General features: G+C 39.9%; 1 protein-coding gene and 1 long non-coding RNA gene across 2 annotated transcripts; both read left to right on the top strand.

Moving 5' to 3' along the window:
- The first annotated feature begins 32,478 nt into the window (after positions 1-32,478).
- On the top strand, positions 32,479-66,668 carry LOC114692870 (TOM1-like protein 1). Its single transcript, XM_037201880.1, has 12 exons — positions 32,479-32,523; positions 35,557-35,641; positions 37,404-37,482; positions 43,706-43,855; positions 45,138-45,260; positions 45,996-46,102; positions 47,901-48,015; positions 58,238-58,371; positions 61,666-61,726; positions 62,034-62,149; positions 63,370-63,467; positions 66,616-66,668. The coding sequence occupies exons 2-12, from the start codon at positions 35,604-35,606 to the stop codon at positions 66,666-66,668; spliced, it is 1,074 nt and encodes a 357-aa protein (XP_037057775.1). The 5' UTR covers positions 32,479-32,523; positions 35,557-35,603.
- Positions 66,669-68,574: 1,906 nt separating this feature from the next.
- Positions 68,575-72,056, top strand: LOC119087191. Its single transcript, XR_005090635.1, has 3 exons — positions 68,575-68,620; positions 71,247-71,342; positions 71,960-72,056. It is a non-coding gene; the product is annotated as an uncharacterized LOC119087191 (long non-coding RNA).
- Positions 72,057-72,089: the final 33 nt, after the last annotated feature.

The raw sequence follows: 72,089 nt of genomic DNA, 5'->3' as shown, positions 1-72,089 counted from the left end.
AGTGAATGAATGGTGTCACATGCATTCGCTTCTAGCATCAGTAATGCATATGGATGCAGGCACAAGATACTTTAAAAATACTTAAATTGCATGGACACTTTTACCTTTCAAATGATTATAAACACTGAAATATTACAGTAGTTTGGTTATGAGTCTACAGACAAGAGTCCTATATTTGTAAGTGGCATGTGTAAGACACAGAACCCTTCATGTGAACTTTCCATTTGGGAAGTCATAATCCTTACAGTTGGTAAGACTCAACTTAAATGCAGCATTTAGATTTAATGAACAAAAAAGCGTCAACAGACACAACACGGGCCATCATATAAGAAGATTAAAAGTCAGACAAGGAAAATTCTAGAAGGCTCATGAGATACAGTTTTCTATAAACCAACATAGCATTCCATAGTTGTTCATATAAAATTCAATGTATTAGAAGGCTCTCTAAGGCAGAAAAAACTCTCCTGGTATGAACATATGCTTCCAATATATTCTGATGATCCCACTATTAACATCTACTACCTACCACATATTGAATACTCTGTGCTACATACTTTGTGTGGCTCACTTAACACTAAAAAAAGCCCAAAGTCTGGTGTTATTATCCTTACAAATAGGAAAATTAATATGAGCCCATAAATAGGGCTCAAAAGGTAAAGGCCCTTGCTTCCAAGGCTGAGGACCAGAGTTCAAGCCCCAGGACCCATACAGAGGAAGTAGAGAACCAGTCCTCACAAGCTGTCCTGTGATCACCAAGCACATTGTGACATGCACATAGACTCTCTGTCTCTCTGTGTCTCTGCTCCTTTTGTCTCTGTCTCTCATTCACATATACATTAATAGTAATATTATGTATAATAATGTACATACTAAATTCAAAAAAAGAAAATAGATGTACAAAAGAAAAAAAGTACCAAGTGACATACCCAGCATGTGACAGAATTCGAGTTGGCATTTAAATCCAAGAATATGTGACGGTAAAACTTAGCTTTTCATCTCCACATGTCTTCTATTCCCAGAAAGAAAAATGATATAGAAACATCAGTGTAGACATAACAACAGTCTTATTAAATAAGAAACACAGAAACAATGCAAAGAAGAAAGCCAAGAGATCAGAGCTAAGAGCCTTACCCATCTGCTGCTTCTAGCCTCTTCAGCCAAGAGACCTACTTCCTGTGTTTTTGTCTTTATATAGACTTTCTGTTCTGCCTTTCTCAGTGGTTGTAAACCCAACCACATGACTGCCTCATCACTGCCTGTCTGTACAGACCTCCAGGTCTTCTATGGTTGGTATTGAGATTAAAGGTGTGTGTCTCCAATGTTGCTGTATCCTTGAACCACAGAGACCTACCTAGCTCTGCCTACCAAGTGCTGGATTAAAGCCGTGCACCACCACCACCACCACCACCCAGCTTTTGCTATGGCTCTAATAGTTCTGACCCCCAGGCAACTTTATTATTAACATACAAATCACATTTAGTACAAATAAAATATCACTATACATGAGTGCTTTATTAGCTCACAGCAATCCTGACGTAACTTCAAATATACTTTCATCTCCCTGGTACCTGAATTAAAGTCCTCAGCTGTGGTACTAGGGGACAGGGATGTGAAGAGAGAGTACTTCCTATCTTCAAGAAACTCATGATCTAGTGCAAGAAATAGATTTGTGACATGTATCACAGAGGCCCAGAGGCTGCCTTAGTAGTATAACTGAATAAGGAAGTAACCACTTCTGTAGAAGATAATTCAAGACGAATATTTTTCTTGTTAAAAACATGAGTATTCTTAGCTGGGCGGTGGTGGCACACGCCTTTAATCCCAGCACTCGGGAGCAGAGCAGGCAGATCTCTGTGAGTTCAAGGCCAGCCTGGGCTACCAAGTGAGTTCCAGGAAAGGCACAAAGCTACACAGAGAAACCCTGTCTCGAAAAAAAAAGACAAAAACAAACAAACAAACAAACAAAAAAAAACATGAGTATTCTTAACCGGTATAGCTAATGTTAAGACTAAGCATTAAGGCAAGAAAACTAAGGACCAATTAGGGAAGTTTCAGATTCTGTTGTTTATGATTTGTTTCTGTGTAGAGCTGTTAATGATTATGAAGTATTTCAGGAAATGAGCATATTATTCCATCTCAATGGTAAAGCTGTAGGAAAAAGATTCCTTGAAAAACTGAAGCAAAAAAGAAAATGCATTCAATAACCCAATGATAATTATTACCAACAACAAAATGCCACCTTTGTACTTTCCTAAGATATGACTTCAGGAAAGGCACACATCCTCCATTGCTGAGTTGATCCAGCCTTTACATAAAGCAAAAGAGAAAAGGGCTATGGTTAGCATCATATCCTTAAACTATAGCCTAACATGGTTATAAATGACTGATAAAAACACATAGATCAAGGAACATCAAAAATTTATTGCAACAGAAAATAGGTTCAAAACAATGACCCAGGCAAAGAATTCTGAATATCTTAGAATGTAATGATCAATCAATAAAAACAATAAAACTATCTAAGAATGGTGTCTTAGTTTTCTTTCTCTTTATGAAAAACACTCTGTCCAAAAGCAGCTTGGAGGATATTTATTTCAACTTACTCTTCCAGGTGATAGCCCATCATTGAAGGATGTCAGGGTAGGAACTCAAGAAGGAACTTGAATCAGAAACCACAGACAAACAGTACTTGCTAGCTCACTCATATGTTCATTACAAGCTAGCTTTGTTATACAATCCAGAACTGCCTGCCTAGGAATGGTACAACCTGGAGTGGGCTGGCTCCTCTTGTATCAATTAACAATTGAACTATACCCCATAGACATGCCCACAGGCCATCTGATGTAAGCAATACCTCAGTTGAATCTTCCTTTCTTGGTGACTCTAGACTGTGTCAAGTTGACAGTCAAACCTTATGAGGACAGATGGTTCTACAAACAAAAACAAATTTTTAACAGAAGGAAAGAACTCTATGAACTAAAACTCAGAAAGCTTTATTTTATTTGTGGATGGCATCTCAAGACATTCACATAGAAGTGAATTTCAAGAAAGTTTTGAAGTCTAGACAACTTTTCTCTAGGTTTTACAAAAAAAAGTTACTCTCTTTATCAAAGAATATATAAAGTTAGACCGACTTCTTGTATAGGTACAAAAAGCATAAACTATCAAAGAAAAAAGATAAAAAAAAACTATGATTCAATAAAAATCAAAAACTTCTCTTTGAACAACACTGTTTCTTAAGAAAGGGCTAGAAAAGTAAAAAAGTAAGAAAAATTCTTTGGCAATACCTATCAGTTATGGATTGATATCCAGAATATATAAAGAACTCTCAGAACTCAATAATATAAAACAAACAGTCTGATTAAAAACGGGAAAGAATTAGGCCAGAAGAAATGGTTCAGTGACTAAGAGAACATACTGTTTTTTGCAAAGGACCCAAATTTGATTCCTAACACCCAAGTCACATAGCTCAATACAACCTATAATTCCAGCTCCAAGGGATCTGATGTCCTCTATAGTCTTTGCATGTAAGTACACTTACCCACACATAGACATATATGCACACACATAGTTAAAAATTAAAATTAACCTTTTAAAATGTAAAAGTTTTAGATAGCCACTTAATGAAAACATACAGGTGGTCAAAAAAAATGGGGAATGCTTGATATCTCAGGTTTCCTTGAGTGTCTACTAGCAATTTAAAGAGTTGCTAAAAAAATGTAAATAAAAGTCACTATGAAATATTATGAGACACCTGTCTCATAGGTAAATTATAAAGGCTCCACATGCTACTTGTTGAGAGAATAGAGAAACTGATCTCTCATACAATGACAATAGAAATATAAAATGACACCATGTCTTACTTAGGGTTTCTATTGCTGTGACAAACACCATGACCAAAAAGCAAGTTGGGAGGAAAGGGTTATTTGGCTTACACCTCCATATTTATGCTCATCAGTGAAGGGAGTCAGGATAAGAAACTCAAGGGCAGGAACCTGAAGGGCAGGAGCTGATGAGGCCATGGAGGAGTGCTGCCTGCTGGCTTGCTCCCTATGGCTTGCTCAGCCTGCTTTCTCATAGACTCTTAAGACCACCAGCCCAGGATGGTACCACCCACAGTAGGCTGGGCCCTCCCCCATCAATCACTAATTATGTAAATGCATTCCAGTTGGATCTTATGGAGGCTTTTCCCAATTGAGGCTCCCTCCCTTCTGATAACTCTAGCTTGTGTCAAACTGACATAAGACTAGCCACCACACATCACCGTTTGGAAAGCTGTTTACCTATTAAACTACACAAGGCTGGGGAGACGGCTCACTCTGTAAAATGATGCTGTACAAGCATGAGACCTAAATTCCATCCCAAGCACTCATGTTTGGGGAAAAAAAAAAAAGCTGTGGCAGCACAGCACTGGCTGGGAATCCCCATGCTGACAGAGGAAGGGTAAATAGATCCCTGGGGCTGGTAGCCTGTCTAGTCAAATTGGGAAACCCAGGTCTAATGAGTGGTTCTGTCTTTAAAAAAAAAAAAAAAACAGTAAAAAGTAACTGAGGAAGATAGCTGACATCAACCTCTGCCCTCCACAGGCATATGCATTCCTGCGCACACATGCACACATGTATGCACATTAAGTATATAATAACTTCAAGGCATGACATGTAAATTTATATATGACTCAACTCTTCCGCTTGTGGGAATTTACCCAAGAAAATGAAAACATCAATTGGATCAAATGTTCATAGCAAATTTATTAGTCATAGGCAAAAACCTGATAGGAAAGTATTTGATAACTTATATATCAACAAAACAAAGCGTAATAGATATGAACAATGGAATAGTGCTTAGAAATAAAAGGGAAAAGTATGATAACATGCAAAACAGATGTAGCTCAAAACTTTTATTCTAAATGAAAATGTCAGATTCTAGTTGTGTGACGTGTTGCAAAAGCAAAGGGCTAGTTAAAGAAATATATCAGTCGTTGCTACAGGCTTAGGAGCGGAACAAAGGAAGATTGTCATAGATGTCGTGAAAGAAGTCTTGAAGGAAACAAAAGCATGCACTTAGACTGTGGTGACAGTGATTGTACAACTGTTTGCTTCTGTCAAAAATTCATAGACGTACCCGCCTAGAAGAGGTCAGTTTGACTCTACATCACTTCCATTTCACTCAATCAAGGTCAATAACAGAACATCTTCCAGAGTCTCCCTTTAGTCAAAAGTCATGTGTGTGTGTGTGTGTGTGTGTGTGTGTGTGTGTGTGTGTGTTTTATTGTTTGTTCACCAGGGTATCACTATCAAGCTCTGGCTGTCCTGGAACTCTCTGAGTAGACCAGGCTAGCCTTAATTACACAGAGATCTGGCTGCCTCCACCTCCCCAGTGCTGGGGTGAAAGGTGTGCACCACCTCACCTGGCAATGTTTTTGTTTCTGTTAGCCTCCTCCACTATAGCCTGGAAATAGAAAACAAAGCATTCCAGAAATCGACTCATATATTTTAAATGGCAGGCCATGGCAAGGTGCTCATGGCCTCCACAAGCCAACCATTGAAACCACCATTGAAGTCATGCTGCCTGCTTGAGATGTCAGTCAGCATTTTGTACAGAATCTGCGCTATAGATTGTTCACTTCATAACCGTTTTGGTCATGAGATAGGATTCCCACAGTGGCCTTCCACCACAGCACAAGGACTACGCCTTTCATCCCATCACACAGGCATTGTATCACCATAAACGTTTCAAGAAGAAAAAGGAGAAGTACAGTAAGATACTTAAGAGGGCTATCTATATTCATATAACTCTCACCTCACTATATTGCTTGAATTATTCTATTTTGTGGATTATTGGCACTCTCTTGCCCTGCCTAATCCGTACATTAAGCTTTATCATGTGTTTGCACGGTAAAAGTCATGTTATGCAGGGTTCAGTGTTATCTACAACTTCAGTGCTTAGATTATGTGGATAAGGGTGATTACTATATGCAACAGTCAGTTCTACTTATCTTTAATAGTAATAGAAAAGCATGCCATGCACCTTGATTTCAAATAGATTTTCCTATGTAGAAAATATTTAAAAATCAGTTATTCAACAGTAAAAAATTCCTACTTAAATTTACTGATGAATGCCATTCACACACACACACACACACACACACACACACACACACACACCACACATATTTTAATCACGAGCTTTGGAAAATGAATACTGCAAATATAAGTTCTCCATTACACACTTTGTAGTTGATTATCCTCTGCCAATCTAATTTGATGTTCAGACAGTCCCAAGTTATACACCTCATTGGGGCACTATACCCTACGAACACTCACATAAACCAAGTGGGTTCCATCCGCTTAAGTTCTGTTTTCATGTGTGAACAAAGTGTCGAACTTTGTAGGAACATGCTCATGCAATTGCAGCTTTAAAAATGATTTCAAGCTTGCTGCATGAGCTGTCACCACCACGGAGCATGCCCTCTGATGAACGGTGAAAGAAGCGTCACGAACTCAAGGGAGAAGCACCTGAACAAGGGCTGCGCATGCACGCTCGTGCTACTGACAACCCAGCCCCGATTCCAGACCACTGTGCGCAAGCCGCAACTCTGCAATTGCCTCTGACTGAGAAAGAATATGACTTCACATTATTGTTTCTGAGCTTTCTGAACCAGGGTACCTGGCCTGATGCATGACAGATACACTCCTCTCTTGGTTTATTTTCATCTCATTTTATGGAAGGTTTCCCATAGAGGACTCATGACAGGAAAGGCAGGGAGCTGCTTCAGGCACTAACGGAATAGCCTGAACATTCAATATTTTCCCCCCCCAGAAAGCTCGGGAGGGACTCCTTCCTCGGGAAGAACTTGCTGCCCTCCAGAGAAGCTGATGCTTAGCATTGGCATGGGGTGACACATTCATGCATCTTAATAAAGCACCCTGCATTCATCTGTCAGTATCAACTCAAAGAAATACTCCAGTGGCTAAACCAGAGAGGGAGAGCATGGTGAAGACTAACAAGAGGCATGGGGAGAAAGAGAATCACAAAGAAACTTAGTGATGATGTTTTACACACACACACACACACACACACACACACACACACACACACACGAATACTGTACCTTCAAAATTGGGAAGAATGTTTTCACTATAAAAGAATTGTTGATGGAAGGGTGATCTAGATGGGGTTTAAGCAGATCACTAGTCCTTCATGGTGCACAGAGCATTATTAAGAACTTAAAATATTAGCTCTTGGGATAGTAGTAACAGGAAAAAAATGAAAATCAATTACTCTATAAGCTAACTAAAAGTATGTTTTGAAAAAGCACTTGAACAGCAGTGCCAGGCAGGGGCTGTTTTCCTCAGAGTTGTTAGTCAGGAAGGCTCCAGAGGCTCCCCACACCACCCAGGCTATTGCAGTTACCCAGGAGAACAAGATTATAAAACCCATCACTGAGGACATCACACACCTTGGTTGTAGAACGGGGAGAAATCCAGCTGGAACTGAACTAGCATCCCCCTTCCGGCCAGCGTTCATAGTGCCAGAGATTGCTGGGAAGGCTGGGAAGGCTGCTGGTGGCGAAGAGTCCACCTCAGTCTTAGGCAGCTGTGAACTTTGCAAGCTGTGATACCCACTTGCCAGTCAAAAACCCCTGTTTGTTGCAACAGTTGTGCTACAGCTATAAAGGTAACCAACTACTCTCTGATTGGATTTGAGGTCTGCTCTGTAGAAGGGAATCCATCCCTGGTACAGTAAACTTGGTGAAAACTCCCATGGCTGTGGAAGTCATAGGGTGGAATCTTTTGCTAATTTGACATCTTATAACTATTGATGTGGATTCCTATAGGTAGTCAGCCATGGATAAGCTCATGGGGCCTTACACATCCCAGGTGAACTATTGTAAACTGATGGATGCTAAGGGAGGAGGAGTCATTATCTTTAGTTATACACTAACTGCTGAGACCACCTGTTTCCAATGGATAGTTACACACTAACTGTCATGCAGATGGCCCTGGTTAAACTCAGTAGATCACAACACAAAACAAAAAAGACATGAATATGAGGAAGGATTTGTAAGCATGGGGTGGGGTGGGGTGAGAGGGTGAGAAGGGAGGGTGTGGGGTGAGAATATTCCAAATGAACTATATACTTGTATAAACTCATCAAACAATAAATTTAACTTAAAAACAAAATAAGGAGGGTGCAATTATAGAAAAAGTTCACTTTTTTAAAAATGTAAAAGTATTAAATAAGTCAAAGGTTGTGGGGAGACAAGCATAGCCTGTAGAGCAGGTTTTTGGGGGTCTAGCATCAAATCAGTTTGTATAAAATGGGATGAGGTCAAGTGTGGAAAGATGACTAAGAATCAAGGTTTTCTTCTTTGGAGTCTCTTTCTTCCATTTGCTAGCTGGATGATGTTTGACAAGTCACTAAATTTCCTGGAGTTAAGTAAAACAATAAATGCAAAAGCACCCAGCATTTACAGACAGCAGGAGAATTTTACTGGTCCGTTTATGTAGCGAAGAGATTGTAATGCATGTAGGTCAGTCTCACGTAAGGCACACTTCATTCTTAATTTTTCCACTGTAAGCAATTTGTTGGCATGAGACTCACCAGTCAAGATGTCAATGTTTCCTGAATAGGGCCACCCAAGTCGGGTCACTCTTCCAGTTGACTTACCTAAATACTTAATAGATACTGTCTGTACTTGTGTACTTGCGGGTAAATTACTTTGCAAGCTTCCCTTGTATCTGTTCATGTGCATGCCCGTCTACTCAATTAGGACTATTGATTTATTGAACCAGAAGCATTTTAGAGAGCTGGGGAGACTCTTCATTGTGTTGCAATACGGAGGCCCAGGGAAGTCTAATGATTTGTTCCAAATCACATATCATTAGCGTAAGAACCACATTCTCTTGATTTACTTCCCTCATATTTTTAACAAAAGCTAGTCTAAGAAATAAGCACTGGAAGGCAAAAGTGTGTTTTCTACTCCCATTCTTTGTTGCTAAAATTCAGTGCACATTTGTATACAAAATGACCAGGAGCATTGAAATCTTTCACCGTTTATAAATTGTTTCATTGAGAAACACCAGAAATGCTTTCTAATGCTTAATCTGTTTGATGAATCCTATTCTTTTTTTCTTTATACTAGCAATGGCATCAAAGATATAAGTAACATTATACTGTATAAAGCAGACAGCTATTATATTTGATCAGTTTCATTATTCTGTAGAGATGTAATAGGCTACAGTATCCCCATTCCACAGTTAGAGAAACAGAGACCTGGAGGTTAAACAATTCTCCCAATGACACACTGCTGTGTTTGCTGGTGCTGCTATACCAGCCAACATAGTTTTTAAGATTTAATAACTGAATATTATACTCCCATAGTGCTCGGCTGTGCCATATCTCTATACAAACTTTAAACAAAACATTGGCTTTGAGCAACTGTGCTCTATTGGTCAGAATTCTTTCAGATAAAAAGAAATGAAAGTTTCTGCACCTACTCCAGGTCTTGTGGCAATGATCTCTGTGGCCCAGCACTCTGAACTGGTCTTCCAGGTGAGTACGTGCCAAAGCTGCACAAATCACTGTTGCAGAATTACATAGTTCAAGGTAGGTGATTCACAGGTTAGTGTCAATAAAGAAACCAAAGTCATTGATGATTGTAAGCCATGAGAAGGGGCTGATACATTGTTAGGTTGTTTTAAGAGACTATTTTGGGGATGTTGGCATGCAGGGAGGCAAGAATTCAAGGAAGAAAAAAATTTTTTTTGAGTCACTGAATTCTTGACAAAGGTACCAAAAAAAACCAAAAACCCCACCAAGAAACAAACAAAACATCAAAAAATGTTGCTTAAAAGGCAACTTTTTGAACAAGAAGCCCTGGGGAAAACATATCCACAAGACTCAAACTTGATCATCCTCTTTCATACTGTGCCCACCCCCTAAAATTCCAATTCAAAATTGATCACAGACCTAATATGAGACCAGGAATTCTGAAACTCAAAGGAGAAATTGCTCAAGATCTAGGTAGAAGCAATGACCTTTGGAATAGGATGCCAGAATCTCAAAAATAGTAAGAATTGACAATGGGGTTGGCTCAAATTAAAAGGCTTCTGCACAGAAAATAATCCACAGAGTAAATAGATGGCCCAAAGAGTGGGAGAAAAATCTTCCAGTAATCATCCAAGGGCACAGACCTCCAGAACATAGAGAACTCAGAAAAAATTAAACAATGAACAAAAAAGCAAATAATCCAATCAACAAATGTGCAGTTGAACTGTACAGACACTTATAAAATAAAGCAGTATAATTAATTAATGGTCAATAAAAACATGCAAAGGTATTCAAGATCCTATGCCCACAGGGAACTGCAAATTACCCTGGGATTCTTTCTCACAGCTCAGAATGCAAAGTGTGCTGTGGGATGTCGTTCTGTATGCTGTGAATATGTGTTGCTCTGGTTGGTTGATAAACAAAACACTGGTTGACCAGTAGCCAGGCAAGAAGTATAGGCAGGGTAAGTGGACAAGGAGAATTCTGGGAAGAGGAAGGGGTGAGTCAGGAGTTGCCAGCCAGACACAGAGGAAGCAAGATGACAAGGCAAAACTGAGAAAAGGTACCAAGCCATGTGGTTAAACATAAATAAGAATTATGGGTTAATTTAAGTGTAAGAGCTAGTCAGTAATAAGCCTTAGCTAATGGCCAATCATTTATAATTAATGTAAGCTTCTGAGTGATTATTTTATAAGTGGGCTGAGGGACTTCATGGCCTGGTGGACTGGAAACCTTCCAACTACAAGAGTGGCTATCAAGAAAATAATAACAATAAATGTTGTTGGCTATTTGGCAGGGGTGGGAGCTTACAGGGATGTAAATGATTCTAACCACAATGAAAACCAGTATGGAAATTACTCAAAAAATTCAAAATAGAATTTCTATAGGATCCAGCCATATGGCTTCCAGAGATATTCACAAAAGAATAGAATGTCTATGTACCCATGATTTTTGCAGTACAATTTCACAAACAGTGGAGTTATGGAATCAGATTAGGTGTCCAATCTATGAATATATGAATAAGAAAAATGTAGTACTTACATACATACAAAGGAAATTTATACAGCAAAAAAGAATGAAACCATGTTGTTTTCTGGGAAATGGAATTGAAGTGAAAGAAGCCAATCCCACAAAGAAAACATCATGTGTTTTCTCTCTCTAATGTGGAATCTAGGGATGGAGAAAGATATGGAAGTAAGGAGGGTAGCTGTGGTGGTTTGAAAGAAAATAGCCCCCAAAGAAGTGGTAATATTAAGAGGTGTGGCCTTGTTGGAGTAGGTATGTTCTTCTTGGAGGAAGTGTATCAATGTGGAGGCATGCTTTGAGATCTCATATATGCTCAAGATACCACCCAGTGTCTCAGACTACTCCCTGTTACCTGCAAGATATAGGACTCTCAGGTACTTCTCCAGCAACATGTCTGTCTGCACACCACCATGTCCCACCATGATGATAATGCACTGAACTTCTGAACACTAAGCACCACCCCAATTAAATGTTTTCTTTTGTAAGAGTTGTTGTGGTTAGTGTGTCTCTTCACAGTGATAGAAACCTCAACAAAGAAGTGCTGCTACTAGGATGTGGTGGATTAAGGAAGAAAAGATATTGAGGGAAGAGAAAGAATAATGGGAGGATGAATAACATCTGTGTAGCATGAATCTTAAAGAGTCTTATTAATAAAATAAAACCTGAGGCTAGTTATTGGGGGAATGCTGGAGATCAGAGAAGCAGAACAAGCCACAGTTACCTCACCTTGCCAATTCCTCAACTGATCCTGTTTCCTCAGACTGGAAACCTCTGAGTCCTCATCCAGAACGAATTCAGCTGAACTGCTGCTCCAAAGCCTGAAAGCTTAACCAGCCAAATGCTTCTAGTTTCTGGTCTTCACGCCTTACATATCTTAATGTTTTTTGCCATCACTCCCTTGGAATTAAAGGCTCACTTCTTGTGTCACCATGCCTGACTGTTTCGAATGTGGCCTTGAACCCACAGAGATCCAGAGGGATTTCTATCTCTGGAATGCTAGGATTAAAGGCGTGAGTGCCACCATTTTCTAGCCTCTCGTGGCTGTCTCTTCTCTGACCCCAGATAAATTTATTAGGGGCACAATATTTTGGAGAACACAATACCACCACAGATCTAAGTATATTATATGCATGCATTGAAATATCCTAATAAGCCCCTGCTTTGTACAATTAATGCTATTACTAATAAGTAATGATAAAGAAAGAATTCAAGCAGGACAATCCATTAGGAGAATTCAGAACAGAGCCCTGGGGACATGTCATAATTATCGACTTGACCTAGTGAGGCCATTAGAAGGAGAGTAATCTGTGAGACAGGAAGGGGTAAACAAAGAAGCTTATTGGATCCCAAATGTTCCCAAAGGCCCAAATGCTAAAAGCTTACTCTCTGGCTTGTGATGCTACTTAGAGGCAGCAGAACCTTCAGGAAATGGTTTTTAGTGGTGGTGGAGTGAGAAATTGGTCATTTGCAAAGAGCTTTTGAGGGAAATATCAGATTGCTGGCTCCTTGCAGGGACCTCTGCTTTTTTTTCTCTCTTGTTTGTCGTGTGCTATTTGCCCCAAGATAAGCATCTTTGCTCCACTACACACTCCCTGCCTCACCACTCCCCAAAATATGGACAAAAAGCTTATGAGACTATAAGCCCTCAAATAGGTTTTTGCCTCCTTGCATGTTGATTCTCTCAGGCATTTGGTCACAGTCACAGAAATCTGATGACTTCGTGAAGTGTATTAGCATCATTCAATCAAGCAAAAAGAGTATTTCAGAGAAGAGTTTTAAATGAGTACCCAAAAGTTAATAGGACACAACAAAATGACCTTTCTGGGTCATAGGTGATTATAGTGAAAGAAGCGTCTGTGATAGGAAAGAAGACACGTGGCGTGGGTTGAAAATGGTGGATGATAAGAAAAGCAGCAAAAGCTAAGGAAGAAAAAGGGTTTTGTATGTGAAGAGTGGCAGAGAAATAGGAAGCGAGCTAAGGGGGTCAAAGCAGTGTTGCACATTGCGGCCACTGAGTAAAATACAATACCCTCCTCAGACCTTTACCAGCATAGAAGGCAAAGGGGATGAGAAGAGAGCAAAGAGCATCCTCACATCCGACCAATCATAGCTGAGATAAACGCTTGAACAGAGGACCAGTTAGAGGCATCCAAGGTAGCAAAGGTGCTGTGGTGGAAAACAGTAATCAAAAGGAAAACTAAAGGCATGCTTATGTAATTAAAATAAAAGCAGCCAGTGTGCGGCATGGCTACAAACTGATATACAAAGTGCCTGGAGATCAGAGAGAAGACAGGGATTGATATATTGTCTGAACTACCTTTAATCTAAAAACAAAAAAACAACAACAAAACATCAGAGGTCTGGGAATAGAGAAAATTGATGTGTTACTGCAGAAAGATTATCCAGTCGGGAAAAAAAAAAAAAAAAAAAGAAAGAAAGATTATCCAGTGCAGACTAACTAAGAAATATGGGAGGTCAGTGACACAGAACAGTGAAAATGTAATAATTAGCTTCAGTAATGTTCCAGAGGCTAGTGGTTAGCATTATGTCAATTTTTAAAATAACATTATTCTTCACACTTATGGAAATGGGAGAGAGTTCATTTATAGAGAAAGAGAAACAGAGGCACAGAGAAAAGGTTGAGTAAATGGAAATTTACAAGGAAGAGTCTTTTGTTTTTTGTTATATTTATTTACCTAATGTGGAGAAATAATTTAAATAAAAGCTCTCCATCCATAAGATTCTTTATAAATATTAGCTACTTCATACATTGGACTTGATGGGATCTATATGAGGACATGAGTTTGGAGGTGTAGGGAAGTGGGGTGGATCTGGGAGAGTGGGAGGTGCATAGGATCAAAATACATTGATTAAAGTTCTCCAAGATTTAATAAAATAGTACATTTAAACAACAATGGATACCCAATTAAATAACATGGTGGGAGGAACATAGTCCTTATTGTTCATTTATTTATAGAGCAATCCTTAGGCAAAACTGCTTTAGAAAAATTTGCATGTAATTTTCTGTATGATAAGTATGCAATGTGTTTTCCAACTAGCAGGCAAATGAACATGGCCAACCGTGTTGGCTGGGAATCTGATGAGATAATAATGTAAAAGTATTATTCCAGAGCTGGAAAGATGACTCAGTAGTTAAAAGCCATTTGTTGCTTTTAGGTAAGAAGCCATGACACCTAACAGGTGCCCAGGTAATTCTGATGTGCAAACAGTTGTGGATAACAGCTTGAAAAAAAGGCAGTTCTCTCACAATTCATGTGTCTGTCACATGATTGTCATGAGACTGAAAACTTAGAGAATACAATAAACATTATGAGGATGAGGACTGGTTAGAAAAGATAAACAGGAACTAGTGATAGGAGCAGAGAAGGGGAAACCCCTTATCTACTGCGGCTACTTTGTCTGAGGAGATCTCAGCTTGGGTTTACAGAAACAGTGATTACAAATCATTTAGAAAGAACAAAAAGAATGCTCCACTAATGAGATTGCTGGGGATTAAGGGAAAAACAGAAGCATTTCCCTTGAGAGAATGAAGTCCTGGGTCTGCTCAGTGGTGTTTGGAGACTGTAAGCACATGCTTTGACTATAGAAATACCCTTATTACTGAAAACTTCCAGGAAAAATAATGAAGTCAGTTGATAGCACTTAATACCATTTCATACTCATACTTTAGTAATCCTTTCCAAAAGAAAATAACACTTTCCTTAAGGAATACAACAGATATTAAAGAACAGACTAGACTACACCCTCTGCCCATGAATAAGTGTCACAGTCAATGAGTAAATATGCAAGAGACACAGGAAATAAGCCTAAGAAGCCACTGTTTTTGTCTAGGGGCTTTTACAAGAAGGCTAAGTATTACATTGGAAAGGTAGGAGGTGTGTTTTTTTAAAAATACTATTTATTACATTTGTTTATCTTTTGGGTGATAGGGAGGTGTTTCCACTGTGTCTGTTTGCTCCATGATCTCACCCTCTAGTAATTACGAAGTCCTTCTTGAACACATGAAGCCCTTTTCTATGCAAATCCAGTTCATTTCTAAGAGGATGTTTCACAGTGCAGAACACCTGCCCCCCCCTTCCCCATCATCTACTTAGTGTATCACTTTGAATGATTGATTGCTCCTTGGAGACAGGTATTGACCTCTGCAGACAACTCTAGGCTCCTTCCTTCTCTCTCCTCCTTCAATCCCTCCCAAGGATGAGTCAGGGTTAAGAAGAAGCCACTTCAACCTTCCAGGGACAGCAGTGCTGTTCTGGATAACATACTAAGAATACAAATTGCTTGTAAGGGCAGAAGTCTTACAATATGTTAAAATACAACAGTCCTCCTCTTCCTGGGGGACCCTTAGACAGCAGAGGGCATAGCCAGGTCTACTTCCAAATGGGAAGAGGCTGTGTCTTGTCTGATGCCCCTTGTCTACAGTTGGCCAGGGCAAAGGCAAAGACACAGACAACTTTTCACGGGCCAGAGGCTTTTAGACATTATTCCTTGCATGGCTTTTCCTCTCAACAAGAAGTGAAGTTCCAAAACTGGAAGTGGACTTAAAGAAAAAATAATAATAATTTGGCCATTCTCTAGTTTGAGTTCTTTACTGAAATGAAAAGAGACCTTATATAGATCAGCTTTCTCTCTAGGTGTATTTGTTTGATAACAAACTCTGCTTAAAGATAAACACTCATAGCAGGGCAGTGGTGGTGCATGCCTTTAATTCCAGCACTCTAGAGGCAGAGGCAGGCAGATCTCTTAGTTCAAGGGCCAGTTTGTTTTACAGAGCTAGTTCCAGGACAGCCAAGGCTACACAGAGAAATCCTGTCTCAAAAAGACAAATAATAATTGATAAATGATTTCTTTACCATTTATTATCAAACAAAAATCCATGCACAAATATTAAAGAACATATGGGGAACCTGAACAGAGTTACAAATCAGTGTTTACACCCACCATTGCTCATTCCTTGCTGGAAAAAAACTACCTCCTCCTAGGTCATGTCCATCCCCAAATGAAAACCTGCCTCTTTAACAAAATCAAACAAACAAAACAAACAAAAAAAAAAAAAAAAAAAAAAGCTCTTCTTAATTGGCTAGCTGACCAATGACAGAATTCCCATAAAATTTCTCCCTTTTTTGTCCAATTAAGAAGGGAAGGTTCTAACTCTAACATAGTAAAACTATATACAATAAGAACTATCAAGTATTATCCAAATAGGAAGGAAAGGTAATAACCTTAACAAAAATTAAACTGCATACAAGAACAATTATCAAGTAAGAAATACATTCTCAATTTCCAGTCCATAAGTAATTGGCAATTTATAGAGATTACTTCATTAGTTGTTCTCTCCTGAAGAGTCCAAAGTTTTGTACCTAAGATGCCTTTTGCCATATTCAAGAGAACTGTAATTGTAACTGTCTAGTCTTCACTCCATCAAAGACCAAAGAAGGAAATAATATTACCTGAGTAAGCAGGAAGTACAAGCAAGCAACTTCCAAAAAAATGTGAGAAATTATAGAAACAGCTGGCTATGTGGACAGTCACCCAAGTTCTTCTGTAATGTTGGGGTACCATCATTGGCTTACAGGCCTACAATATCTGACAGACTTTTTTCAGAAGCAGAAATTTTGAAGGGCTGTCTTACTCTGTCTTATACTGTCAGCAGTAGAGGCAAGGGCAGATTCTTGCCCTAATGGCACAAAGAAAGCAAAACCATATGGAGTTTCTTCAATGCTCATCATTCTCTTTAGAAGTAGGTTGTTGCTACCAGGAGCAGACGCATCTCATGTTGAGAAAAGTCTAAGTTATTAAAATATTTTAAATGCCATATTCTGCAGGTCTTTGAAGTGTTTGAAGATAACCCATCTATCTAAAATATATCTCTGTATACCTAGAAAACCTAACTAATGTGACTAAATGATAGTTATGGGTGACTATTAGCCTGTATTTCTTTAATATCCTAAAATTTTGAGGACTAACACTTCACATTGCATAATTAAACATGTTGTATAAGTACGAGCTGCATAGGTAATACCTTAAACAAAAATAGAAACAAATGTGTAGTATAAGGACAATAACCTCAAAATTTTAACAGTATACAAAAATATCTTTAACAGAAGTAGGAACATATATACAGTATAACAAAACCAACTTTAAATTTGTATCAATATACAGAAATCCACACCAATATAAACTATTTAAGACTAGTAGTTGCTTTTTTAATTTGAAAGATTCAGTAACCTACCTTTTTTATCCTATCATATCTATCCCACTCTTTCTTGACCACTAACCATTTAACCAAACCCCCTTATACAATGACAAATATCCATAACTCAGTGAAAGACTATAACCACCCACCCCACCTCTTGGGAATGTGGACATCATTTTTCTTAAAAATTGCTTCCTGCTGTCTGGGTGGGGGGTTGCCAACAGCATCTCTAGGGGATCCTGCAAAAACCCAAACAACCGTCAAGTCCTGGGAAAGCTAGCTGTGTCATTTGTTGCCTATCTCTGAGTGCTGGAAAGTGTAGGGCTTATCTGAAGTGCTGATTGGAGCAGTGCATGAGGGTGGACCATCTGAGCTAGCCACCTCAGAATTATCCTGAGCAGTTTGTAGTCCAAAGCAATCTTTGGTTGGTGTTTTTTGCTTAGTGGCATTATCACAATTCAGGCAGAATTATCATTGTGGGCCCCATCATCTTTTTAGAGACTACAAAGATCTCTGTTAGGAATTTTTATCATTCACTGTAGAAAAGTTAAACATATTAAATGTCATATTTTGTAAATCTTAGGGAGGTTAAAGGACATGATCAATTAAATACATCCAGGATTATCCAAGCTTAATTCCTAAATATCTGTTTAAACTCAAGCCTGAAATCACATACAGGAAGCTACATGAATCCTAAGGTTAGATTTAGTTAGTACTTATAATATTATTTAATATCCAAACAAAAGGTTAAATTTTCAGATAGTAATTTATACCTTAAGAAAAGTTTTAAAGAATTAAAATACACTGAGTATATGAGATTAGTGACAATACAATAGTCTCTAGATTTTGGTTTCTTCTGTCCCATACTGAGTGGCTCTTCTGATATGAGACAGAGATTTTGAATTTTCTTTTAACAAATATGCTTGGATTTATAGAAAGAGAGAGCCACACTGCAACTCCAAGCAGTTTTAGAATTGACTACCTATTTAACATGTCTGTAGAGACCAGCAAAAACAGACATTTTGAAAGTTTATGAAATTTTACCTGTGGGAAGTATTTTATACCATTAGGCCATATTACTCTTTTCTTGTATTTTTTCAGATGGTTTTTCCTTCTTCTGTTTGATGCTTCATTTGTTTACAGGTCTTTAGATCCTCAGTTGTGTTTTTATTTTCCTAGAAGACAAAAACAGAACCCTCTCCCTGACCTTAATTCGGTGATTTTTTTCTCTTTCATCAGGTTGAATTGCACATCAGTTGCTGAACTATCACCTTTCCTTATCAAGTGATCTTTCCTGTTTGAATGAATCTTTATCAATTTTAATGGTATCCATAGCTTTTCTTCTCCTGTGGAACAAAAGCAAAACCTCTTCCCCAATGTAACATATATCCTGGTTTCCATTCTGAGGTCAACACACATAAAGTATACAAGCTGATTTAGTTCAGTGGGTTTTTTTTCTATTCCAATGACTCTCTGCAGCTGTCATTCCTTTCTCATTAGCATTTAAAAATTTTAAAGTCAATAAAGCACTACACAGTCTGCCTTTAGGGGTCATTAACACCCTTTTTGTTTATTAAACATTTGTTTTAAAGTGTGATTAGATCTTTCCATAACTGCTTGTTATACCTGTAATGTGTAATTGTTATATATATTGTTATATATATATAACAATTGTTATATATATATATTATATATATATATTATATATATATGTGTGCTTGTTATACCTGTAATTGTGTGTTATACCTGTAATATGTCTTATGTTGTAATATGCAAAAAAAACTGTTTCATTTTACTAGAGACATATGCTGAGCATTATCAGTCTTAATTTGTACAGGTATACCCATGATGGCCATAACTTTAATAGGTGTGTAATTATGGATTAGCCTTTCAGAACTTAAAGCAGTTGCCCGTGGAAATCCTGAATATGTATTTATGGTATGGCACACATATTTTGAATTTTCCAAACTGAAAAATTAAACACATCTGTTTGCAAATTTCATTTCTTTGAGTACTCTTTGGTTAATCCCTGCATGTAATAGAGTTTGGTTATACAAAGAACAAGTAGGACATTTCCTTATAATTCCATGGCTTGTTGCAAGTGATAGAAAATCCTTTTCAAACCCTTGTTAGTAACATGTTTCTTATGAAATTCTGAGGCTTCTGACACATTCCTACTGTGTAACAGATGATAAATGATTTCTTTACCATTTATTAACAAAACAAAATCTGTGCACAAATATTAAAGAACAAATGGGAACCTCAACCAAGTCACAAACCACCACTTACACCTGCTGTGTGCTTGCTCCTTGCTCAAAAAGGACTGCCTCTTCCTTGATCACATCCATCCCCAATGAAAACTCTACTCTTGAACCAAAATGCTCCTCTCAATTGTCTAGCAAACTGCTGACAGAGTCCCCATGACAAATAATAATAATTAAACATTAAATAAAAGACCAAAACCATTTCCTTCTGTCCCTCTCCCTTTCTTTCTCCCTATCCTGTATCTGGCTTCTATTTTGTTTATTTTATTCCAAGGGAATTTGTTCAAGTCTTTTCAAGTGCCCATCTCAATCCCAATGCCACTCCTTATATTAATGGTATCCATAACTCAACTTTCTCACCTCAGTAGAAAGTATGTGAAGGTGTTTGTTTTGTTTTGCTTTGCTTTAACATCTCCTTTCCTTCAAAAATGCTACTCCAATTAACTAAAGATATTCCCATGTGACTTGCCCACTTCCAGTTAACAACATGCCAGTGAATTGATTTCTGTTGAGTTTTTAGGATATTCTACCCAACACTTGCCTACCAATTTATTAAGAAAAACCTACAATCTGTCAGCTTTTCTCATGAATTAATAAGTCTGTAATTAAAACCCAACAGAGAGCCCCCAGATTAATTAGGACAGGAGACAGCCATGTAAGCAGCATGGAGCACAGCTTTCTATAAAGAAAAGACAAGATTCATGTCAAACAAAGCCAGACCCTAGGTCTCTGACTGTCTCTGCATCAGTCAGTCCTGAATCACATTTCTGGCTAGGAGCATGATTTTGAGGTACCTAATAGTCACCACACAGTAGGCATCAATGTGACACACTGACTATTTGAATTGCTATTTAAATATAACCCCCAATTGTAGGGCATTTTCTTGTTAACAGACACATACGCACGCACACACCAGAAGATAGAAATCAAATATCTTTTTGTTCTTGCATTTGTGTTTTATTCTTTAGATTTTACTGTTCTGTGCATAGAAAATACTTTAAGTTTTCTGGAATCTCGTGGGCATATGCATTGAAACAGGAAGGTTTAATGGTTCCACACACTGAGGCAAATTGGACTCAAATATATCTGTAACTCACTGTGAGATCTTGGGTCAATCAGCACACTCTGAGTTTACAATGTTACAATGTGATTAAAGAAGTCTGTCAGTGACAGAATGATAATAGTAGTGAGTCTACTTTTGTCCCTCTCAAAATGTAATACTTAAGAAATCTATATTAACAACTCAACATACTCTTAATCTATAAGAAACCATTTCAAAGCAAAGTACCATGCTTTATGCAATGTTTGGCGTTAGCAAAAATAGTTATTTTATTTTATTGTTATTTTTGAAATTAAAATTACAACACTCCCCATTTCTCATTCAAGTCTCCTGACATACCTATCCTGTCTCTTTCAAATTCATGGCCTCTTTTTCATTAATTATTATCACATGCATATATATATATATATACATATATACATATATACATATTCCTAACTGTAACATGCTCAGTATGTACAGGATACTTGCATGTATGTTCTCAAGGCTGAGCATTTGGTATTACATAGCCAACAGATACGCTTTTTCCTGAGGACGACTATTTTTGTTTAATAAGAATGAATCATAGAAATAAAATATCCATCAGCATGGCTGTGCAAGGAGATATGTTAACAAATCTAAGAATTCATTCCTTCTGAGACAAAAAAACGTGTTCTCACCTTGAATGGCATAAAATTGCACTTTCTTCTCTACCCATATTGTAGAAAAGGACAAATTTTTCCTCTAAAATCTGTTATTTTAAGATTGGCAGTCAGAAAAGAGGACCATTAAACCTTGTCAGTGATGACAAGGACTGAATTAAGCTCTGGGGACCGTTAAGCACAACTTGAAGGATGTGTCTCAGGCTGGGGATAACTGGATATAAAGGCATATTGATGAATCATGTAACCTTTGAAACTTGTTCTCAGGCAGCCCCAAGTCTTTCATGGCCCTCAGGTGAGAAATCTGAAAAGATTTTCACCAAGATCTCCACAGAAGCAACAACTGGAAGAAACTAGACTTGTCATGAAACAATTTTAACCATACGGAGTCCTCACACCTCACAGAGCTGCTCTGAGGGGCCTTAGAGGGTACGCACATCCATTCTTATTCTTGCCAAATGCCTCAGGGAAAATGCCTGTGCATTTTCAAGGAAAAACTACTTGTGGTTATTCAGCCCACTGAAGATTACACAAACATAAAAAGGAACGATCAACAGAGAAATCTCCTAGCATAGCCAATACTGAGTAATGAATATTTGATAAACAATTCTGGTTCCCAACCTACAGGCAAGGAGAGTGTTCCCTTGGTACTTAGAAATAGATATCCATTGATGTTCACTGTAGCAATAAGAAATAAGCTATGAGGCTACCCGTGGCAATAGGAACAATAGAAACTCCAAAGGACTAAGGAACTAAAGCTGGAATGTAGTTTCAAACAATAGGATCCTTTTAAAGATATATAAACATTCCAAGGTCTTTTGTGGTATCAGAACTTCAGTCTCTTGAACTGGACAACTCCCATCACTATTGAGCCCATAGTCTCCACTTCCAAAACTATTTATCAACTTCTTAGTGGATGCAATTTTTCTAACTCTGGGTTTTCCCTCTACTTATAGCTTCAGCTTACTCACAACTCTGGAACCAGCTGACCCCTAGCAACAATTGCTATCTGTCTGTCTGTCTGTCAAGAAACATGACTTGGTACAAAGAAACCTAATCTCCTATTAGGTTTCTTCCATGGCTGTTATAGATCACCTTGAAAGTGGCTGACATATTTGGTGCCCTTATTTAGCATCTTCTTCTAATCCAATCAACTTAAAAAGGAGGGTTAAATGATTTAGAACAAGCATGCAGGAAGTCAGTCTGTAGGACAAATCTGGCCTGACACCTATTTTTTTCTTATTCTTTCATTTTATTTATATTATCTATGGACAAACTGCTTTTATCCTCCAATGGGTGTATGTGCAACACACGTGAGTAGTTAATTGCCAGTAAAGCCTTACATATTTATTATCTGGCTTTTATAGGATACCTTTGTTTCAGAGAAAGGACCTTCACTGAGAAGAGACTGTGAAGGGTTTTCTTGGGTGAAGTTCAGGAGTATTGTGGGTCTTCAAAGGCCAAAGGCTTCACGAAACAGCAGGGTTATCTTAAAGCCCTTGGGTCCACAAGTACACTAAACCTAAAGAGGCTTATAAACATTCAATTATAGACAGACTGTTTTGTTGTGAACAAAATAGAAATCATTTTGAAGTGATATTGATTCCATGATATCTCTTTAGTATCTTTCATCTACATGAATGAATATATCTCTGTGCACACTGGGAAACTCCATGGAGAAATATCAAAGCAGTACTTAATATGAACAGTGTTCCTGCTTACCTCTGGAATGCAACTGATTCTACTGTGTCTGTAAAGGGAGTTCACCTTATGTATTAAGGCTAAGACAGATATGAAATACTGTGATTTCCATAACTCCATTTTGGTTATTTTGAAGCTCACCCTGACCTTCTATGTTTCAAATGGCTTCATGATAACTAAGACTGGATTTAAAAATAAGAAATTGTATTTTCCACACATCTGCACAAAGCAACTTTGCCATCGTGATTGAGCGTTCCTCCTTACTTGACTGTCAATGTTTGTAAGCAAAAATTGTATTCTATCCTATTCATGTATATCACTAATTCATAACATAGTAGCAGACACATCTGGCAGCATCTGTATGCATTTGTAGAATGAATTCATGAAAGTTGCCATGTGTTCTTATTTTGTAGAAAGAGACGGCTAACTATAAAGGAAATTAAGCTTTAGAACCTACTACCATTTCTGTATTTGTTCTATATAGATGGAAAAGTATTTAAATCATGCCTATGAAGACTGACAGTTTTGTGGGATGTAGACTTACTAGATAGAACTTTATTCCCCTTTCTGTCATTGCAGAATGCATGTGCGTGCATGCGTGCGTGCGTGCGTGCATGCGTGCATGCGTGCATGCGTTTGTTGTGTGTGTGTGTGTGTGTGTGTGTGTGCTTGGACCTACACTAAGAGACCTGGCTGCCTGTACCTTACAAGACTGGGCTCCCAGATTTCATTCTCCTTGCTAAGTCAGTTTCACCTTGTGATCTCATGATACCGCTTCTAAATATTTATCACTCAGACCGAATTGCAATTATCTGTCTGCTAGACAGTTTTTCCTGCTGGCTTAGAAGTTCACATCATGCCTCCATATGATAAAATTCACTGAGATGGAGTAAATGGAGACAGGTTCTAATAAGGATATAAAATATAAGGTGCTGTCTCCTGCCATTTACGCTGACTAGTCAGAACACCTTTCTATGCAGACTCCCTCAGCTTCACATCTTTCTCACTCATCTGGCCACTCCAGATAGTCTGTTTCTGTATTTTAACATTTGCACAACTCTAGATACGTATTTGTCATCAGGAGGTTCAAATCCCAAACACAACTTTAAATGTGGTCTATCTCTACCTACCCTGCCAAACAACTAACTCTCTGGGCCTCTTTTTGGTCTGGCAAGTAAGAAATGGCGGGTTTCATGACAGTGTGAACCCTCCACACTACAGCTCCCCTGAAGGAAAAGCAACAACCCCCTAGCCTTTAGTGGTGAAACCCTGGAAAATGCAGTTAGCTGGGTTCCTGGAGCTCTCCTCCCCTCTCCGTGATGTCTGCCAAAGAACTGCTTTCCAACCAGGCTATGGGAGAATGTGAAAAGTTAAACAAGACTGCCTCTCGTGGTCTCACAAAAAAATGTCATTCCTTCAAATTAAATGCTTTCTAACTGCCATACAAGAGAAGGCAGAGCACCTTATTGAAAAATTTGAGCAGCGCTTACATCTTTTCAATAGTAGATATTATAAATCGTACATCTGTGGACTTTTAAGATGTCATGAGTAAGGAAATGTATAACTGACTGCCACAGCACCTGAGAGACTGAACAGGAAGATTGGGTTAGAGGCCAGCTTGGGCTACACAGAAATACCAAGTCTCGGAGGGAAGAAAGAAAGGGAAAATCTTAAAGTTACAATTTTAAAATTCTCTCTAGATGGACTTACAAAAACCGTTGTCAGTTTATCATCGGTTCCAGAATCTAAAGGCCCATGAGTGATTTCCTAATATACATAGGATTGGTCTGATAAGTGGTTTTATTATAAGGTACCTACAGGAGGAAATAAAAAATCATGAGACATAGACCCTTCCATATCTTTAATATCCAAGTTCATCTCATACCCTATCGTGTATTACAATCTCTGTTACCTGGGTGACAGCAGAGCTGTTCTCAGAGTTGACAGTACCTGGGTACATGTGTGTCATATAGTGACTCATGGGATAACTAAATGCCCCCTTCATATTTCAGTCTGAAATCTATTTAAGGATGTGCCTGGGAGTAAAAATGACTCCTAATTTATGGTCTAACACATTTTTCAAGAATACTTCTTGGCAAAATGAAGAAAGTACCATCCTCAAAACATGCTGTGAATGTCAACAACTTCATTAAAGAGGATCAGGAGAAGAGGCAACAGCATGGTTCACTCCAAACTGCTGATCACCAGTACTCATGGTGGCTCAAAAGATGAGCTGGCTTGGAAAGAGAGAGAGAGACTCAGTACATTCCTGACTCTGAGCCGAGGAGTGAATCCAGAGAGTTAGACTCTGCATCAGAGGACACATCTGTTTGAGCTTATTTTGTTTACACATCCTTTCTCCTGCATGCACAGGAGTCATCCATGCAAAAAAGAAATAGCTCTAATAAATCTAAAGATGTATTTAAAATAAACATACATTAGAGCCGGAAAGATGGCCCAGCAGTTGAGAACACTTGCTGCTCTTGCAGGGGGACTGGTGTTTTGGTTAGTACCCATATGCTCATAACATTCCATAACTCCCATTCCAGGGGATCTAATGCTCTCTTTTTTAACCTTATATGGGAACCAGGCACAGATGTGGTGCACATGTACATATGCAAGCAAAACAAATCCATACACAAAGATAAATTAAATAAATCTTTTTCAAAAACAAATGTGGAACAAGAGTTCTATATAATTTGAAGGCAGTCTCCTGTAGCTTCACTGGAAGCTTTTCATTTGTCTTAGTAGTCCCTAAAATGATAGTGTGACTTTACACCAGGAGGGTCATACTCCACAAGCCACGGAGCTGCAGTCATTGACAAATGCAATGATGACCAAGGAGACCTTGTTTGCCCATAGGGAGCCAGATGATGGGGAAGATGGCATGCACAGCCAAATAAAATAAAGAAACCATTTCCATAGCACTAAATGCTACAAAGACAGTAATACAACGAGAATAAAGAGAAGACAGGATGAGTGGAGGCTGTAAATTAGCACATGTGGAGGAAGCTAGAAGTCCAGAACAGTAATTTTATATCTCCAGAGGAAGAGAAGAAATGCATTCTAAGAGTCTGCAGAGATAGATGATGACAAATGGTAGCAGAAGAGAAGCAGATGATGGGACCGTCCACATTTATTGACTACATAAAGCCTTAGTCTCGAAGGGGCACAGAACAGCTGCAGAGTGGTAACATCTGTAATTACGATATTCAATTTGTTTCGGCAGGAGCATTGGTGAGCTCTGGACAGTCTGGGTGGTGTAGAAAAAAGATTGTGGGTTTTTTTTTAAGTCAAAAAGGGGGTACATCTATATCACAGCTAAAGAGTTTGTGTAGAATTATTGGGAGTTGGGGGATCCAATCTCTGCCTCATTGGATAGAACTGACTTGGAGATAAGAAAGAAATAGCCAAGAGGGCTATACCATAACAGCCAATGCATGTTCTTACCATGGAAGGGGCAGCATTAAATCTTAGAAAGAGGCAGGAAGTGAACAAAATTTTCAAGACCATTTCAGACCATAAGGAATGTCATAAAGAGAGCAACAAGGCGATGGGAAATAGAACTGAGATAAGGGAGCCTATTTTAGACCTTTAGCTTGAATGATTATTGAGTAACAGTTACATTATTATATTAAACGTTGTTTAATATAAATGCTACCTTGGGTTAATGCTGAGTCACATTCTTTTTGGGGTTATGGGATATAAAACTCCACCTTTAAGTTCTGAAAGGGGTGGCTGTGTCAAGGAGTCAGCAAGTGGGCAAACACTGGCCTTTGAACCAAGTTTGGACCTTTGAGTTAGATCTTTGGGACTACCCTTACTATTTCGCTGCCTCTTTCAAGACTTTCTTTTCCTGCAGAAACACACGGTCAAACAGCATCCTTCTGAGCCTATCCTAACCCCAGGCCAAACCTCCAAACAGCATCCCACTGAAACCTGTAAGCCCAACACAGTCCAAGCCTAGAGTTCTTTCAGTGTTTGTTGTCAGATATTCCCAGGATCAATATCAGGCCACCTGGCAAGCCTATAGAAGCAGCAGAAATGGCAGCAATCACCACAATATAATATTTGCTGAGCTTTTATTGCATGCTGAGGACCTTCCTAGGCTATACTATTATCTAAACGTTATTTCCTCAAAAAGTTTAAAAAACAGTTTATGAAGTTGGATTTATTTAATTTTTCTCAATGAGAGCTGAAGATTTTCAAATCCCTCAATCTACTCAATGCTATCTTGGAAGCCTGACTACACAAAGGAACACACACCACACACACACACACAACACACACACACACGAAATGAAAATTGACAAATCCCAACTGAGTTAAGTGGAACCTGGTAATACTGAGAAATCTATAGCAAGTCTTTCTGCGGTTATGTTATGAAATATTGATTCTTTTTCAGATTTAAAAAAAAAAAGAAAGTTTGTCTCTGAGCTTCATAGGAAAGCCACTGGGATAACAAAGTTTTAACCAAGAAATAACCTTGAACCTCAGATCTCAGTGGAATTTCTCTCTATAATTTTCAGAATGAAGAGAGAAGCCAGTGAATCTTTTTGTGGTTTAAAGCTTAATGGTTGTGGGAGGGGCAAAGATTTAAAATCAGTCAACACACTTCTTGCATTTATGAATGAGGACTCCTGGGCCCAATGCTGCAGATGCTTTCCAAGATCAAGGGCAGAATCCTTTGGCAGGAGGAGGTTATGGTGTGATGGAAAATGAGCCAAGCTTTGAAAAGAAAAATTGACCATCTGCTCTGTTCTTTTTCTTTCTTCTCACTTTTCTTCCTCATCCTGGGTCTCTGAGTTCAGCCTAAGTGCCAATAGAAATAGAGAAAAAATGGCCCTGAAGGAAGATGTGGAGGGAGAGAGCCTCTTCGTGAACCTGATAGCTATTCCAGAAGAAGAAAGAGTAGAAAAGCTTTTGTCTGAAACTTCATTTTCCATAATCAGGAATTATAAAATTGTAGCATTGTTAAAAATTACTGGAAACAAACATTATATATATGTATATATATACACATATATATAAACATATGTGTGTGTGTATGTGTGTGTGTGTGTGTGTGAGAGAGAGAGAGAGAGAGAGAGAGAGAGAGAGAGAGAGAGAGAGAGAGATTCAAAAATAGTGGGCAAGATTTGTTGTGAAAAAAATGTTACTATTAAGGAGAAATAATATTCCATTAGATTCACGAGGCCCTGGTTGGGTTCATGAAAACTTAGACTTAATTTTATCCCTGAACAGACTTATGACATCAAAGAACTGCTGGAGTGAAGAGTATGGCCCATGGGAAAAAACAAACAGGCAGAAAATGAGGTGGCTTAAGACACAGAGAATCCAGAACTGATTAAATGGCAGAGACAATGCCAAGATCTCCTGTTTGGGAAATTGCAGTGTCAACTGAGGACACTTAAATGTCTATCCTGATGCCCTTTATACCCAAGACAAGTTAAATGCAGAAGTCTGGGGGTGGGCTCATGCATGCATCAACACTCTTTGCCCCCAGATGGTGCATTGAATTTGAGAATAACTGGTACAGTCAAAACAAGACAGTCGGCTATAGATGGTGGAGGAAGGGGTTAAGTATAATTCTAGTCACACTGAGGTCAGTTTCCAAGCCATCCAGAATGTGTGGGGATGGGGGAGGGGAATAAGAGACCAGATCTAAGGAAGAGCAGAGCTGCTTAAGATTTTAAAGGGGTATTCATACATTCAATATATATCTCTTCCAGTTTGTTGAGTGACAGGATGCACCACCAACAAACATGGTCCTATTCCCCACAGGGAATTATATTTAGAAGGCAGAGAAGACAATTTCTGAACAATCAGCTATCATAAACTGTTGAAGGTTCTAAAGAAGAAACATGCTTAGGGCAGGAAAGAAAGGCTCAATTCTCATGGGAGTGGTCAGAAAAGGCTCAGTTGAAGAATGGAAAAGGAGAATATGGTGGGGACATGGAGAAAGAGGAAGCCGGGGCTGTGGAAAGATGTGGAAGCTTAGGTTTAGCACAGCAGAGACGGAAATGGAACCAGGTGAAAGCGGTTGGGAAACAGCAGAGAAGAAAGATAGGGAGGAGGTGTGCCCTGGGGAAAGAAGGAAGATCTCTCACAGAGATAAAGATAAAGCCCTATCACAGGGCTACAGAAGTCAGCTTCCATAGAAGCATAATTGGGAACGGGTGGGTAATGCTTGGGACTGAACTCATCCAAATGGAAAGAGAAAGCTGTAGAAGCTACTAGAGAGACCCGGGGTGGGGGTTGGAGTTTCACATTTAAATACTAAAAACAAGAGGAAGAATGGACATTTTAACCTTAAACTAGTTGTGTCATCCCAGTCTGGAGTGGGATAGCCTTGAGCCAGCCAGCCATTTTCATTGGATGTCACTCTAAAATGCTGGTAACAGAGACGATGTGAGTTCCAAAGCCTTATCTAGCTCTGATCATCTAAAATTTTCAGGGTGAGAAACAGAATTGCGGATGGAATTAACTCAGATCCAACATTCTGCAAGTACCTTCCCAGAATCTGCTCTTTACAATGTGTGTGCATTGCCCACCATCCAGGACCATGAAAGGGTGGTATAGCATGGTGGTTAAAGTCACAGAATCTGGAGTCTGTTGGTTTTTCACTAGCAGTGTGACTGTGTGAAAAATTATCTGTAGTAATTATTTTAATCTGTAAAATCTGGTTTCATGCTTACTATGGGATTAATCATGTAATGAATAGAGAACACATCTAATTTATGGTACTAGCAAAAACACACTAGGATTCTTGAGCAAGCACAGAAAAAAAAAAAAAGCAGAACTCTGTGCCAGTGAAGTAGACTGCTCATTCGTCAAGGTCTTACTTTGACTCAAACAGAATCCTTTACCAAGTAGAATGTCACACTCAGTCATCAACTTCAAATGTTGGCAGTCGTATAGGCTCCAGACTCAGAAAGCCATGGCTCAAAATGTAGCCAAGCCATTTAACAGCTCTATCTTCCTGAATCTCAGCTTATTTACAAAAATGAAGTGTACACTACTTTCCTTACCACAATAATGTAAGGTTTTCAGTTGTAGGCATTAAACACATTTTGAAAAGCAGTATTTTGCTCACTTTCACCTAGCATCATGACGTATACACACTTAAATGGTCAGCAGGGCTGGAGAGAGGGTTTGCCACTACAAGTATGAGGAATTGAGTTTGAATCTTCAAAGCCATGTACTCTTGGTGCGGTAAGTAGGCATCAGTAACCCCCCGGTGATCCGAAAGTAAGGTGGGAGGCAGAGACAAAATTTCCTAGAAGCTCCTGGACCGGTTGGCCTGGCTTATGAGGCTTCAGACAATGCCAACAACAACGAAACTCTGAGGTTGTCCTCTGACCAACACACGCATACACACAGTACTTATGTGCCTGCATACCCACACACATACACCATACATACACACATAATTAAAAAATGCTTTGGAAGAGATCTTAGTAAGGTTTGGGCTCCTGGTATTCATTATTCATTTCCTTAAACTTCATTTTATTTATGTGCATGAGTATTTTGCCTGCATGCACACGTGTGTGCATGTGTGTACCTGGTGCCCATGCAGGCCAGAAGAGAGTGTCAGATCCCCTGGAACCTGAGTTACCTATGGCTGTGAGCACCAGGTGAGGGCTGGGAATCAAACCCTGGTTCTCTGAAAGAGCAACCAGTGCTCTTAGCCACTGAGACCCTTCTCCAGACCAGTGGTATCCAGGTATTTATTCCTCTTTTTGTCTAGAATTATGCTCCTTTTCTGACCTCAACTTGGCTGTGACTTCTAATATCCTTCTCCTAGACCTCAGTAACACTAATTGGGTCGATATTCTCTTCTGGGGACGAGTGGGATGGTGAAGAAAGTCACAGAGCACAGAAAGAAATGGTTACAGCCACCACAGCATCCTGGGGAGAAGGGGGGGCAGTGTCTGTGCAAGGAGGGAACGCAGGTGGTAATCATCAGCCATTCGGTGTCCAGGGCACACTCCTCGCTACTCTTCTTCCTGTGCTCTCTCAGTTTTACCATGTAAGGAAATCAGACAGAGGGGACAGAAAGCCTAACCCCCCTCTCGGTAGAAGTAGGCTGTAAATGATGGGGGCGGGGGGGGGGGGTTTCGCGGCTCCTTCCTCCTTCTTGTTCCCTGTAGAGGGTCATCAGCATTTGAGCTAGTGCTGAAGTTGACCTTCTCCTAATGCCGCCCCAGTGCACACGGCAGTGAAGGCAGATGATTTACCAACGACTATAACTTGAAACAGAGATCAGGCTGATATCACCAACAGAGGTTTTCAACCTCAGTTGTAATGACGACTTGACTACGGGAATGGATAAATGGCATCACCCGAAACAGCTAGTGAGCCTGATAACCACGTCCTATTTCAGTTAAGACCAACCTCATTCTGAGAAATATTATCACAACAAAAATGCTGTGTTTTAGATTGTAAAATATCGGTGTTAACTCACTCAGGAGGAGAATGAGGAGGCGGAAGATTTGAGGTCAATAAAAGAGATGCTAGCCACTTAGAGCACAATGTAATTGGTTTTGGCATCTATGCTAAAATATATAAGACCAAAACATGAGTCATGCTAGGTCCTCTCGCTCTTCCGAGTCACCATTTTCGGGGGGGGGGGGGATATACCACTATATATGTGGAACTGAGTTCCAGTTAGCCACAGGAAGCAAAATTTACCAAGAGCAGGGAAACCCAGTCTCTCGGAAGGCATTCTACAGATAGGAGGCTGGTTTGTCTGATGTTAGCCGAGCAAAAAGGAAAAAGAAATCTTGACTCCAATAGAGAAGCTACAAAGGAGTTTGGTTTCTTAATGTGGATTTACATTCCAAACATATTTCCTGCCAGAGCCCCAGGAAAGCCCCACTCTCCTTTCACCAGTAGGCTGGAAAGCAGGGCTCCTAGGAGATGGAGTTAGGAGCCAAGAGCTTGTGTGGCGGCGCCCCGTGGTCCTCTTGGAAACAGGAGAGAAACAAAGAGCCTAGGCTCCAGGGAGGCCGTCGCTCTCCTAGACAGCCCATCCTCCTCCCAATTCTGTAGATTTAAAGCGCAGGGCGCAAGAATCGGCTCAGGGAAGAGGCGAAGTCTCATTGTTCTGGAGGTGTGTGACGGTGACCTGAGAGGTCATATATCTTTCCATTAACCCTACCAACACTCCTCAGAGGCATTTGCAACCAACCCCACACTGCCTAGTCTCCAAAGCGAGAGGAGCGATCTTCAGCTTCAACTGGAGACACTGGAGCTGGCTCCGAGTTTCCAGCTTGGGGTACGAGGTCAAACAGCTCCACCCAGGCTCTAGGGTCAGCGGCAAGGGCCAGGCGCGCGCAGCAGGTGCGCCAAGTCCCCGGGGTCCCCGCCGCCCGCCGGGCGAGCTGCCTGGCGCCTCGCAGCGGCGGCGAAGCGCTGGAGCGGAGAGGAGGAGCCTCGGGCACCGGGCGGGTGGAGTCGCCAGTCGGAGGGCGTGGAGGCGGATTTCCTGGAGGGCTCTCTGGAGCTACCATTTTAAGAGTCACCGCGATCCCTACGCTACCTCCGTGGGTCACCTCGTAGGTAAGGAGACGCGGGGAGCAACATCCGGCTGGCTCTGGGACCGTGGGAGCTTTGCCCGTTCGACTCCATTCTCGACTGTTGGGGGCCGAGTTGGACCAAGTTGGAGGAAAATGCTACCCTCCCCGCAGCTTTCCCACGCCACCTGTGTGCCACCTGAGGCAGCTGTCCATCTTTCTTTCTTGGTTCACTTATACCAGGACCTCTCTGGAAAAAAAAATGCAAAATCTTCCTCTGGGATGTCAATTGGGCGAGTGGAGCCAAGCAGGTGACCCGCAGCACTGTGTGGAGTGTTGGGGCCGCTGGGAGGAGAAAGTGGAAACTTCTTGACCCGGGGAAGGTTCTTCATAAAGTGCGTCCACTCCCAGCACTTTATTGTTCTGCCCATTTTACAGACCAAGGAGGAGAAGGCTCAGAGAAGCAAATTAGCGTGACCTCACCTGGAGAGGCAGGTTTCTCCAAACCAATTTTTCCAGCGCACGGCTCAAGTGGTCTGGGTGGCCTTTCGCATAAACACAGAGATTGAAAGCTCTTTGTTGTGTGGTGCTGAGGACAGGGAGAGGGGCCATCTGGAGTCACAGGGGCCCTCAAGCTTCGCCCTCCAACCAGCACTGCCCTCTTTTCTCCCGTGTGCTTGTGCTCCGAACTAGAGGTGGACAACGCCGAAGCCACTGACGACACTTGGCTTTTTGCCACCTCAGACCCATTCTTTCTTTTGAGGGCAGGGTGTGGCACCAGGATGTATTAATGACAGGCAAACTGTCTGGAACTTAATGGGGTGATGAAATCTTAAGGACCTGGTATTTGTAAGGAGGGCTTAGATTCAGAGAGTTGAGGCTGAGGGTAAGTTAACTGCTGTAGGGACGGGGGACATCTGGAACTTAAACCTGTGTCTCCACATCTTCAAAATACGGGAAGAGCGCTGCCCTTAAGGAAAAACCTCTCTTCATTGCCCATCTCCTAGCTTGATAGTGTGTATTAGAATGAGTCCTGAGAAGAAACAGATCCACACTGAATCTTCACAAACAAAAACTCCAGAAATATGTCAAATTATCCTTTACTTCTGTAAACATTTAGAACTACCTTCAGGAAGGCAGTCTCTACCTTCAGGGAACTCACTTGCTTATAAGGAAGATGGACATATTTTGTAGTTACCACCATAAGAACCTTTACAAACCTAGAAAACACCCGGGCGGTGGTGGCGCATGCCTTTAATCCAGTACTTGGAGGCAGAGCCAGGTGGATCTCTGAGTTCGAGGCCAGCCTGGTCTCCGCGTTCCAGGAAAGCACAAAAGCTACACAGAGAAACCCTGTCTCTAAACACCAAAATAAATAAATAAATAAATAAATAAATAAATAAATAAACCCCACCAAAACAAAACAAACAATAGAAAACACTTAAGGCATGCAAAACTTATGAAAAGGGAAAAAACGAACTCAGCCTTTGAAGAGTGAAATAGTTTCTCTAGAAGAGGAGGAGGAGGAAGTATCTGGCAGATGGAAGAGTAATGTGTGCCTAACAACACAGGCAAGATTGCTCAGTTTTGTCCATTCAGAGCCAAATTCAAGTGTCACACTATGCTTGGGGATCTTTGTCATAGAAGCCAGTAAACACACTGACAGTGGAACGGTAGTTCTCAACCTGTGGGTCACGACCCCTTTGGGAGTCAAACCTCCCTTTCACAGGGTGGCCAAAGATCATCGGGAAACAGCCTATTTGCATTTCCGTTCATAACAGTAGCAAAATTAGAGTTATGGAGTAGCAACAAAAACATTTTCATGGTTGTAGCTCACCACAACATGCAGAAGTGTGTTAAAGCATTAGGAAGGTTGAGAACCACTGTGTTAGAGGTTCTCCAACCCTCGTTCTGTGTTCTTAAAGAGGCTGGCTAGAGAAGGGAATATCAAGGGTGTGAGTGTGTAAATCTGCCTGCCATAACTTTGATGCCAGAAGTCATCTTGCTCAGTTACTGTGCTGGGTCTTCTTTTTTTTTTTTTTTTTTTTTTTTTTTCTTATTCCCCCACCAAATACATAATTTAAAAATACAAACAGTGAAATCAAATAACCTTGATTTGAATGCAAGTTCTATTTGATACGTTCGTGACCTTGGGTCATTTCTTTACTGTCTTCGAAATTCTTTCATCATCTGTACCTGGGTTAAATGAGAAAAGAGTGATGTGTGGAAGGAAAAGTATTGGCTCAGGACCCCCAAGACCAAGTTCTCAGCACCAAGGAGATTTATGTGCCCTAGAGGGACAGAGGTCAGAAAATAAGAGACAAAGACAGGAGATAGAGGACGAGGGAGAAAGGGAAGGGAACAAGGGAAGGAGGAAAGGGGAATTTGTCCCGGGAGGATAAAGGATTGCCTCTGGATAGAGAGGAGACAGATGTGGCACATAGGAAAATGGCGGTTTATAAAGGTACATCGCTGGTTAGCATGAGGTGTTTGATTTTAATTGGGCATTTAATTAGGTGAGCCAAAGAAAGATTCTGATTACTGGACTTCCAATACTTTGATAACTGGACCTTGGTAGTCAGCCTCAGAAGGAGGAAGTGGCCAAAAAGGAATAGACCTTGGTGGCTAGCTTTAGGAATGTAGTCTAGTGGTTTCTAGCAAGATAGAGGGAATGAGGGAGGAGGGCAAGACTGGCAAGGCAGGCCTAGGTTGGCTAGAGTCCCTTCAATGTGTAGTCCACCTTGCCCGTGACTACACAGGATGCCACAGATCTGAAATTCTGTCTTCTGAAAGAGCCTGGAGGATAGAGATTTAACTGGTCTGTTTTGGCCCTATGGCCAGCTGTTGTAGGCTTTCTTAATGCTCACTCATTACTGTTGCAACAGCAGCCCTCAGAACTTGACTTCTGATTGATTCCTGGGTAACTGGGAATGGTTTAGGAGGGGGAAAATCACTTTACCCTTTGGTAGCAGAGACTTCATGGTACTTGTTAGTGCACCAGGCAGAATATTTCAAGGAGACAAGATATGTTTTATTCTGTGGTGGCTCAGACTTAACACAAGCAGCTTTATCTTTGCAGAAAAGGCTACATTTGCTGGAGTTCAGACTGAAGACTGGGGCCAGTTCATGCACATCTGTGACATAATTAACACCACGCAGGATGGGTAAGTTCATGATGATGTCTGCGCCTTTGTGCCCTGAGAAGATACATCCGAACTGCGGCGTGTCCTGGCCCACCTTTTCGGTGTTTTGTTTTTTTTTTTTTTTTTTTTTTTTTGAAATGACATTTTGCTGTCCTTCAGGCACATCCTACCTCATGAAGACAGCGGGCTGACACTGGGACTCCTTGCTCCAGCATGCGGAGTACCCAAGAGTTCATTAGACCTTGTCCCCTCCTTTGCCTTTCTTTACTAGTTTTACGTTTTGTCTTTGTCTTGCTCAAATTCTCTGTTTTAAAAAGATTTTAAAAGAGAGAGAGAGAGAGAGAGAGAGAAATTGTTTCTTCCTTTAGAGCTTTCTTGCACTCTGATTGCCGGTATTTTATGTAACAAAAACATTATCCCGAAGCTGGGAGCTGGGTGGCTTCTGGTGGTGTCCAGGCCGGTGGTGACCAACTCTCTTGATTATTCAGGAACAAATGAACAGTCTTTTCTTTCCTGTCAGGGGACAGCGCTTATCCTTCATCATGCCAGCTCACCCCTGTTCATACTGTACTTACAAGATGTGCTGTGTGTTGATACACTATCTAAGCTGGAATCATTAAAAAGAAAGAGAAAGAAAGAAAAAGTCTTTAACAAGGACAACTTCTTTGAATTTAATCAACTATAGGTTATGATCAAAGGCGAAACTTGTTCATTTTTGTTGAAATTTTTAAGGGATAATTGATAGAAAAAGAGTTAGTCTAGTTTGTGATAATGAAGAAAGCATGGCAACATAATTATTGGTTATATATTAAAGGCAAGTGCCTATGGTTGACAGGTCTAAGAATTTACAGATTTTTTTTTGAAATATGTCTCTGTATGTGGTATGCGTGAATGCATGTGTATTCACATGTGGGTGAGTACATTTTAGTGTGAAGGCCTGAGGCTGACCTCAAGGATCTTCCTCAACTGCTCTCTTCTCATTGGTTGAGTCAAGGTTTCTCAGCTGATCATAGAACTCTGCAATAAGATCAGTCGACTAGCCAGCTTATCCCAAGCATCCTCTCTACCTTCTAAGCAAGCATGCGAATGACCAGGCAGGCTGTAATCTATCCACCATAGATTTACCTGGGCCTGGGGATCCTGACTCAGGTCCTCAAGCTTTACACAGCAAATGCTCTACCCACTGAGCATCTCCCCAGATCACAGTTAGAGTATTATATGCCCTCTGTTGTGTTTAGGTCTTCTGTGAACCTTTTTCATTACTGTTATCAATCTCTTCATTGATCATGCAAAAGGGAAATCTAACAATGTGAATTTTGACTCTCTGCTTGCAGATCTTCCTAGCATAAAGTTATAGCAGATTGGAATTAGTAAACTGCTGTAACTCCTATATCCCCTTACCAATAGGATAAGTCAGGAAATGCTAAGAATCTTAAAGGGAACACTTTTCTTTTGTTGTTTTAGGGTTACATCTCCTGTAGCCTGATTTTGAACCTTGATAGAAACTGATGTGCACACATTTCATGATCAGTGTTTTCTATGTAATACACTTACGTAAATATCTTTGTTGCATCTCACGGTGGGGGGTTGGGGACAGGTGGTGTGATCTATCTATTTCATAAGGACACTCAGATGTGGTAAGTTAAGTGGCCCACCTAAGGTGACAGCAGAATCAAGCATCAGTCTTTATTCTTATGCCATTCCTATTTCCATATTGCATATTGCTTTCATGGAAACTGCTTCTACATCCAAATTGATGATTTCAGTGTATTTATTACCATAGGCCAAAAGATGCAGTAAAAGCTTTGAAGAAAAGGATTTCCAAAAACTACAACCACAAAGAAATACAACTTTCCTTGTCAGTAAGTACTTTTAATGTTATAGTTGAGATGTGGGGGTTTTCCTCGCCTAGAATTAACATTTTCAATGAGTTAAAAAATATAATCATAGTCTAAGAGATGACCACTGGGTAATAATAAGATTTGGACTGTGTGACTTAAGACTCCTCATCCACTTGAGAGCAGCGGAAGGGAGTTCAGTTGACTACAGTGCCATCTAATTTTGTAGAAAGAAAACATTCCCACAGAATTAGTTTTTCCCTATCAAGATCTTAGAACTTGTGATTAAAAACTAGTAGATGATAAATGGATCAATGAGTGTGTGTTTGTATTTGCTGGCCACGTTTGAAGAAGAAAGAAAACTGAAGTTGTGAAAGGTGGCTCCTGGCAGCTTCCTACTTCTCTTCAGCACCACTGTAGACTCCTGAGGCACTAGCAGCCTCTGAAGTTTCAACAAGGTTCTTCAGATGAATGTAATTTGTAGAACATTCTCTGTCACTCTATGCAGCTCTCCTGTGCACTGTTTCTTCTGTGATACAGATGTGAGCTCTTATTAAAATATTCCCAATTTCCCCCTAGTTTTGACCATATGCTCTTTAGTCACATTGGTGAGTTGCCCTTTTTCACTTTGGAAATGAGCTGTATGTCATCTTTATTTTCTTCTGGAAGTTAGACCACACCTAAGTATAGGCAACATCACAACTGTTTTTAGGAGTAATGGCAGTGTTTACCAGAAGGCTATGAGGCAGATGTTGGGTATAGTTCCAACTTTGTAGGTTCACATGGAATACTTGGAGACTGACTAAATGAAAAGAAATTAATAAATGGTATCCATGCTACAAATACAGAACAACACCCTTCAGTTGTGATCTGACTGTAGTTTTAGAGGCATTTCTCCTTCCTGGATTTTGGGCTCTCCTCTGTCTCTAACTCATAGCAGCCAGCTCAGGAAGACCCACAGAATGATGTGAACTATTGAGAAGGAATAAAATGCTTTTGTAGAAATGCCAAGGCGTCAGGGCTAGTATGGAAATGCCTGATATATGACTGATGCTCTTACCACCAGTAGAGTGATCATCTTATTCCATGCACAGATAATGAAACAGATAAAGGATGTTCAGTGACTATACTAAGATTAGCTGCTATTAGTAGCATGTGTGGAATTTGAACCAGTCCTAAGAGCCTAAATCCATGCCCTTTGCTCATACACTTTTCTTCTTAGAGTGAATCAAAGCTCTCATGTATTTCCTCTGTGTCCTCAGCACCTTCCTGCGTGCATAGTACAGAGTCAGACACACAACTCTATCCAGCATAGAATGAATTAAGTCCCTGCCTCCCTTCCCCCAAACTTCATCCCATTTCTCTACTATTCAGGAAGACTTGGCACATAATTGAAGGTATTTTTAGACCTTTGTAGAAAGGAGTATAGACAGCACTAAAATGAAATATCTAAACTAGAGCACTAAAATAGAGTATATCATGAGTGCAGAAGGTTAAGAGAATTGAGTGAGAAAGATAAAGGCAGGGGGGATGAATGAGTACCACTTCTGCATTTCCAACGTGGGTACCGCTTTGCGTCTCACAGTTGTTGACCTCTTAGTGGTGTTTGCCTCTGTTAGTTTTGTATACTGCCTCCTTGATGTTCCAGTGGTTAGATATCTCCACGTCTGTGTTATCCATCTTCACTTTGAATGGACAGGGCCCCTCAGAGGAGGAAGATGGGTTCAGTAGAATGTTGTTCCATGGATCTTCCATTTCTCTTTGGGTTTCCCGTCCCCTTTCTATTAGTCTAGCCTTTGAAGCTTTACTCCGGCTAACTACTTCTTTTTTTATTACATGCCACCTTAACTATAGCTAATCTGCTTGAGATTCCCACAGCGTATGAAAACCAGAGAGTCTAAAACCCATGCTAACGTAAAGAAGAAAGTCAAAGGTTAGGGGTCAGAATTCAACGTCATTGTTAGCATCCAAGTTCATTAAGGTCAAGGAAGATGCCTGCTTTTTCTTGCATTTCTTTCTTTTCCTTAGTTTATTTAAAGGTTTATTTTTATTTATGTGTCTGTGTCTGTGAGTGTATGCCACATGTTTGTAAGTGCATTCAGAAGCTGGAAGCAGGCGTCAGACCCTGGAGCTGGCCTACAGGCACTTGTGAGCTGCTTAGCATAAGGATGGAACTGAACTTGGATCCTCTGGAAAAAGCACCACGTGCTTTTAAGCACTAAGCCATCTCTCCAGACTCCCTTAATTAATTTTTAAGTTGGCATACAAAGCAATGGATTTCTTATGTCATTTTTATACATATTTGTCACTAAGCATTATTATTATTCGTCTATCTCTCCTTCTGCCCGCCTTCATCATTACCTTCTTGATAGACCCTTTCTCTACCAGTAGCCCCTCTTATTTCATGTCACATGAATTCCATTGTACACCTTTCTCCTTTCTCCATTCCCATAAGCTATATTGGATTAAACAAATAAGCCAGATTCTTATTTATTGTCTTTCGTAGTTACTCAAGGCTCCGCACTGGGTTCAGTATTCTCTTAGGCAAAATTGAATTGTGGGAGAAATTAGTCACAGAAAGAATTACCCAATGTCTATCAAAGGTGACTGTAAGTTTACCAATAGACTATTTAAAAAGTCATCCATGTGTGAACTTTCTATTTTATTTCTGTGAAGTGATGAGAGCCAATTATGTCAATTATGAATGTTTTTAATATTGCCTGTCATTTTGAGTCTCCATGGACTTTGTTCCCTTGGTTGGGTCTTTGACACAATCTGACTCTACTGTGATTTTCTACCAGCACTCACCGCAGAGTTTTAGCAAGAAGCCAGTAGCTTTTGTGCTTTTCTTTTGCAATGCTGTGGATAGAATGCCTTGTGCATTCTAGACATGGGTCCTACCAGCCCAAGGAGTCAATAGCTCTGCTTTGTCTTTCATTCAGTGTTGGTTCTAAGCTTGCTTGCCTAAGCTAGAGAGCCTTCTAGAATGAGTCAACTGTGACTAACCTCAGCAAATGCTACTGTCATTGTCCAATGCAAGGTGGTTGAACAAGTTCCTGAGAGTCAAGAAATGTAATAGTCCTTTACGGAGCATACACTAAAAAAGGGTTAGAGCGATTTCAAGATATGTAAAGGTCCATCCAGTGGTTTATCACATGAGAAAAGGTGAGAAGACAGCTTTCTCCTAGATATAGCTAGTAGGATAGAGTAGCCCTGCCTTGATGTGATCACTGTTGTGGTCCAGATAGAGCTCTGATGGACCTGAAATCTAGTATCGTTGCTGTACCTGGTTTAGATACCTATAGTGAGAAAGCAAAACTGTGAAATGGTGCTTTTTCTTCTAGCTGTCTGTGAAGTTTTTTGTTTGTTTGTTTGTTTTATTGTTTTTTTGCTGATAAGCACATTCTGTCATGCTAGAACATTCTCCATAGACACAGTGGTCTCAGTGGTTACCATTTGCTGAGGTCCTGCTATGTGTCTTCCTCTCAGAGTAGATGGCGTTTCATACAGCAAGCTCCTAGAAAGAGGACAATGCCCATTATGCACACAGAATTGCCACAAGTTCACACAAGTGACTTGCTCACTAAGCACAAAAATAGATGGGTCAAGTGTTGAGTCATTCACTTCTGCTTTTCTTGGTTGCGTGGTTCCTGCAGTTCTCTCTCCCACTTCAGATTATGGATTCCTACTTATCCTGCTTCCAAAGACAGGTTATCTGAGGACATTTTCACCAGAATTAGATAGCAAACTATGTTAAGAAACTCATATAAATTTGTTTAGTATGTTTTGGAATCCAAGTGAGCTGGGGGGTGAGGACTAGAGACATAATGGAGGAAATGATATAGAAATAATGAGCCTGACATTCTTGATTCGGCAGGAAACCACAAAGGGCATGATTGACAATCTCTGGATATTAACACTCTCAGGACTGTGTGTTGACTCTGATTTTTGTGGGTGTACCTTCCAAGAATGTTACCCATTACCACAAAGTATTAATAGGCCAAAGATAAAAATTGGTTTGGGCACTATTGAACAAGAAATTCATCATTTACTTTACTGTAAGTGAAAGGGAGACACAGAAGCTTGATATCTTATCCAAGTCTGCACGAGCAGTTGGATAAGTATTTCCGTTAACTCAGATGGAATAGAGGCACTTGTCTTCAGCATCTCACCATGAAAAACTCGCTTGAAGAGTTGATCAAGCTCGGCATCATTTCCACTTCGCCTTTCCAATTCTGTCTAGCCAGCTTACATCAGGACACAGTCATCTCACTTTGGTGTGGGTTCTGCTTCTCTCTCCCTTTACTTTTGGTGTTTCAGTAGCTTCGTGTACCCAGCTTCAATATTTTCTGATTGCTCCCATGGCCTCGTTGCTTTCAAAGTATAGCTTTTGTACCTGCTGTTACTTTTTGTATTGCATGAGAGGACACTCAAAATGCAGCACATGTTGGGAAGTCAGGTGCCAGGGCCGCTTTTCTAATGACAATTTCCTGGTTGGGGCATAGTCTCTTTGGTCTCACAAACTAAAAGTGGCGTGGAGATTTAATTTCATCTTTAGATTAGTTTTAGAAATCAGCTTTCTGCGTGCAGTTTTTCCATACCAGCTCATTCTTTATTAGCCAGATTTTGCCTGTGTTGTTTTATTCAAAGTATCCCTCCTCTTTGCTCCTCCTTGTGGCCTTGATGATTCCATTGGGCCCCTTCACTCTCCTGACCTGCTGCTGTAGATGTAGAGTTCTCTGCTAAACATATTTGAATATTTTCCTTTCAACCTAAAATAACTAAATTTTGCCCCACCAACTTTACCCCTAGAGTCCCCAGACATATCACCCCATCCACCTGCATCTTTCCATGGAAGGTACCAGGCAGAGTGAAAGTCTTCAGTTTTCTTGCTTCAATAAATACATATTCCAAGGTCTTCCTTCAGAATCCATTCTTTCTGGTGAACCCACACCATCCTGGTTTCATCTTTTTCTGTATTGGGTCTGTACCAGTGAGTGCCTACCAGATCACCCTATCACTCCAGGTTTTTCCACCTTTCAATTTCCTTCTGTAGAGTACTGCTGATACCTACCCAGACAGTAACTTTTCATATATGATGTTTGACTAACAAATTCCCTTCAGGACTCCTGGATAATGTCTCGACTCTATCCTGCCAGACCGATATCTGTACAGTCTAGACGATGCCCTCACAGACTTGGTCCGTGGTACCCTTCCAATGTTTTCAATTTGCCTACATCAAGAAGCCACTATGAGAGACAAAGCAGAAGTAAAATCTCCATGTGACAATTCATACATGTTGACACCTTTATGTTTTTTCCACATGATTTGCATTAGTCATCTTTCCAGGAATCTCTGGAAGTACTATCTACCTAAGTAGCTTTTAAGGAAGGTTCAGTGTGGCTTGTGGTTTCAGACATTTATGATCGGTGGCCTGTGGCTAGTCAGCATGCCATGGTAGAGATTTGTGGCAGAGCTAAAGCCCTCATTTATAGCATGAAGGTTAGAAAGAAAAACAGAGATCATAGTTCACAGTCCCTTTGAGGTTATCCCTGCCACAACCAGAACATCCCACTAGCACATTTTTAAAGTTTCTGCTACCTGCAAATAGCAGCAAGATTTTAACATAGGGGCCTGTGGAGCATTCCAGATGCAAACCAGAGCAGCATTCATCCATCAACAATACAGCTATATATTCCTTTCTGTTTTCCTTGGTCATTTTCAGTGCCCAGCTTGGCACACAGCCTTATCTACAACTCACACACATTCACCTGACTTCAATAATCACACTTGCCTATCAAGGTCTATTGCTAGACAGGCTGCAATTTATTTTCCAAACCAAACATTTAAGAGTGAAAGGTGTGTCATTGTTAACAGAGCTGGGACACCAGGAGGTACCAGGCTGACCCTAGATAACCTGCAGAAATGTTACATCATCTAGCATAGCACGTATGTTTTGCTTGACGTTGCATATAGCACGTGGCAATCAGCTACCACATGCTGCTGAGTGCTCTGTTTGTATCCTGACTCCTCATCAGTTCTAGCCTCTGGGTAGTTTCATTCTGCTTCTTCTTCCTCATAATATTTGAACCTAACATTTCATCATATAGTTTAGTAGTTTAAGAAGCAGACAGTGTTTGTTAATTAGAACGCTAGCAGAAGTCATCCTTTGTAACATTTGTTTGGTCTTTAAATTCACAAGTGATTCTTCAGAGAGCTGTAACATGGACTTTGCTCTTTAATTCAGCTGATTGACATGTGTATGCAGAACTGTGGTCCAAGTTTCCAGTCTCTGATTGTGAAGAAGGAGTTCATTAAAGATACTCTAGTTAAGCTGCTGAATCCCAGATACACCTTGCCGCTGGACATTCAGAACAGAATCTTGAATTTTATTAAGGTAAGTCTGTTGATTTATATCACAGAATGGTAAATTTCTAAGTATAGAGAGATAATGATGCAAATGATCCTTTGTTTACCTAGGATTAAAGCATAAAGCATTTTTCTTCTCTCTCTCTCTCTCTCTCTCTCTCTCTCTCTCTCTCTCTCTCTCTCTCTCTCTCTCTCTCTCTGTGTGTGTGTGTGTGTGTGTGACATAGTCTCTCTCTAGCCCAGGCTGGCCTCTAACTCTCTATGTAGCCAAGGATGATCTTGAACTTCTGATATTCCTGCCTCTACCTGTAGCTGAAGTTTTCATGTGTCTTGCCTGGTCCACAGCTGCTCAGACCCAAGAAAACACACAGAGGCTTATATTAATTTAAACTGCTCAGCCATTAGCTCAGGCTAACTACTGACTAACTCTTGCACTTAAACTCAGCCCATTTCTGTTAATCTATATGTCATGTTGTCATGTGTTTCTATGGTTTTACCTGTGTGCCATTACATGCTTCTCCTGGATGGAAGGTTGGCGTCTCCTGACTCAGCTTTCCTCTTCTGAGAATTCTCCTTGTCTGCGTATCCCGCCTATCATTCCTGCCTGGCTACTGGCCGATTAGCTTTTTATTTATCAACCAATCAGAGCAACACAGAACATCCCATCACATACAGAACATTCAACAGCATCCACCTACCAAGTACCCAGTTTATGCAGTAATGAGGATGCCAGTAATATATGCATCCTAAGCAAGATCTCTACTGAGGGAGCTACATCCCAGCTACATGTGTTAAGGCTTCTGTGGAGTAAGATTTCCTGACATTCAATAGTGTCCTTCTGCTGAAGAACTGGTGGTCATTTCCCTGCTTTTTTTCAGTTTCTACCATATCCATGTCACATGGGAAGGTAATGATGTGTATATTCATTCTGCAGATAAAGAAATTATGTTCTAGGGTTGTTTGGCAGGAAAGCTACTGATAGGATTTTAGAATGTTTACATTTTAGATTTAGGGCAGCGGTAGATGATTAATAGTATCATCCCAGTGCTTGACAAAGATATTGAAGCATGGGAGTCTGATGATTCAAAACACTTTATATTATTATCCTAGCCTGCAAAAATGGCCATTCTGCCCTTTGAAAAGGGCCATTCTGTCCACAATATTCAAAACTAGCTTTTTCTTTCTGAATAGAGTACATAATTTTCAATTACTCATTTTCCATAATAAGCTTTAAGAAGTTTTTTTTTTTTTTTTTTTTTTTTTTTTTTTGCTTTTTTTTCACTCTGGAACTTTCTATCTCTTGGATTTAGACTTGGTCACAGGGCTTCCCAGGAGGTGTGGATGTAAGTGAAGTGAAAGAAGTGTACCTTGACCTGTTGAAGAAAGGGGTTCAATTCCCACCTTCGGCTGCAGAGGCTGAGACAAGGCAGGAGGTAGGAGGCCTTTCTTTGATGCATGTAGAGTAATATATGTTGCTTGGGTCTTTTCATATTGAAAGGGATAATGCCAGTTCAGGCAGCTTAGTAGAAAGATGAATTTATTAGGATATGTCTGCATCTCATAAAATAACCTGGGTTTAGGCTTCACCACTTACAGTATGATTTGAGGCTTAGTTTGTTGACTGTAGTGTGTATACCATACTGGAATCTTCCTTCTGAGAAGGTTCTCGGTGTTTCTACTCACACTGATGTTGAGAAGCATAGACCTAGAACATCATGCTCATGATAGGCCACTGTAGCTGTCCACTCACAGGGACAGATCAGGCCTGATCCGGGGAGCTATTCCTTGATGGAGGAGAAGCCTTAGCAGCTGTAGGGGTTAAAAAGACTTCCCATGAGTTGGTTTGCCATTTTTAACAACACAGAAAATGGACAATGATAATTTCTCATGGCAGTTCATCATATGGTGCCTTGGTGAAAACCAAGAGGACTTTATCAACTAGTCATTTTGTTAATTAGCCTAATTTATGAATACTTCCTATGTCACAGCATGCCATTTGTGTAGAGCTCTTCTCCAATATTGGACGAGTTGTGCCCAATGATGAACTTTGAGCTAACACCAACTACTCCGGACTTTTTATGAGAGTGCCTGAGTCAGTTGACTGAGAGCCAGGCTTGAGGTTGCTTTGTTAATTCATGTCTTAATGCTTGCTTATTTTATATCGATAGGCTGCCCAGCTCTCACCAAAACGACCAACACCTGTCCCTACTGCACCTGCTCTTTCTTCTATAATTGCTCCCAAGAACCCGACTATTTCATTAGTCCCAGAACAGGTAACAACACTGACAACTGTATTTATTCATGTCTTTTTCGAAGCATCATACTGACAGTTTGAGTTTTCTTAAGAACATTATGAAGTGAAAATGCCATGAAACACAACCCTCCATTAAGTAACATCTATATTTTGCTTTCTGAGATGAGGTATCCTCTGTGTGGCTACTTCTGGCCTGAAACTCACTATGTATCCCACGCTAGCCTACAATTCTTGATAATCTCCTTGCGTGTGGAGGCATAGGCTGCATGCCTACGTATCCCCTTCTTTTACTGTGGGGTGAGGGACTGCCACTTAGAAAAGCTGTGTCATCATGCTTTATTTCTATGCAGAATTAGCCCAGTGAGTTTGTCTGAATTCTGTGTTCACACATTTAAAAATCGTGCTTGGGGCCAGTGAGATGGCTTGGCAGGTAAAGTTGCCTTCCACCAAGCCTGATGAATTCAGTTGAATGCCTGCAACCCATGTCGTAGATGGAAAGAACCAGCTCCCAAAAGGGGTCCTCCTACTATGTAAACACATACACACACACTAAATAAATAAATAAATAAATAAATAAATAAATAATAGCTAAGTAGATGAATGAATGAATGAACAAATGAATGAATAACAAATAAACAAAACAACAAATAAATAAATGCCTTGCACAGCCTTGGTACAGGAGGGAGGGGCTTGGACGTACCTCAACTGAATGTCCCAGGCTCTGCTGACTCTCTATGGAAGACCTTGCCTTGGAGGAGGTGGGAATAGGGGGTGGAGTGGGGGAAAAATGAATAGAAAATTTCTTTTTTTTTTTTTTTTTTTTTTTTTTTTTTGGTTTTTCGAGACAGGGTTTCTCTTGTGTAGCTTTGCGCCTTTCCTGGAGCTCACTTGGTAGCCCAGGCTGGCCTCGAACTCACAGAGATCCGCCTGGCTCTGCCTCCCGAGTGCTGGGATTAAAGGCGTGCGCCACCACCGCCCGGCGAAAATTTCTTAATAATAAAAAGGGAAAAGAAAAATAAGTAAATAAATAATTTTTTTATAAAAAAAGAATGTTGACCAGTAGAGGCTGTGGAGTAGGTCTGGGGTCCACCGACTGACTCTTGTTTCTTTTCAGTTCACAGAGCCCAGTAGCTGGTTGTCTTATTACCTATGTTAATTGTACCAAATGAGTTGTATTTTCTCCTTAGTTTCCGTTTATAAGAGATTTAGATGAGTACAATTATTTATGATGCTCATTTATATCTTTGTATTAAATACCTATTGTTGAAGACTTTATATTAATTTGAAGGTTTCATATTAATATTGTTCACTGTTTCTCATATTAAAAAGCCACGTGATTACTTCCTTTTAGAATTTAAACCATTTAAAAAATGTTTCTCCTTTTATCTTTCCTCCTGTAATACCATGATAACTTTAAAACTATACCTCCTTTCTTTGTCTTTTCTTTTCTGATTGTTTGCCAGAAACTCAGGATAATACGTGATGACATCTCTTATTTTTTTCCTGGTTCCTATTAACTTCTGTTACTAGGTATTTCCTACTTATCCATATTGGTTCAGATCATTTAGTTTCATCATCAGTAACTTTCCTGAGGCATATCTGCGGATTTCATGTAAGAAATGCCAAGTCTATTCAGGAAACAACAGGGTATAATTTGTAAAATAATTATACATAAGCTGAGGTAAACCTTTGTATGTTTGAAAACATTACATTGTCAAAGGCATTTGATCACCAGCGTTTGTCCTGTGGGCAGGAAGCAAAAGCTGACTGTCTGTGTGTCACACTTAATGACTGGAGGTCACATTGCTCTCTGCAGATCGGGGAAACTGCATAGTGAACTGGACATGGTGAAAATGAATGTGAAAGTGATGACTGCCATATTGATGGAGAACATTCCTGGGTCTGAAAACCACGAAGACATAGAGCTCCTGCAGGTATGAGGCCAGGGGCAAACAAGCAATGAGTTCCGAAAAGTCATTTTCTGAGGAACTTTGAACTTTGGAGATGGAAGGCTTGTTAATAGCATCTAATGGCCCCTCCCTTACATCTTGGATTCCTTTGATTTCTAAACTTAATGAAAAGATACAGTAATCATTTTGTCAGAAATGCAGTAGTAACAGACATGATCAACCCTAGCCCTTTTATAAAAAATAATTTAATGTAATTTATAGCTCGGTCCTATGCAATCCAGACTTACATTTGAAGTATGTAAAATTGCCTTATGTCCATCTGCTCAGCAAACTCTGAGTGGTTGTGTTGTGGTTAGGGGTGTAGAAATGAAGGGGCTGTCCTAGGCCTTGGCTAGGTTGGTTTGTAACAAGATAGTAAAGTATTACAAGTGCCTAGATAAAAATATGTCAGTCTGTGGTATGATCGTGAGTGGGGAAGACACAATTTTAAGTGAAAATGTGGATATAAAGAGTACTTAGCTGTGGAGGAGCAGAGTCATTTAGTACCTGAACCCACATGAGTGGCTGCATGGTTATCCCACAGTTTTTTCTACTAATGTGCCTACGTATGTTTACCTCCCTCTACTGTCTTTTTTAATTATCAATTTTAATTTTTAGTATTTATTAGTTGTACTAAGGCGCAATGGTTCATGTATGTAATACTAGTACTTGGGAGGCTGAGGCGGAGGATCTCTTGAGCCCAGGAGTTCAAGACTACCTGAGCAACATGGCAAGACTCTTATATAACAAAATGAAACAATCAGATATAGAATTCCATTTAATCCTTATTGGTTTAAGAGGCAGTCGGGGTAAAAAGTCAGTTCCTAAGTCTTTCCTGAAAGTTAAGAACCTCCTGGTGTTTTTCCTCTTCTCAGATCCCCACTCCTCATTTTCTGTGGTGGTGTTACCTTTCTTCTACTGAAGCATACTCTCCTCCTAGGAGTAAACTTCGAGTACTTGCAAGTCCTAGAAAATTTTTTTGTTCCATGCTAAATGCCAGTTAATTTAGCTGGATAGATTCTAAGCATAGCATTCTTTCCCATGAGTCCTTGGAAGGAGATGTTCCATCGTTCTCCTGAATCCTATGATGTTGATGAGAATATTCTTCAAGCTCTGATTCCTCCTCACTTGTTTCATAATTGATTAGTTATTTTGTGGCTTCTCTTCCCTTTAATAATTTTGTTCTGCTGTGAATAGATGTCTGTGTATGTGCATACATGTATAATTCCCTTATTATCCTGCTGATAGTTTCTAGGTCCTTATCAGCCTTAGGTGTATTTTTGATTCTAGGAACTATTTAGTTTTTACCAAAGATATTTCATCTATCTTCCATTCTTTCTAGTCTTACACAGTGTTTTAGACAATGAGATTTCCAGATGGATTTTTATTATTTCTCTTATTTTAAACTTTTCTTCATTTGTTTGAGCTATGGTTCTTGGTAAAAATTCTGTATTTGATGTAATGTTTCTTGAAAACTTATGTAGCAGTTTCCCTAATCAGCTTCCCACTAAATGCACTATTTTAGTTATTACCTTTTTGTTTAAAAACCCTGTGTGGGATTTTTTATAGCAGTGCTGATTTTTTGTTGTGGTTGTTTGCTCCTCTGTTTCACTTTTAAAGCTGCCTTTCTATCTGTAGTGTGGACTCTTATTTACATATTCTTCTGTTTATTACCTCTCATATCCTATGAGAGGCTCTCTGCCAGCTATTGGGCATTGTCTGCTGACCCATGCCGAGAGAATTTCAAGGCTGCAGGATGTGGTTGGTACTGGTTTTCAGCATTTGAGTATTTTGCATGGGATGATGCTGACTGTAATACAGTGGTGGCTGATCTTCTGGATTATAGGCTTTCCACTGTCTTCCTCGATATTGTCAGCAGTAGGAAAAAAGACTATCTGTCCCAATCATGGTTCTCACCTAGAAACATTTTACACACACCACACACACACACACACACACACACACACACACACACACACACACACACGTTTTTAAAGAAAATAAATCTTCCACATTCACTTAGATATTTTTATAAAAATTAAACATGAATCTCCATAGATCATCTCTCTATATCTTAGTAGAGACCACTAGGACCTCATGTACACCTTTTAAAACATGCCTCCCCCCATTAATGGACATGAGCTTATGCTATCTGCCAGGTGAATAACTATAAGATGATTTCAACTCCCATTTTGGGAGCATCAAGTTCTAGATGAGATAGATCTCTTCTCTGTTTCACTGGGGACATCATGTTATGCCCTGAAGGGAGCTTAATCAGATTTCCAGAAAGAATCACTAAAAGCATATAACTGTCACGCGTGGCTGCAAGCCTATGAACCCAGCATTTTGTCAGCTGAGGCAGAAATATCTCAATTTGGGACCAGTAGGGTCTGTGTAGTGAGTTTAAGATCAGCCTGGGCCATAGAGTAAGAGACCTAGTCTCAAAAAATAAAATGAGCATAGAAACTGAGAAGCTATATAGCCATATCCAATTTTAAAAGAGCCTTCTGGTGGCATTAATTCTAGGAAAGACCAAATTTTAGAAGACAACTTAAAAAACCTTTTGTTTGGTATAAATGATTTTTTTAAAATGATATATAGATGGAAGTTAGCAAAGCAAGCTTTGTCTGGCTTAGTGGTGCATGCCTTTTAACCCCAGCACTTGGGAGGTAGAGACAGGTGGATCTCTGTAGTTGAAAGTCAGCCTGGTCACAGAGTGAATTTCTAGCCAGCCAAGGCTATACAGTGAGACCCTGCTTCAAAAATAACCTATTTTTATCCTTTTAAAAATTTATAAAGTTATGACATATTATGACTTTGGCTCTGCCTCCCAAGTGCTGGGATTAAAGGCGTGCACCACCACTGCCCAGCTATTATGACATTTTAAAAAAGCCACTTAATCCAACATCTGCAAATTTATAGACCAAAGAATTTCTGCTTGCTAAATATATAAAGTGAAACATAAGAATAATATAACTTAGAGCAACAAATAATTTTAAAAAAACAACCAGGGTCTTACTCTATATTCCAAGCTATCTTTGTATTTGCTGTGAAGCCCAGCCTGCCAAACTTATGGCAATCCTCCTGCCTCAGCCTTCTAAATGCTGAGGTACACTACACTTGGCTCAAACCGTTAATTTCAATCACCAATGTAGGCATATTTTATTTAGAGCATTGCATCATTTTGCTCAGCATTCTTAGTTCTTTACTCTCATTGGACTTTTGCTATTTGTATGAAATGAAGAGCTTACATGCTGTGGATATCGCTCTATATAAATAAAACACTGATGGCCAGTGACCAGACAGGAAGTATAGGCGGGACAAGGAGAGAGAAGAATTGGGGAAACAGGAAAGAGGGGAGAGACACTGCAGCCACCGCCAGGATAAGGAGCATGTAAAGACGCCGGTAAGCCACCAGCCACGTTGCAAGGTATAGATTTATAGAAATGGGTTAATTTAAGATAAAAGAACAGTTAACAAGAAGCCTGCCATGGCCATACAGTTTATACATAATATAAGCGTCTGAGTGATTATTTTATATGTGGATTGTGGGACTGCAGGGCTTGGTGGAGCCTGGAGAGAAGCCTCCAGCAACACTTACATGATATTTAATAAAAATAATATTAGTGGCATCCTATTAGTGTAGGAGAATAAAAGAAAAATCAATCATTGGAGTTCATGTGTAGTAATCCCTTAAAAAAATACAATTGGCCCATTTTTAGACATAAAATTTGTAGCTTGTGTTGCTAACAAGTATGTTCAATTAAAATTTAAAACAAATATTAGAATAAAAGGGTACGTTGCACATAGCAATTTAAACAATTGTTACAGCAATATTCCTAGTTTCGCATGATCTTCTGAAGCCTGTTCCAAGCTTAAATTGAAGTGACTTATGACTTTCTCTCATGTTCTCATCCATCCATGGCAAATAAGCCTTAAATAAAAATATACACCAAAACGCTCCATTTAAGTATGTGAATTGAGTTCTATATGTTTATTCCGTTAGGAACAAAAGTCTTTTTGTCTCAGTCTGTGGGTGTAGATGTGTAGTGGTTTTCAAGTATGATTGTTGGTTGCTGTTCTGATGCCAGAGCCCAGGGCTGTGTATTTCTCTGCATAGCAAGGACACTTAGGTGATGAGTCAGCATAGAATCCAGCCCATGCTCAGTTCTGACACAGATCATATACAGACAATACAGCATTTAACTTTAATTTTCTTCCTATGCTTTTTGTAAGCAATACATTAACGATCTGGTGTGAACAACACCGCTTAATTTTCTCTTTTTTTTTTTCTTCCTTTTTTTTTGTGGCCAGCGGGGTGGAGGGGGTGGGAGTGGGTTGTTTTTCTAGGCAGGTTTCTCTGTGTAGCCCTGGCTATCCTGGAATTCACTCTGTAGACCAGGCTGGCCTCAAACTCACAGAGATTGCTCTGCTCTGCTCCAAGTGCTGGGATTAAAGGCATGCACCACCATAACTTAGGCTGTTCTTAATTTCTTTTTCCAAATATTTTTTAATCTAATTAACTTTCTTTATTCTAAATCCTCTATGGTTAATCTAAAACAATGAACTGGATGTAATCATCTATGGGAGAAAATGACTGGGAGCCTATGTTTAAAGATAAGTATAACAAAGATTGACTGTGGCTGAAAAGAGTGATTCTTTAGATTCTTATTTTTTACTGTTTCAAATTTTCTTACACCTGTCTGAACTGTGGGACCAGTAGCACATGAACCCTGGGCAATGGGTAATAAGCTCTACTTCCTGATTGGCCACCTTCATAGAAACTACAGGAGATTCTGGAGGCTCAGCATGAGCCTAGTTCAGTGGTTTCTCAACTTTACTAATACTGTAACCTTTAATACAGTTCCTCATATTGTGGTGACCCCAACCATAAAATTATTTTCATCGCTACTTCATAACTGTAATTTTGCTACTATTATGAATCATAATGTAAATATCTGATATCCAGGATATCTGGTATGTGCCCCAAATGGTCACGACCTACATGTTGGGGACCACTGGTCCAGGTGGTCCTCAGAGAAGATGAGCATTCCAGTGAGAGAAGAACTAACAGCAAGGAAATTATGTGTAGAGGGTGTCGTGAGCACATTGGCACATTGGCAGAAGTGGACACATCTAATCAAGACCATGCTTCATCCCTTCCTCCATCAACACCAGTACGCCCAGTTTGTTAAACCCATCAGAAACCAGTAGCCATTGAGGGCCTAATGATGCAGCCAACAAACAGAAGAGGGTAGTATGTGTGATCCTTGGATCTGGAAGACAAAAAGAAGGAAAGTGGTCAGCAAATAGGAGAAGTCTCCTCTCAAACCTGTTGGGACTTTCGTGCATGTACAAATTGCCCGTGACTATTTGCTAGCATTAGGAGATCCTGTTTTCTGTGCTTCTCCTCACACTTCATTTGTTTGGAACTGGCTCCTATCCTTATATCTGGAAGGCCCCCCTGTTCTTCCCGTCCATGTTAAGCACAGCAGAAAGCTCTCACAGCGCTCCTCTACTTCCTGAGACTCTAAGGTAGCTCTGCTGCCCCTCTCTCCTTACTGCCGTCTTTCTGTGGACTTAGACCTTTGCTGGGTGGAGACTGCATTCCTTTTGCGGATATAGAGTATGGATTTGAGAGGCAGCAATCCGTCTGATTTAAATGTGTCTGATCTGGGCAAGGGAAGCAAGAATTGCAATGTATCTGAACTGTATTTGCCTCTTTGGCATTGTGCACTTGGCTTTGGGTACTTTGCTCTTCCCCTGAACAGCTAGTTTTCTTCTTGGTACTTCCCTTTCTGAGCAACCCCCCACCCCCACCCTTCGCATGCCCCTTTTCCTTTTCTTCTTTTTTCATTTTTAAGACAAGGTATTGTGGTGCTCGCCAGTCTGGCCTAGCCCTCCAGCCTCAGCCTCTTGAGTAGAGTCACAGGTATATGCTACCATACTTAGTGGTTTTTCTTTTCTTGTTTTGCCTGGCCTCTGTAGGACAGAGGAGAAGAATAAGGGGACCTCATATTTTGAAAGTATGTAAGTAGAGAACACTTTGGATTAGCCTACTGGAGAAATATAAGATCATGGGAAACTAAAATTTGATCCTGGAAAGATAATTTGTAAACCAGTTGAGGGGAAAAAAAATCTGGAAGAAAAAAAAAGGCAAAGAAAGAATGAAAAACAGTTTATCCTTTTGGCCGCTCTCATTGTTATTACCACTTGTAAGAAACTGAACAGAACAGACTTTTCTAGTGTCTTGGGGTCTGTCTCCTTCCCTTTAGAGATGAGGTTGCCTAGTGAGAAAGGGATGATTTGTGCACAGGATATAGCAAATGATGGCATGGTAGACAAACTACCCTCCCAAGCAAATATTTATTGGTGCCAATTCACTTCTCATTTGGGACCAGAACTGGCTGCCGATGGCTAAACTATTACCTTTCCGCTATGAACCTGAACCAGTTCTTTGACTTTTTTGGAAGGAACCTGAAGGCAGTAACTGAGGCCTTTGCTTTGAAATTCACCACAGTGTAATTGAGAAACAGGGGGTCCCTTTTGCAGGGTCTTAGTCTTGTAGATAGAAGAATTTCAAAACTTACTCGGAAGTTTGAGAAACCCACAGCAGGGCAAACAAGCTGGAGGTGTTGGCAGCTGCTGGAAGGAGGGAGATGGAGCCGAGAAAGGAAGTCCTGCTTTCTGAGTTAGAGGTCAGGAAAGTAAGCAGGATCAGCAATGGAATTCTGAGTAGCTGCTTGGGAGGTGGGGGTAGAGGGGGTTCAGACCGAGTGAGAATGCCCAGAGAGTAATCAGGGCAAGCAGCCTTTGTATTCTGGCAGGTGTTGGAAATGGGAAAGAGGGAGAAAAAGCTTTCTGAGTTAGAAAGGAGGAACGGTATCTAAAATGTATGCCATTAAAGGGGTAGTTATTCCCTCCGTGGTCTTAACATGTCTTCAGGAATATATGTTTCCCTTCATATCTTGGTTTCAGGCTGTTCTCTGAAGTTGTATAACAGGATTTCTCCTTGCTCAGGAGGTTCTGGCCTTGCTAAGGCAAGGGAAATTCCTGCTGTCCTTATCAAAAGGCATTGTCAACCACTAAGTCATTTAGGACAGAGGTTTTTGTGATTAATTACCAGTACTTCAAATTCCAAAGAGGGACAATTGCGATACACCCCCTTTCTCAGAATTAGTGTTAGCCGGAACACGGGACTAAGCTGATCCAGGGACCTATCCATCCTCACTGACCTTCAAGGCAGCTAATGTTTAACTAGCTGCCTAACAAGAGTACTTCATATGGTTGTTACTGTGCGTGCTTTTTCTACTAGAGGAGCTAATTAAATATCTGTTGAGTTATATGCATCAATGCTCTGCTGAAGAATTAACACCTCAGGACAAAAGAAGTTAGAACAGAAGTTGCTGAAGACCAACATCTTCAAGAAATAGATTGTTGAGGCCATAGAGTGGAAGAGTTTAAAATGAGTTTGTGAGGGTTATGTTGACAATTTGTTCTGCTTTAGGGTGAGAGAGTTTTTCCTTTTGAACAGATAGAGGCATGCTGTGTGTCTCTTGCCGGCTGGGTGGGGAGTTGCTGTGACATAGGAAATGTGTTGTGGGGAGATAATAGGGATATTGCCATACAGATGTCATTTCTAGGGAAATTTTCACAAACACATATCATTTCTGTTTTTACTTTTTTGACAGGACTATTTGGCCATTTTTTTTTTCTTTTTCTGTTTTTGCTGTTGTTATGTATTTTTGTTTGTTTTGTTTGTTTTAGCACGTGCTTGTTGGCAAATGTGGGCTGACTATAGTTGGTGCAGAACCTGTAAAGGGATCTCTTTCTTAATTGTCCTAAGTGTCCCATGGAAGTAGAAGAGCCAGCTGGGTAAAAGGAAGCTCTTAATGAGTTCTTTGTTGTCCTCCAGAGCCTTTGGAATTGTTGAAGGCACTATAGCTTAGAAGCCTGTGTTTGCCTTTACAGTAGAAAGAAATTCCTCCTCGTCTGTGATGGACACATACTCTAGCCACTGTCACTCACTTTCCCCTCCCTGCAGCCAGACCTTTTTTTTTTTTTTTGTCTGCTGTGCTTGATCCTTGATCTATGTTGTTTGCAGGTGGGCTGGCCCTCCTCTGAGACAGACATCAATTGTGAGATCAGAGTGGGCTGCCTTTTGAAGAATTTTTTTCACATTCTGCTTTGTAGCCCCGCTGAGATGTGGTGCGCCTTTCATGTTTCCTCTCCATCTGTCTCTCCAAAGGGCAAAGGGGGTGGGGGGTGGGGTCTTCACATGACTGAGGCTGTTGATGCTGGCTGCAAATTCATTTCAATTAATTTCTACATTTTTGTCTTGGGCATCTAACACCATTGTATTCCTTGATTTTGACCTTGTTCTAGCAAGGCTTTCTGTGAGCAACAAGAGGAAAACTTTCTGTACCATCAGAAGCAAGAATAAAAAAAAGTATTTCATTCATTGTTGGAGAGGGGGAGTCTGTTAGATGCTATAGAGTCTTTCTTTTGTGATACTGGGTCCCAAGCAATAGTGCAAATGTTACAGATTGTATTAATTATCTGGGAAGTCTTTTAGTGACCCTTCCTCAACAATGATGAAGCATTTATTGACACTGCCATATATAGGCACTGGAGATCTTCAAACACATTGTTTCCTATGACTGTGTTGGAGCTGCCTTGGGTCTACTGAGTCCAAAGTCTTATTATTCTCTGCCTGCAGCCTACCACTGGCCACGCCTACTTTGGGACTTCCTTTCCTGGCTTCTTTTCATGTTACAGTGCAAAGTTGAAAAGTTGCCTCAGACTAGATAGCCTAAAAGCATAAAATATTAAGATATGGGGATTTAAAAAAATCTTTGACCCCCTGTACTGTATCGGAACAGCAATCAGGTCATTAACAAATAAGACTATTTATGCTTAAAAAAAAAAAAAACCAAAACGTTGTACTGTACATGAACAGCAATCAGGTCATTAATAAATAAGACAGTTTATTGGCTTGACATTGTGGGTATAATGCTCATCTACCACCTGTTATCCCCTCTGTCCAGTCCCTCACCTTTCCTTTTTATTTTGTTTTTGCTTTCTAAATATCTTTATGTTTTTGCAGAGGTGGTGACTTCTACATCTGAGTCTAAATGCCAGTTAGTAAATAATTTGATTTCTTTATTTCTGAATTTCCTATCAGGATTCTTGTAATAGACTGTTTGAAATTCTAAATGGTTTAGTGAAGCATACATTTTTTTGGTGTACCTTTCTTGAGAAGTCAGATTGTGTAATTACATGATGTGTAAGCAAGTTATCATGCTCTGGCTGTGAGAGCAGAGACATCCTTGCATTTTGCCTGCTGCTGTGCTAATGCACAGGAGAATGTAGCCAAGATGGATGGAGACAATGCTAATATCAGCCTATGCACCTTGGGTTTATTGGACGTTTGCTAGAAGGAAGTCAGTTGCAAGGCAACAGATTCAAATGTCAGGGTACTTAAGAAACGCTTTAGTGTGCTTGTTAAGAAAATGTAGATTCCCCAGACTAAGCTTGAGGCTGCTGAGTTGGTTAAGTGTTCTATGGATGCCTATGATGCTTATGAGAAAAGCTAGCTGTGGGGTAATGCCTTGGCTAAGGCAGTGATTTTAAGTAGTCAAATAAGGTCATTATCCACGATGAGTTTTTAAATCCTGGTTCAGTTTATATTGAATGTGATGTAGCTATAAACTTTAAAGGCTTAAGTACATGTAACAGGAAGTAAAATTATGCCCCCATGCCGTAAATGCTTTTAACTACCTCTCCATACTAATCATGACAACAGATTTCATGTTTATGTTTTGTAGTTACAGAGCTCCCAGTCTCGCACATCTTGTTTGATTTTCATGCCAGCTCTGGAGGTCGATGTGACAAGTGGTTATTTTTCATTTTATAATGAGAAAACTAAAATTTATAAAACAGTGATTCCACTCCCAAATAGCTCTGTTATTAAACAGGTCTAGAATTTCCATACAGCGTTTCAGTGTGCCACATTGTTGTTTTAGAGAAAAATTATACCATTCTCTTTCACTGCTCTCTGATGGTCAGGATGAACTGTCCACAGTTGAAAAATCTGATGGTCCCTGGGTGTTAACATGGAAGTGGCATAGGTACATGTAGAACGGTGTATCAGTTGTTTTTAAAGAGCATCCCTAGTATGGAAGAAGAAACCTCCTTTTTCTGACAGAAACTTTACAAGACGGGTCGGGAGATGCAGGAGAGGATCATGGACCTGCTGGTCGTAGTGGAAAATGAAGATGTAACTGTTGAGCTAATTCAAGTGAATGAGGATCTGAATAATGCCATCCTTGGATATGAGAGGTGAGCAGACGGTGTGGCACACCCTTTTACTTCCTTCTGGCTCTAGTTTCACTACCATGCCATCCTCAGTCCTTCTGGAGAAGCCATGAGAGAATATCTCTCTAGATCTTTCTTTCTCAGTAGCACCGGCATTTGGATAGTAGTGGCGTAGTTTTCTCTTGTGTGGCACTACTCCCCAAATGCCAGAGATGCTCTTTCGAGTTGAGGTGACTCAGTGGCCAGCCTTGGAAAGGTACCATTCCTGTTGAGAATTACTAGGACTGCTTTAATTGTACAGTGAATCCATTTCTAACCAGCAAATGAAGAATGGGGTGAGTGGTGTAATGAAGAGGTAAGAGGCCTAAATTCAAATCTAGATGATGTGAGATGATATAGATAAGTTGACTAACTTTCTGAAGCCTTCCTTTAAAAAACAAACAAACAAACAAAACAAACAAAAAGCTCTATCTTTGGAGGGGTCGATTTTTTTTTTTTTCCAGGAGTATATGAGATAATGCATATTAAAAACAACTAACACAGTAGCATATTGACAGCTATTACATTTTTGTGTGTGATGCTGGATTGAATCTGGACTTTGTCCTGGTAGGCAAGTGTCTATCACTGAATTATACCCTGATATTTCCTGCACTGAATCACATTTTTTTTCCTTCTCATTAATGTTCATTTAGACTTTAAAAGTCACAAAGATTTTCACTCTTCTTCCCCCTCACAATAATGAGGCAAGAGAATGGGGAAGACAAAGCCAGCAGCTGTACTGTGGTGGTTCTTTCTCTTCACAGTCTCACATGCACTGCCTCGTAGGGATGGCAACTTTTTGTAAGAAAACATGATGGCGAGCCCAGTCACCAACTCTTAGCATTGGAAAGACTCACAGTCCTAGACTTTCCTGTGACGTAAATCTCCGTAAGCAGAAAAATGTCCACAGCAACCACATGGTTTTCAGTATTCAGCTGCTATCTGGTTTTCATTTGGGAGAACTGCATTGCCAACCATAAGATCATTGGTTAAATGCGCCCTCGAAGGAGGCACTTTTGTTTATTTGATCTAGATCGGGAAATTGGATTGCTTGTGTTGACTCAGCTCTGAAAACATGTACGCAGTGGCTGTGGTCTTGAATCCTGAGACAGAGAATTGGGGCTTCTCGAAAGATGCTTACCAGTTTTATTTTCTGCCAGGAGCCCCACAGTTTGAAGCATCACAGATTTATTATTATTAGGTTATAACCTAAGTTCTCCAGGTTGGGAGATGCAGGCATCTGTCTCTGGGCTGGATTCCAGGTGTCAGCAGGGCTGCATTTCATTTTGGAGGCCCAGAGGAGGTTCATCTCCTTACCTTTGCAGCCGGTAGAGGCTGCCCACTCTCCTTGGCCCACGTCTTCTTTCTTCATCTTCAGCGCCAGTACCGCCACTTCAAAATGGTTCCCATCTTAACTTTCTCCTTCTGAGCCTTTCTTTTCGACCACTGTTTTTATGACTACAGTGAGCATGTCTCTAATATCCGAGAACATTCCTAGCTAAGGTAAGCTTGCCAGTGACGTCATTTCCATCTGTAGTCTTCAGTACTCCAGTTTTCCATCTAGCCTGTCACAGCCACAGTGAAGTAGGACATGGGTATCATCAGAGGAGAACACTGTTCTCCATGTAACCGTCCAGCCTCTAAGTCCCCAAAGAGTTATCTCATCCTACCTGCAAATATTTTTCATCACCCATTTTGGCAAAGCATGCATTTTAGAAGAATCTAAAACAGTGGTTCTCAACCTCCCTAATGCTGCAACCTTTAATTCGGTTCTTTCAGGTTGTAGTGACCCCAACCATAAAATTATTTTTGTTGCTACTTCATAACTGTCATTTTGCTACTATTATGAATATAATGTCAGTATTTTTGGAGATAGAGATTTGCCAAAGGGTCACAACTACAGGTTGAGAATAGCTGATCTAAACTTAAGCATGTTCAGATACAGAATAAGCTTTTAAAGTATTTTAGGCTTTTGGAGTCAGTGACATAATAAGAAATAACAGAAGTTTCTGAAGCTAACTTTTAAATTTGCAAGCCACTCCACATTTACTTGCTGTATTTTCACTCTGTAGCTATCTGAATTTTGGCTCTAAAGTACATCTCTGAAGACATGGCTCAAATGTTATTCGCATTTAGCAGGCAGAACACTGAGGTTCAGAGAGTCGGATTCACAGACATGTAGGGAGTAGGGAGTGATGTGGACTTCTATAGCTTCACTGGTCTTTTATTTTCCAACTGTTCTAACTGCTTCTCTTTTACCTTGGTAGACAGGAAATGGGAAATTAAGTCCAAACTGTAAAAGGTCAGTCTTTTCTTTCAAGATCAGGTATCTTAAAGATGGTACACTGAACAACTAAATTACTTTTTCATGCTTTTGAATATTTTTATTAAGTTAATTCTTTGACAGTTTTATACATGCATATAATTTTACCCTGGCTTCCCTTTCCCTAAGCCTGTCCTTTTTCTCCTCTTATTTATCAACACACACCACAACCACACACACACTACCACACCAGTACCTTTCCAAATCACAACTTTTTTTTTTGTTTAGTTGAACACCTCATTTAGTTTAATCAGGGCCATCTGTGCAACTGTTGGATTAATTTTATGAAAATTATTTATAATGACAAAGTAAGAAACAACTTTATATTTGAACATAAGAATTGGCAAAGTGTTGTTGATTTATTATGGTAAAATATTATAGGCATTAAAAATTACAGTTCTAAGTGACTAGAAAAATATAACACAATTGAATTAGGATGCAGAATTGCATAAAGTATAATTTCAACTAAGTTTAAAAGTAGTTAGACACAGTGGCACATGCCTATAATTCTAGTATTCCAGGTTCAGGCAGGAAGATCATAGATCTAGCCTGTGCTACAGAGCAAAACACTGTCTCAAAGTAAGTAAATTAATACAGAAATAAAGTCACTTAGAGAATACACATACTGCACATATTATTAATAGTGCTAACTTCTAGAACATGGGATTCATTAAGTTTTTTTTTTAACTTTTTTATTTCCTCACAGTTTTTTCTAAGAGGGTAAACTAGAAGAAAGGGTTTTGGTGGCTTAGCTGTGTATTGGGGACTAAATACAGAGCTTTGAACTCTGTCACTAGCCATATCTCAACCCCTGGAGAAGAGTTAGTTCCTAAAGGTATTTCCTGGGATTGAGTAAGGGTGTGAGGCTTGACATCAGTATAGCAACTATCTGTTGTATTTAATACTGCTGAGGGTCTGGTTTGATAAGGTGATGTTGGCTTTGCTAATTTAAACAGGTTTACTCGAAACCAACAAAGGCTTTTGGAACAGAACAGGAACCCGAAGGAAGCCACCAATGTAAGTGATTAGAAATGCCGTAAAGTAAATGATTACGTTTTACTAATTATCCTTCAGGTAGCAAAGATTGCCTAGAACAGCTCTTTCAAAGAGGAAATACATTGACACCCTGGCAGTGGCTTTGGAGGTGTGACTTCCACCTTAAGTTGTGAGAAGGGTCTCTAGTTAAGGAAGGACTCATGTGCATAGTGAGATGCATGGCCTGAAGTTTTCCTCAGAAAATATCCAAAGGAATGTATGTGAAGAGAGCCAGGATAAGTTGCATGACTTTTCCCCTAAATTGTCTCTTTGTTTGCTTTGTTTTCAGACTTCCAATGAGCCTCTGCTCCTTCCTGTGATCTTCTCGACCTTAGTCCCATCCTGCCAAACCTATGTCCAATGGGGATGTACTCAACTCTGTGAATGCTCAGCTTTCAGGCTTAAGTAAATAAGCAACTGGGCTTCTTTCACTGTATAGGACTGTGATAGGAAATAGTTCTCCTTGGTCTCCTAGTTGAATGCCCCGAGAAGGACAGAAGTCAGTTTGACTATCAGAGATGTAATCACTTCCTGCAAAATGGTTGAGTTAGATCCAGCAAATGAATGGGGTGTGCAGTGGAGGGCTTTGGAACTCATCCACTGACTTAGAATGCCATGGAATTTACCTGACCTCAGAGGTTTTGCTCCTCACTAGCCAATATTTAAATCTTTCTGGACATAGACTATTATTGTTAGATTTCTCTGCTATAGCACAGGGAATAATTGATGCAGACAAAGTAATTCAGGAATTATGAAGCAAGACCGGATAATAGTGAAATGTGAAGGTAGTTAGAAATGCAAGTTGGAGGTCCAGTTCTGCCCTAACCTTTGAGACTTCCTTACTTTCTGAAATGAAGCAGTGGTTTCCTGAAAAATTGTGAAGAAGAATGAAATGGTATTTGCAAAATGCACTGTAGGCTTGAAGTTACCCACCTTATCTAACTTTTAGTATTTCTACCCTTATTTCCAACAAGTTTTGTTTATGCTACAAATAAGCAAGTTGAAAAAAAAATTCAAAATTCTAAAATTTTAGCCAACCATAATTTGTTTTTTCTCTTACATTTTGGTGTTTCCACAGCAAAAGTATTCAGTATTGAATTTGTGGTTTGCTTACAGCTTGCTTCATTGCTGAAATATTGGCAGCTTGCTTCTGTAAGCTAGTGAGATGTGTGGAACCACTTGTACTGGAGAGTTTTCATGGGTTTTTATTATGGAATTTGGGCAAAGGAGGATAATTATTCCTTTTGGTGTCTTAACAGTATGAGAGTTTAAGAGCTTAGAGGTGAAGGCTGAGCTCTGAAGAAATTCTAACTGTTCACTTTCGTGCTAGGCAGAAGACATGCACAATCTTTTCCATTTTGGTTCAGCTTGAGATTTTGGAAAATCCAATATGTAATCTTTTCCATTTATGACAGCCTCCTTATGTGGCAGGGATTATCTGTCTTTTGTTTCTTTTTCTGTCCCTATAAATGATGCTTTTTTAGTCTCTCTTAGAGGAAACCCTCGTGACAAAAGTATCTAAATTAATCTCTTTCTTTAACTTGGAATTGAGGATAATAATAATAGTAACCATGAGCATGATAAAAATTGCCTTAAAAATAAAACACATGCATTTTATATTTTAGGTGTCAGCTCTCCGAGTCCTGTTATAACAAACAACTTGTATCCCAGGCTTCATCCACAGGTGGATTTGCTAGCATCAGAAAATACAGAAACACCACCTGTAAGTATGTCAGGAGCAATAGAGAACCACTGCCATGGTGTTCTGGCTCCTTATGTAAGAAAACATGATGTTGTGTGACACTGTTTCTGGGAAGATGTGAACAAGCATCTACTTACCCAGATATGGAACCTACAACAGACAGAAGTACAGATACACCAAAGTCAACTTGGTGAACCATGAGTTTTACTGGGGTTACTTACAGGAGTAAGGGTGAGGGGTTACATACAGGAGCAGAAATGACTCAAAGATTCTGCGTCACCAAAGCCCATGCCAGCGTGAGTGACAGCTCATGAAAGCTGGGGATCTACCTATCACTGTACAACCTAGAGCATCTCAACAGGATAGTGTCTCTTTCAGGCAGCTCAGTTGTTCTGGGCCTCTTCTAGGCAGCTCAGCTTCTGTTTTCTTCCAAGTGGCTTAGCTGATCTTAGCTTCTTCAGGTAGCTTTGCTGGTCTAAGCCTGTTCTAGGTGGCTCATCTTGTCTGAGAGTGTCTTCAGCAACCCTTACAGCTTATATATGCTGGGAGAAGGGCAGTAGTGGGGAACTAGTGAATCTTGTCAGTTTCAGTGATTTCCTGAACCTATGGAGTTGATTACTTCCTGAGCATGAGGACATTCCTACAGAATGGAATATTTCACTTCTCTTAGAATACCTGTTGTCTCACCTCCCTTAAGCATTCTGTGTTTTAAGGATCCTCCCTCCAAGATGGGAGGTTTCAGCTTTAGAGGAAACTGCTACACAACAGATGGTTAGAAAAGTAGAGACTTTACAGTCAGACCCATGTCAAAAATCTTAGCCTTGCTTCCACTTAGCAGTTTGGCACAGCATGAAATGTTAGCCACTCGGAATTCATTTTTCTCTAAGAATACTTCTTAGGAGTCACACAAAGGTCATGAAATGTAAATAAAATTCCTAATGTAGCACTTACTACACCATAATAAGCCTTCACTATATCTTTTTCTCTGATTTTGTTCATGGTAGTCAGTTCTGGGAAATACAGTGACAGACAAAGGAAGATGAGGAATGGTTTTCAAAATTGGTGAGAATGATGGCCACACTAATTTCATGAAATTGCCTACATATAAAAATGCTCTGTAACTTGTTGACTTTATATATGTATTTGCAAAAGTTTTTTTTTTTTTTTTTTTTTTTTTTTTTGGTTATTGACATCATCACTATTCTTTTGTACAGAAGAGGGGACTGGGACTTGAAATGGAACTTGCCCAAATCTATAGTAATTAGAAAGATCTCCAAAACATGTGTACTGAGATTCAGATTTCTTAGAAAACTGTCAGTAAAGCATAAAGATTGGTTGGTTGATGGATTTTATTTTATTTTTCTTTTACAATGTTCTACTCTATAGTGCAGGCTGACCCAGAACTCACTAGGTGGCTGAGGCTGGCCGTAAATTCACAGCAATCTCTTAACTCTAGGAAGGTATGCTGCACTCATACACTTAAGTATTTATGAGGCTATTCTTTACAATATGGTAGGCAATGGTGGCTAATAAACCTAAGTATTCATTAGTTGGGGACTGGTTAAACAAATAGCTATGTGATATATTATTACTGTACAGTTAGGGGGAAAAGAGGATCTGTACATGAGAAAGTATCTTTACTGTCACACAGGAGAGAAGATGCCAAGTAGTGTGAGTATACTATATTGTATTTGTGTAAGAAAGTGCTGAAAGGATGAAATTTGTTAATATTTATATCTTCTTGCATAAAATGCAGAAAAAACAAAAGGTAGTAGCTCACATTTAGGGTTAGGCAGGATAGATAAGACTAAAAGTATAAATAGGTTGATTTGTCTTATGACAAGGCTAATGTTTATTCTTACACACACAGGAGCATACACAGACACAGACACACACACACGCACACGCACACAAACACACACATTTTAGGAAATAGGTAACATGTTTCCATGAGGCTGATACCAAAATAACATAAAAATTATATAAACAAATTTTTTTTTTATCTCATCTTCACTTCATTCTTTCCCTTCCTGGTGTTGTACTGAATCCATTAATTGGCTGGGTTCTCATTTATCTTTCCAAGGCATCTGTAGGTAACAGGGAATATCAGTTTATTTCACTTTTATTAAACACTTGTATCCCCAATTACTTAATTGCTTTTTTTATACTTAAAAGGGAGAAGACTATAGGGACAAGAATGAGAAAGTATTAAACAGAGAATTTCTTTCAAAAGTCAAGGGAAAAAATGTATAAGGGAAGAGTGAAAAGGTCCATATGCTAGGAAATGAAGCATCAGTCACCACCTCATGGGTTATCAAACTGAGACCAAACCATAGACTGGCTAGCTCTGGTCTTGGACATACAAGTCAAGCATATGCTGAAATGTTGTAGGCCAATTTCTAGTTGAGCTGCCTGCTGAGTAACTGTTTTTCTGCCATCCTGCTAACCTTGTTGGATAATATGAGAATGAACGACTAATACAGAAAAATTTACCTTGCAGCAAATGTCTCCATGAAACTCACAAAGAAACCAATCTCAATTACCGACATTTAGTTTAATGTATAACATCTCAGATCATATTCCTGTGTGCATAAATCACTAAGATGATTGTTAATGTCTCATAGTGAACTTGAACACAGATCACATATCAAATTGTTAGCCCCAACAGGTTCTGTCTCAGTAGCACAAATCTTAGTTTTTACAAGCATCCAGGAGAATTACAAACTAGTGGCTTAAAAAAAAAAAAAAAAAAAAGTGGCATTAAACAGTTGTCTCTCTATAAATAATATGCTCTGCCTTAAATTTTTATTTTGTTTCCTCTTCTTTAATTTTGAGCAGTTTGTGATGTATGGGTATGGTTTCTTTTGACGTATTTGTGTAGGGTTGGCTAAGCACCTTAGTTTCCTATGACTACCATTACAAATTCCACAAACTAGATGGTTCAAAACCACAGATATTTATTATCTCATAGTCATGCAAGCAAGAAGTCTAAAATTCAGTCTCTCTGGCACTTTTCAGTAATAATTTGTCCTCTGCCCCTTCTTTGGTGACTTGGTATTCCTTGGCTTCACTGGCTTAATGGCTATTCCAATTTCTGCCTCTACTTTCTGGCTGATTCTTATGTGCAACTATAGTCTCACTAAGCTTTTCTAAGATCTCTGTCCCTTAGACTTGAAGCCCAATCAGATCATTCAGGTGACGACTGCATCTGAAGATCCTTAACTACATAGAGATCTCTTTTCTAAATAGGATAACACAGGTTCTAGGCATTATGACTTGAACATATCCTTTAGAGAGTGGGTGAATGACATTTAATTCACTGCACAGGCCTTCTGGAATCTGTGGTTTGCTTTTCACCAAACTACATTTTAGCCTTTATTGATTCATATTTATGTTCAGTGCTACACACATTCTGCTTACCTGTTGGGACTGTGGTAACAATTGTTGGATGGTATTATTGCCTCAGTGTTTTAGGGCTGCTTGTCTAGTCTCTTTCACGCCTGTTCAAACTGGATCATGTCTATGCTCTACGTTCAAGTTCACTAACTGTTCATTCATCTCCTTCATAATTAAACCGACTCAAAGTTTGTTTCTACTGTGTTCTGTTTTTTCATTTTTAAAATTTCCACTTTGTTATTTATGTCTTCTATTTGTTAACTGACATTTTCTATTTTTCCATTTTTAAAAGCATTACTGAATGCTTGCTTCTTGGACTATTTGTATTGCAGTAGCTGCTTTAAAAATGTCTTTGGGATGACTCTAACAACCATGTTCTCTTGGTATTCATTTCTGTTGGCTGCCTTTTTATTGCATTAATTTTTTTCGTGTTCTTTATATGCCTAGTCATTTTGAATTATATCTTTGGCAATTCTTATTTTTATTAGTAGATGCTTGGTTTTGGTAAAAATTTAGTCTATAATGTTGATTTTTTTGATGTTATTAAGCGAAGAACTTGGTTAGATTCATTTCATAATTTCAGCCTGCCTCTGTAATATGGGGTTCAAAAATCAGCTGAATTTTCAAAGCTCTTGCTGTGCTGTTCAAATCTATCCCTCCTATGTCCCACCCTGTGGTCAATCAGAAGTCTAGCAGCAGGTTTTGTGTCCAGTTCTGAGTATACTGACTTCATTACGGAGATCAGAATCACAGACATTATTAACAAGTCAATCTTATGATTTCATAGCAATCTTACAAGATTGTTTTCCTGAATTCTCTCACCTTTGGTACTCTCTGGTGTCCTGGAGCTCCCCTTCTCTGTTCTCTGGTCATCTTATTATCTAATTACCTAATCTTCATTCTGCTGTGCTTTTCCAGACAAATGGTAAGACAGAAAGAAACAATGGGTATTCCCATGCTTTTGAGGTCACAGCTTAGCCTACTGGAGAGAAAGTTTCCCCAACTCCAGAGTTTACTCTCCTGACCTGCCCTGCTTCCTCTGGAGCCACTGCAGCCACCATAGGGTTGGCTATGTTTGGGATGTAAAGATGGATCAGAGGCAGCAAGAGGTGTCTTTCTTGCTCTCTGCATGCAAATGAGTGCTTTCCTTGGAGTTCTGTCACCACTTACAGTCTAGAGAATACAAACGTGGTAAATTCAACAATAGCTCAGCGGTACTTAAATTTTAGTCTTCTTTCCCAATCAGCCTGCTACTATTTCACATTCCTGACTAGCTTCACTGGCCTCTGTTTTCCAGGTTTTATAGTGGCATTAGTAATGGGATAAAATGAGTTTCCAGTCCACTTTAACCAGAATGGGAACTCTCATCTTTCCTAATGTTGGCTCTGCCCTGCTTCTCATCTTTTAAGATGTAATGGGTGGTAGCTACGGATGGAAAGACTGCAGGTTGTGTTTTCAATCCTGTACTGTGTACAGTCCAGGGCTTTAAGTCCTCTACTGCCAAAGACTGGCGTGTTTGCTGTGTCTGATTTTGAGTCTCATGACCGGGAGGGCACCGAAACCAGATGGCATGTTATCATTTTGTGAGTTTGAAGTGGGGTGTCATTTTGTGTAGGCTGAAGGTGTGCTACGGGCTTTGTTTTCAGACCAGGGAAATCATCTTACTTTTTGCATTTGTGTTCGCGATATAGGGTAATCAATCATGCTGTGTTATCACACTTTCCTAGGTTTGCCAAAGGACCAGCCAAAACCTCGCCTCAAGTCACACGTATGATAATGTGAGTAACAAAACCCTTTTGCTAGCAGTTGACCTAGTCAGCAGATAATCATGACCAAAAGCATTGCTTGTTGAGTCTTATGCTCTACTCTGTGTATCTTTACAGTTGGTTCATACAGCCATGTTGGCAACCTTAATCTTTAGAGACAGACAAATTTTATTTTACTTTTCTTGGATAAGCTGGTAAAAGATAATGATGTCATAATTTCTGGGCCTGGAATATAGCTCAGTGGTACAGAACCTGTCTAGTATGCACAAGCCCTAAGTTTGATCCCCAGCACTGTAAGAAAAAAAAAAGTTATAGTTCCTTTAACATTGTTTATATTTGTAAATTTCAGAGTTGTTCATCCTTCCCTCTCCTAAACCCTTGTGAAGATCATCAGTGTCTTCCACGTAATTAAACTAGTCCTACTCTGAACAATTAGTCACTTGCTATTTTGTATAGTTATGACTCTCAGACACTCCTTGTTTCTCTCTATTTCTTCTTCCCTCTTCTCTCCTGATATTTCAGTATTGGAACCCCAGGCACAGACTTCTCTCTCTATCTTATCTACCTCGTCCCTTTAGAATCTTTTGTTTCTCCCTCTTTCTCCTTCTTTGAGACAGGGTCTCTTTGGCCATGAACTCCTCAGCCTTTACCTCCTAAATAATGGGATTAAAGGCATGCACCACCATGCCTAGCTTTGGTTCCTGCCTTAAAATAACCAAGATTCGACAATCAACAAAATTTTATCTCCAGCCTAGACCCTGCTCCCTGAACTCAGAATTCCATCGACTTTGCATCTCCTCTCACCCTTTTCTTCCAGTACTCTCTGCCAGCTCTTCCAGCAGACTCTGTACCTTGTTAAGTGGCCAATGCTGTTTATCAGTTGCTTAGGGGGAAAGCCTAGGTCAGTATCCCGTGACCTCACCATTTTACCTTCTACTTTGTTCACTGTCCTACACCCCTCCACTTCCCACCCCAATTTAAGTCAGTGGATGCTTTAACAACCTCTCCAGGCTTGCTGTGTTTCAGCTTTTGCCTCCCAAGGCTTCTCTCCCACCCTATCCCAATGTCCTCTTAAAAACCAAACCCGAGCCGGGCGTTGGTGGCGCACGCCTTTAATCCCAGCACTCGGGAGGCAGAGCCAGGCGGATCTCTGTGAGTTCGAGGCCAGCCTGGGCTACCAAGTGAGCTCCAGGAAAGGCGCAAAGCTACACAGAGAAACCCTGTCTCGAAAAAACCAAAAAAAAAAAACAAAAAAAAAAAAAACCAAACCCGAGCAGTTTCCTCCAGTCATGCCGTTCATCTGCTGAAAATCCACCTGGTTGTATTCCTCCCTGTTTTATTCTGTGGACACCTGGAATGCCGATCTTACTCTGCCATCACCTCTCCTGCCTCACCTGGACCTGTCTCTGCTCACTGTGCCTCAACCATAATAACATCCTGACTTCAGAGCCTAGAAACTTGTATCCTCCGATATTAATTATTCAGCAGTCTGCTGGAAGGTCCCCAGGGATAAAGCATCCCTGTTGTAGATGTAACCAACCATCTTATTAAATAAGAAACACAGAAACAATGTAAAAGAGAAAGCCAAGAGGTCAGAGCTCAGAGCTTAAATCTCACCCTTCCTCCTCTGTGTCCAGCTTCTCGAAAGAGAGTTATTTCCTGTCTGTAAGTCGCTTTTCCAGTCATTCTGCCTTCTCATTGGTTGTAAACCCAAACACGTGACTGCCTCATCACTGTCTGAATGTACAGCCCCCTAGGTCTTAAAGGCATATGTCTCCAATGCTGGCTGTATCCTGAACACAAAGAGATCTATGGGATTAAAGGCGTGTGCCACCACCGCCACACTCTGTCTATGGCTCTAATAACTCTGACCCCGGGCAACTTTTTTTATTAACATACAATCAAAATCACATTTCAGTACAATTAGAATACCACCACACCCTGTGACCAGGCTATGAGCGCAGAATCCCACTGTACATTAGCCTCTCTTTTCCCAGTTTTCTTGCTCTTTCACCATAGAACACGCCACTGGACACTGCTGTCCACTTGTCTGTTTTATTTCTTGTCTTAACAGTGCCTGGTAGCTAGTAAGCGACATACTTGTAGGATGAAGGAGGAAATTACAAGAAGTGTTTTTGATTTTTGAGACAGGGTCTTGCTATGTAGCTAGCCTCAAATTCACCATTTTCCTGTCTCAGCCTCTCAAGTTCTATCTTTATTTGGGTATGCTAGCTAAACCTGGATAAAGAACTGCTTGTCTTTATTAGTCTTGATTTGATAGCATCACTGCATGCCTATTTGTAAACTGAATTTCATTCCTGTGCAAGGCTGAGATTTCATATTCAGAATGAAACAGAAGCTAGATTGAGCCATACAATTCCGCTTCTTCCTTAAAAAAACAGTATTTTTAAATACATTTTACATTTTATGTGGGAAATGGAATGTAATGAGCATGAAGCCATGCAGACAATTTTACAAGTAGTTATTACTTTAAAATGAAAGTAGTAAAAATGACTAGTTCTCACTCGGTTGAATGTATATGGCTCTTGAAGCAGTGCCATTTGGAAACCTGGAAATCTAAGTAACAAAAATGCTTAATGGAGAATGTAAGCCTGAACACGTGTTATGCTTTCTTCAGTTTCTGGAACACTCCAATTCAGTGTTACTACAGCCACAGACTGCCACAGCAGCACATCGAGCCAGAGGCTGCCACTCTTGCCCAGTAATCATCCAGGTATACAAGACCCTATACTTTGCATCAAATAAGTCAATTCGTTAGAATGCTGGAATCTGCCAAAGATTATTAACTGAAAATAGAGGAGAAATGTGGAGAGCTCATTGTACTTTGAAGCCACATGTAATAAACTCAGGGCTGACACCATTATGTTTCACATTAGATTATAAAAATACTTATTGCCGGGCGGTGGTGGCACACGCCTTTAATCCCAGCACTCGGGAGGCAGAGGCAGGCGGATCTCTTGTGAGTTCGAGGCCAGCCTGGTCTCCAAAGTGAGTTCCAGGAAAGGCACAAAGCTACACAGAGAAACCCTGTCTCGAAAAACCAAAAAAAAAAAAAAAAAAAAACTTATGCTGAACTGAATATTGTATTTGGTTTGCATTGAAATAAATGAAATTTTAGTTGAGGTCTAGAAATCTTTTTTATGTATAGACTCATGAATTTAGCAGCATTTGAACTGTCTGTTTTGGTTGTATTTGTTAGACTCATATGTTTAAAATCTAAATATTAAGTACTGTCACATTAAACAGAATATTAATTGTGCATGTTCCTCACAAGCACAATGTGTATGTACTTACTTGTCTCTTTTTTTTTTTTTCTTCACGCACCTAAAGTGATAACAAACAATGATCTCCAGCCACCCAATTACTACGAGGTAATGGAGTTTGATCCCTTAGCTCCTGCTACAGAGTAAGTCATTTATAAAATTATTAATTTATGTTTTGTCTCAGTTCCCTTTGATGA

Source organism: Peromyscus leucopus, unplaced genomic scaffold (genome assembly GCF_004664715.2).
Source record: "Peromyscus leucopus breed LL Stock unplaced genomic scaffold, UCI_PerLeu_2.1 scaffold_215, whole genome shotgun sequence".
NCBI lineage: Eukaryota > Metazoa > Chordata > Mammalia > Rodentia > Cricetidae > Peromyscus > Peromyscus leucopus.
Note: the sequence above shows the minus strand (reverse complement) of the source record. Positions and strands in the feature narration are given on the sequence as shown.

Excerpts from the sequence above, each read along its gene's own strand:
- LOC114692870 (XM_037201880.1), top strand. The coding sequence starts at position 35,604 with ATGCACATCTGTGACATAATTAACACCACGCAGGATGG. Across the intron at positions 43,856-45,137 it reads GAATCTTGAATTTTATTAAG|ACTTGGTCACAGGGCTTCCC; the intron begins GTAAGTCTGTTG and ends TCTTGGATTTAG. Across the intron at positions 48,016-58,237 it reads AAGACATAGAGCTCCTGCAG|AAACTTTACAAGACGGGTCG; the intron begins GTATGAGGCCAG and ends TTTTTCTGACAG.